Source organism: Ursus americanus, chromosome 35 (genome assembly GCF_024610735.1).
Source record: "Ursus americanus isolate L20-20 chromosome 35, mUrsAme1.1.p, whole genome shotgun sequence".
NCBI classification, from domain to species: domain Eukaryota; kingdom Metazoa; phylum Chordata; class Mammalia; order Carnivora; family Ursidae; genus Ursus; species Ursus americanus.
In genome coordinates this window covers 4,947,444-5,016,228 of record NC_142161.1, presented here as the reverse complement: position 1 = coordinate 5,016,228, position 68,785 = coordinate 4,947,444, and the positions used below count along the sequence as shown (strand labels likewise).

Sequence of the window (68,785 nt, the reverse complement as noted above, 5' to 3'; positions counted from 1 at the left end):
GGGGGGTGGGCCGAGTGTCGCTGACCGCAACCCGGACAGCCTTACCGGGGCCCACGTCGTCCCGGCCCCAGGCTTACCTGGCTGTGCTCTCACGGTTCCTAAGCGCAGGGCAGGAGCCCTTCTGCTGTGAAGTCTGCAACTGAGTGTGAGGAGGTGGGTAGGTGACAGGCTGGGTTTCAGGCCCTGTGACTCTTGCGAAAAACTCACGGATCCGTGGAATTTACAGTCCTAGAAATATGAAAGGTGGTGGTGAGAAAAGGCCTCCCCCACAGCTGGGAGTAAGCTGGGGGGAGGAAGAGGACTTGTCTGACTAATAGTCTGCAGAATGCTGCAGGTCAGCCCCGTCAGTCCAGCTGGCCCCAGACACTCACACGACAGAAACAGACCCAGGGGTCCAAGCACGCTCAGACCCCAGCCCGTGGGGCCTCCAGGCTTGGCCGGTTCAGGACGTCTCACGCCCAGCTGGAGCTAGAGCAGGGTACGAAGCCGCCAAGATCTTTCTACACGCACTGAAAAGAGACTGCAGGCCTCAGTCTCAAAGCCAGTGAAACATGCCCTCCCCGCTGGATCAGGGGATCGGGCCCCCGGCACCATACAGGACCAATGGCTGTTGAGTTCCAGGTGTCCACCCACCAGCCAGGCTCTCACCTGGGTCCAAATATTTGAATGACCTACTTCCTGCCAGGACTGTGTTAAGTACTGTGAACACCAAAATAACGAAGGCCCAGTCCCCACCCTTGATAAGCTTACAGTCTAATGGAGAAATCAAATAAATGCAGTGCAGCATGCTACATTTTAAAATAGAAGTCAGTTCGAGGCTCAGGGAGTCATCCAAGGAGAGGGTGGAAAAAGCCACAGAGAGATGCCTGTGGATATTTCAGAGGCGGTACCCAAGCAGTGGGATAAAGCGTCCTGGCACTCAGGAGGGCAAGTCAGAGATCAGACAAATGATTCGCAAACTATCAGTATGGTTGGCAGCAGCCTCATAAACGGATGAGATATCCTGAGAAAGTGAAAAGGAAGGAAAGTCCAAACCCGAAGAGTGGCAGCCAGCCTCTAAGATGGTCCCTTTGACTCTCGTAGGCGGGCATCCACCGCCTTGTGTAATACCCCCCCCCACCCCAGCACAGAGGGCTTGGCAGAAGGACTGGTACGTCACTTCTGAGATAAGGATACGCTAAAACTGCGTGTTCTGTCTTGAACCCTCTCTGTCTCTCTCCTTCTCCCTTGGGTGGCTGCCACCTGCTAGGCTGTGAGCACCCCTGCGGCGAGACTCATGTGGCAAGAAACTGCAGCCTGCCAACAACCACACGAGCAACCTCAGAAGCAAACTTGTTGGCCCCACTCAAGTCTGGAGAAGACTGCAGACTTCACTTCCACCTCAGGAGAGGTCCTGAGCCAGAACCAGCAGCTACATTGTTCTCATTCCTGACTCTCGGAAACTATGAGATGATGTATTTGCAAGCTGCTGAGTGTTCGGCTGATTCGTTACGCGGCAATAGATAACTAGTACAGGAATCTCAGAGAGAATCGGTTCATTGAAGAGACAGAACAGAAAATGGTATAAGAGTTTTTAAAATAAGGTAGCCACAGTTAAAACCGGATCGCATCGATTCGTGAACAAACAAATCAAAGGAACGGAAGGGAAGGTTCAGAAATAAATACAAACACATTTGAGAATTTTGCATGTGAGAAAAAAGATAGATTTATCAATAAACGATGTTGAGACAACTGGCTAGCTCTCCAGGGGGAAAGAAATTAAATTAGATCTGTGCCTTTCATACCAACACCAAAATAAATTTCAGATGGATCAAAAATTTAAATGTAGGATGCCTGGGTGGCTCAGTCGGTTAAGCGTCTGCCTTCAGCTCAGGCCGTAATCCCAGGGTGCTGGGATCGAGCCCCATGTCGGCTCCCAGCTCATCAAGGAGTCTGCTTCTCCCTCTCCGTCAGCCCCTCCCACCCTCCACTTGCGCTCTCTCGCTCTTTTTCTCTCAAATAAATAAAATCTTTTTAAAAAATTCAAATGTAAAAAAATGAAACCATTAAAAATGACAATAATTCCTGGGGTACCTGGGTGGTGCAATCGGTTAAGCGTCCAACTCTTGATTTGGGCTCAGGTCGTGATCTCAGGGTCTTAAGATTGAGCCTCAGGTCTGGCTCAGTGCTGGGCCTGGAGCCTGCTGAAGATTCTCTCTCTCCCTCGCCCTCTGCCCCTGCCCCCAGCCTGCACTCTCTCCCCGCCCCCTCAAAAAAAAAAAAAAACTACAGTAATTCTTTTTTACTTCTGCATGAAAAGACTACCTAAGCAAAGTCAAAAGAAAAGTACAATTTATGTAATGTTTTAGACAAGATAAGACTAATACGTAGTGATAGAAATTTATGGTTGTCTGAGTACAGGGCCACAAGGGAATGTTCTAGGGTGATGGAAATTTTCTGTATCTTGATTGGGATGGTGGACACACAGATATATACATTTGTCAAAACTCCAGGAACTGTGCACTTGCGTGTGCATTTCACTGTATCTACAGTATCCTTGAATAGGGTTGATTTTTAAAAGAAAAAGGAAAAGGAAAACTGAGGGCAAACACCAGTAAGTGTGATGTTTTATAAAAATAAGATTTTTCTGGGGCACCTGGGTGGCACAGCGGTTAAGCGTCTGCCTTCAGCTCAGGGCGTGATCCCGGCGTTATGGGATCGAGCCCCACATCAGGCTCCTCCGCTAGGAGCCTGCTTCTTCCTCTCCCACTCCCCCTGCTTGTGTTCCCTCTCTCGCTGGCTGTCTCTATCTCTGTCGAATAAATAAATAAATAATCTTAAAAAAAAACAAATAAGATTTTTCTATGGGAATTGATAGTCCTGGCTCCCGAACTGCTTCCAACCCCTTTCTTCTCCAGTAGTGACCCTTCCCCAGCTTTTCCTGGGCATAAATGATTCAATGCTGAGTTCCTACAGCGTAAGAGACTATCTTCCCAGAGTTGAGGTCTATAGGAAACTGCATTACTTTGTTTTGGTCTCTACACCAGTCTGAAGCATCCTCCAATCTTGGTTTCTAGGTTGGTGCTGGAATTAGACTGAATGTTTGTGTCCCCCCCCCCAAATTCATGTTGAAGCCTAACCCCCAATGTGATAGTATGAAGAGGTGGGGTTTTGGGGAGGTGACTGGGACATGAGGGTGGAACCCTTATAAACGGGATTAGTACTCTTATAAAAGAGACTCTAGAGAGGTCCCTTATTCCCTCCACCATGTGAGGACACGGTGAGAAGACGGCCATTTATGAACCCGGAAGCAGGTCTTCGACAGACACCAAGTCTGCCAGTGCCTTGATGCTGGACTTCCTAGTTTCCAGAACTGTGAGAAATAAATATTGTTGAAGCCACCCAGTCTGTGTCATTTTTGCTATAGCGGCCTAACCAGACTAAGACAGATAGGTTAATTGGCTGGTTTAGTAGTTGGCTGATGGGTTGTTTGGAAGGTTTCTTGGTTCACAGACTGGGGAGATGGAAAAAGCAAGAGAGATTTCTCTAGGGACAAAAAAACTGCAAGAGGGAAGAAAAGAAAAAACAAATGAGAAAAAGAAAGAGAACACCTAAGAAAAGAAGGAAAACACCGAAGAGGGAAAAAGGGAAAAAACACTTAAAGGTTTGTACTTTTGAAGAAGATATTGACCATGGTGAAATTTCTTAAGACAAAAGTGGGGAAAACAATGGGGAAAGTAGTTATATGTGCATTCCCCTCAGGGGGAGGAAAAGAGATGATAGAGAAGAAAGTTCTGGCAACGACCTGTCAACACCCCAAGGAAACCCCTTAGTAACCATAGCATTTGGTAGCCATGGGGTGATGTAGAAAGACGGGGACCAGGCTAGAGCTCAGAAGCATGGGAAGAATTACCAGATCCATGGTGCTGCAAGAGAGTTATGCTAACCTAACTCCAGAGGCTACAATTTGAGGAAGACCTATATGTGTTCAAAAACAAAGCAAAAATTCCCATTACAACATTCTATAACCTCCCTCCAATTCATTCCCTGGTCATCCCTTACACCACAACATCTCAAAAGCTTGACCAGCTGCAAAGGCATTTGAAAGTCGGCTCGCCCGTATGCCTGCCACCAATACCCTCCTCTTAGAGCTTCTCAGCTTATCCTCCGGTGAGCTCTGGCTCACAGAGGTGTCATGCAGCACCCTCGAAGGAGCGTCAGCCACCTGCCAGTGGATCTGGGTTCTACTCCGCAACTTGGCACCTCCTTGATGTCCCCTTTATGAGACTGACAGATTTAGCAAATAAGAAACGAACTAGAATTCCCAGTTAAATTTGACTTTCAGATAAACCAAAAGCAATTTTGTAGTGTAAGTATATCCCCCAAATTGCATGGGACATGCTTATACTAAACAACTTATTCGTGGGTTATTTGAAATTCCAATTTGCCTGGGCACCCTGTATTTTATCTGGCAACCATGCCCTTTTATGCTAGTGAGAACTATTCTTCAGAGAAGAATGACAGCCGTCAGCCTCTTCACTTTTTATTCTTTCTGTCGGCTTCTTAATTGATCTGGACAAAAAATATCAAAATTGTATACATTTAACACCTCACCCAGGAGAAAGATGAAGAGCACCTATTATTTATAAAATACATTTAAATGACACCAGTACACCTGGGTACAGTCTCCTGGCATCCGTATGCATCCATTTTTAAAAAATATATGGATAAAGGAGAAGTCCTCCATTATCAGGCCACCAAATTCCTCTACCCTTCCCAAAAGTAACCACAGTTAACAGTGTGTTCTTCTAAAACTTTTCTATGTGTTTGCATACATGTATAAGTGTGGAATATGTAGATTTGTTTCGTGTGTTAGCGTGCATCGTAGTGGAAACACTGTTCCATTGTTCTGCAACTGGTTACATGATAGTACCCCATTATTTTTAAAAGTTGTGCAGTACGGCCCAGAATAAACATTGTCCTAGTTTAGCAATTCTCAAAGTGTGGTGGGAGAAGCCCCTGAGGAATTCTTTCAGGGGGTCTGTGAGGTCAAAATTATTTTCATAATAATGGTAACATACCATTTGCCATTTGCCCCCTCAGTCTCACAGAGAATGCAGTGGAGTTTTCCAGAGGCCCCACCTGTGTGATGATGTCATTGCTCTGACGGCTAATGAAATGTGTGTCTGTGTCTTCTGTTTTCCAAAATTCTCTAAAAAGGTAGATTTAGGGCATAAGTATGTGCGCTTTCAAGAGATTGACTTAGTTTGTTCTCTGACTTCATAGTATCTTCAGTTATACCTTCTATAATTTCAATATTATCGTCCAACAAATGTTATTGAAATTCTGGAATTTTCTTGTGCTCGCGCGGAAACACAAAGAACAAGTACACTTTACCCGGTTTGGAAATAATATCTTACAATATTTTTCAGGAGCGCCTGGGTGGCTCAGTCGGTTCACCATCCAACTCTGGGTTTCAGCTCAGATCATGATCTCAGGGTCGTGACATTCAAACTCCTATGAGGCTCTGTGCTCAGCACGGAGTCTGCTTGGCATTCTCTCCCTCTGCCCCTGCCCTCGTGCGTGATCTCTCTCAAATAAATAAATAAATAAAATCTTTTTAAAATAAATAAGTAAATAAATAAATCAAAGAGTTTTCAAAAACCTTTCTAAATTTTGCAGTTTTATTTTGTTATTTTAAGATGTAGTAGTATCTTATTCTAACACGTAAAATAATTTATTTACATTATACTTTTCCTTCTATTCAAGGATTCATCATTGGCTTAAGAAAGCTAGATTAGGGGGCGCCTGGGTGGCTCAGTCGTTGGGCGTCTGCCTTCGGCTCAGGGCGTGATCCGCGTTATGGGATCGAGCCCCACATCGGGCTCCTCCGCTGGGAGCCTGCTTCTTCCTCTCCCGCTCCCCCTGCTGTGTTCCCTCTCTCGCTGGCTGTCTCTATCTCTGTCGAATAAATAAATAAAATCTTTAAAAAAAAAAAAAGAAAGCTAGATTAGAAGACTTGCTTCCTCACCCCACCTGTGCACAATCTATGCCTAAAAATATTGGAAAAGCTGAAAGTGGACTATCCGAGAGCTCTCTGAGTAGCAGCAGGGAAGGACGTACGCCAAAGAAATTGTGCGCCACTAAGCAACAAAAATAGGATGAAAATCCAGATTTCCCTCCACTATGCAGGTATTAGTGGTTTATCTTATTACGTGCGATGCAATGGAACATTTTGAACAGCTTTATAAGGCTCGGTAAGAGGCAGCATCGTTTTGAAACCAGTCACTCAGAGTGGAGAGAAAAAGGAACTGCCTATTTTAAATGTAGATACGATGAGCTCTTTAAAAGCCAAAAAATCTTCCTAGAGCTATTCAGAGGAGAAAGGAAAAAGTCCCTGATGGGTCTTACAGGGGAAGTAGTCACACGGTATTAGCTGGAGAAGGGCACACGATAGCTGAGAGCGAAGCCAGCCTCGGGCACTGATGGCACTGAGCCTCCGCTGGAGGAGGTCGGCGAAAGCAGTCCTGGCCACCCTCCCTTGACAACAGCACAGTCACACACTTGCCAAATCGAACCCCTGGTCACAGGCGCCTGGGGGGCTCCGTCGGTGCAGTGTCTGCTTCCGGCTCAGGTCATGATCCCAAGGTCCTGGGCTCAAGTCCCGCATCCGGCTCCCTGCTCAGCGCAAGCCTGCTTCTCTCTCTCCCTCTGCCCCCTGCTCATGTGTGCATGCTCTCTCCCTCTCCCTCTCCCTCTCCCTCCCTCTCTCTCTCTCATAAATAAATAAAATCAAGAAAGAGAAGAAGAAAGAAAGATTGATGTCCTCGCAAACCTGAGGACTGAGTGAATGTCTTGTCTGAAGAATGGTACTTTTGCCTCACAAATGGATGGACCAACATACAGGAAGGGGCTTGCGGGGGTTGGGGGAGTTGGGGGGGTTGGGGGGGTTGAGGGGGGTGGGCCTGCTGCTGTATTTATCCCATGTCAGCACAGACTAGTCGTGAGAAATCTTCTTTTATTTGAATACTTGGCAACCAACACAAGTGGTGGTGAACTGTTCCGTGCTGACTAACTTTCTCGAATCTCATGGTTGCTCCTGAAGGAATGGCTTTGGCGTTTCCACACCCCCCCCCCCGCCAACGGTGCGGTGGGGGGTACAGGTGCTGGCGCTCCTCGCAATGAGGCAGCCAGGTAGGCGCTGCATCCCCTACCTGCACCCCTAACTGCACATACGTGCAGTTCAAAGAAAGCCAGTTTCACTTCAGATTATTGTCTGAAATCTTGATCCTTGAGAACACACCTTTTTAACATTCTTGGTGAAAGGCTCGCAAGTGTCCGGAAAACGTTTGTGTTGCCTCGCGAAGAAAGATGGTTATCTCAAGAACAGCCCTCGTGCAACCGGAGGCTGAGATGTGAGCTGAGCCATCTGTCTTTCTCATGTAACTCTGTTTTTACTGGAAGGAATGACTGACAGCCAAGCTGTGATTATTCAGATTCAGGGATTTGGCAGATATTACCTCAAAAATGAACAAGGCAGGCTATCACTTCAAGGAAAATCATTGCCAACATGTGCTGCCGTTGATAAAATTTGAACTTGCCGGCAAAAGCTAGGATCATAGAAAATTTGTGTCTGCTGTCCTGAGTCTGACAACTGCCTGACTCTCTGGGAGTTTTTTCCAGGGAGATCAGTTTGATATTAATAAATGTGATTTTTTTGACATTGTAGCATGGAATATGCCAACATCTGGAGGACCTAAATAGCTCAGTGAACCCAAATTTTCCAGGTAACCAATGCATGATACAAAATCACACACGGTTAAAAGATCCACTCAAAGTGCAGGATACCAAGGGGATTTTAATATAACAGAGTACCAAAAATTCAATGTGACAGTCTCAGATTCCACATTGCAACCTACCTTTAAGAAGCTAAAATTTGTCAAGTTTGGGTGTCATACCAAAGAAACATAGTAATGATTATCTGAAAAAGCTAATATTCCTCCCTCTTCCAACTGCATATCTGTGCAAGGCTGGGTATGCTTTCTATCCTTCCATCAACACAGCCTATTGTAGCAGATTAAATGCAGAAGCAAGTAGGAGATTCCAGCTGTCTTCTATTAAGCCAGACATTAAAGAGATTTTTTTTAATGGACAACAATGCCACTCTTCTCACTAATTTTTCTTATTTTAGAAAATATGTTATTTTTCATTTAGAATGATGTTTACGCGGGAATAAAAAATGATGCAGGGGCGCCTGGGTGGTGCAGTCGTTAAGCGTCTGCCAAAGGATCAGGGTGTGATCCCAGCGTTCTTGGATCGAGCCCCGCATCAGGCTCCTCCACTGGGAACCTGCTTCTTCCTCTCCCACTCCCCCTGCTTGTGTTCCCTCTCTCGCTGGCTGTCTCTCTCTCTGTCGAATAAATAAAATAAAATCTTAAAAAAAAAAAAAAAACTGATGCAGCCACAATGCTAAAACATTCTGGAAGTTCCTCAAGAAATTAAAAACAGAACTACCACGTGATCCAGCAGTCCCACTTCTGGATAACTACCCAAAGGAAATAAAACCATTATCTTGAAGAGATATCTGTACTTCGATGTCCGTATATTATTTGCCATAGTCAAGGTATGAAAACAACCTAAGGGTCCTTCAGTGGATGAACACAATAGTTCAGTATTAAAAATGAAGGAAATATTGTCAATTGCGACAACACGGATGAACCTTAAGGGCATTGTGCTAAGTGAAATAAGCCAGACAGAAAGACAAATACTAAAGGGTATCACTTATATGTGGAATCTAAAAAAAAAAAAAAAAAAAATGGCAGGGGAGCCTGGGTGGCTCGGTCGGTTAGGCGTCTGACTCTTGATTTCGGCACAGTCATGATCTCAGGGAGCATCCCAGGCCCTGATCAGAGGGTAACTGCCTTTTCCCCTTCTTTCCCCTTCTTTATATGGCCTGCCTCAGTGCTTCCGGCCACCCCATGCCGGAGCTCAGAGAAGGCCCAGTCCCAGACTCACCAGCCAGACCATAGGGGATGACAGGAAGATGCAGTCTCTTACCCCATGAAAGATCAGAGAAGGGAATCCAGTGCCATCAGCCCAGACTCCCTGACGCCCACTGAGGGGGTTGGGGGGAGGGGTTCCATTTCACTCAGGTTTTAACCTATTTCCTGCCTATACCTGCCTGAAATGTCCTGAAGCCATTCCCCACCGGCCTTCCCGCCCACAGCCTCTCAGATCTGAGAAGCCCACTGTGCAAGCTGAGGGGCAGAGCAGTGAGCTTGCAACTGCCCCAGGAGACAGCCGGGCAGACAGCTGGGCCCCTTGACAGACTCCCCGCAGCTAACTATCACCCAGTTTCTGTCCAAGAGAAATTATTCAGAGAATAGGCTCCCCACATACCCACCCCCTCTGCCATCCCCCACGGGCAAGAGGCTCCAACCTCCTCCTCTAGGAGACTCCACCCTGAAAGTCTGTCAATCCCTATATACCCCCAAACTCTCCCCAGGTGATTACAGGTCAGCCTCCTGGAAATTACAGGTCATTAATGGAACGACATGGCTTCCTACACACCAACAACCTTCAGGAGATCTTATCCCCATCCCCCTCTTTCCTGAGGATATATTCTCCCTGTTAATTCCCGGTATTGACTCGACAAACTGTTGCTGAATCATAAATTATTCTCTAGGAGTCAGTGAGGTGTTCATTTCACATTGTAACATACAGAATATCCCGGAGCTCTGTTCCCCCTCCACGCTCTCCACCCCGTCCGGGGTTCCCAGCTCCCCGCGTGTCTAGTAAGTCGGTCTCCCCCTAAACCTCATATATACACAAAAGTTAACTCACCATGGAGCACAGATTTAAAGGTAAAACATAAAACTATAAAACTTTTAGAAGAAAATGTAGAAGACTCTCCCTTAGATTGTTAATACAGTAAATTACATGGATTGATAATATTGACTGAGCCTTGCACCCCTGGTTGGTCATGATATGTAATGATTTTTATTTATTGCTGAATTCTATTTGGTAACATTTGGCTAAGGACTTTGTGTCTATATTCAGGGATATGGGTTATAGCTTTCTTTTTCCTTTTTTTTTTTTTAACTGTCTTTTTCTAGTTTTAGTATCAAGGTCATACTAGCTTCATAAAATGAGTTGGGGAAGTTTTCCCTTCTTTTTCATTCCTATAAGAGATTATGTCAAACTGGTCGAATCTATATATCATGCGTCAGAGGAACAGGTCCGTCTGTCTGTCTTCTACCTTCCTTCCTTCCTTCCACACGGTTAATGATCATCTTCAAGAGGAAAGCCCTTATCGAATACAAGGCTCAATTCTTTCCTATTTGTTTTTATATTTCCATAATACTGGTATTGCTTTTACTATGTGCCAGAAACCATTCTAACCACCTCGTAAACATTAATTCTTTTCAATCTTCATACAACCACCATTTGAGTTAAACGCTATGATTATCCCTATTTTACAGATGATAAAACTGAGGCACAGAGAAAGTAGCTTACACGAGGTCACACAGCTAGTAAATGGCAGGGTCAGGATTTCAACGCAGGCATCTGTTCTCTTAACCACAATACCCTTCTGCCTAAGGGGACGTTAGTATTCTTTTTATACTCTAGATAACGAAACTCAAGAACAGACTGTTTAAGTGATTTGCCCCATTGAACAGAGCTGAAGTAGAACTCTTGATTTTCGTCCACCCTGAAACCTGTCTTTTCGCATCTCCCCTTCTCAGGAAGGTGTTTCAACCAAAATTTTGAGAGTTGCCCTTGAGTTTTCTCTTCCCCTTACCTTCTGCATTCAATCCATCAGCAAATCCTATTGATTTTGCCTCCAAAACATGTGTCCAGTCCTCTCCTCTCCATCTCGACCATCCTCTCTCATCCATACTATCATGCAGGAGCCTCCTAATTGACCTCCTTCATGCACTCCTAAGTCCTCATAAGCCATTCTCCCCTACCCTGCAGCTAGAATTATCTTTTTAAAAAGAAATCTTGGTGGGGGGGGCAGGGGGGAGGCGGGGGCCTGGGTGACTCAGTCTGTTAAACGGCTGCCTTTGGCTCAGGTCATGATCCCTGGCTCCCAGGATCGCCTCTGGCTCCCTACTCAGCGGGAAGTCTGCTTCTCCCTCTCCCTCTGCCGCTACCCCCTGCTCGTGTTCTCTCTCGCTCTCAAATAAATAAAATATTTAAAAAGAAAGAAAGAAAGAAATCTCCTTGGGGGCGCCTGGGGAGCTCAGTCTGTTAAGCCTCTGACTTCGTCTCAGGTCATGATCTCAGGGTCCCGAGATGGAGCCCGTCATTGGGCTCCACACTAGGCGGGGAGTCCACTTGTTCCTTTGCCTCTCCCCCTGCTCACGCTTTCTCTTTCTCAAGTAAATAAATAAAATCTTTAAAAATAAGAAGAAAAAGAAGAAAACTCCTCTGCTTAAAGCCCTCCAATGTTTTCCTATTGCATTTAGAATCAAAACTTAAATTATGTCCCCAATTGGCAAAGTCCTGCAGGATCTGGCTCCCAAGTATCTCTCAGACCACCTTCTATACTCTCCCCTTGGCCTGCAGGCTCTGGCCCACAGGCTTCTTTCTGCTCCAAGCCTGCCAGCTCAGGCCTACCTTCATAGCTTTCACATTAGCTATTTCCTGAAAACTCTTCCCACCCACATTTCACAGCCCCTAAATGTCACTTTCTCATAGAGACTTTCCCGAGCATCTGGTACAAGGTAAACCTTCTAGAAGCACTTCTCCTACCCTTTTTCTTTCTTTTTTTCTTTCTTTCTTTCTTTCTTTCTTTCTTTCTTTCTTTCTTTCTTTCTTTCTTTCTTATTGAGGTATAATTAACATACGGTGTTATATTAGTTTCAGGTGTACAATGTAATGACTCGACAATTCCATACGTCACCCAGTGCTCCTTGTGATAAGTGAGTATAATCTTAACCCCCTTTACGTATTTCACCTCCCACCCACCTCTCCTTTGGCAACCACGTTTGTTCCCTGTATTTAAAAGTCTGTTTTTTTTTCTTGATGTCTTTTTCTCTTTTGGTTGTTCATTTGTTTTGTTTCTTCAATTCCACATAAAGCGAAATCATATGGTATTTGTCTTTCTCTGACTGACTTATTTCACTTAAGCATTATACTCTCTGGTTTCATCCACGTTGTTGCAAATGGCAAGATTTCATACTTTTTGATGGCTGGGAAATATTCTATGACATAGATACACCACCTCTTCTGTATCCATTCATCTATCACCGGACACTTAGGTTGCTTCCATATCTTGGCTGTTGTAAGTAATGCAGCTATAAACATAGGGATACACGTAACTTTTCAAATTAATGTCTTCATTTTCACTGGGTAAATACTCAGTAGTCGAATCACTGGACCGTAAGGTAGGTCTATTTTTAATTTTTTAAGGAAACTCCACACCGTTTTTCACAGTGGTTACACTAATTTTCATTTCCACCAACAGTACATAGGGTTCCTTTTTCCTCACATCCTTGCCAATCTTTTATTTCCTTCATAGCACTTATCACTGCTTGAAAGGATACAAGCTCTGCAAGGTAATAATAATAATAATTACTATTATTATTATTATTATTATTATTATTATTATTATGTGCCAGGCACTGTTCGAAGCACTTTACACATGTAAATTAGTGTAATCTTCACCACAGCCCTAAAAGCTGGCCCTATGAGCATCTCCATGTTTCAGAGGATGAAAGTCAGGAACAGAGAGGTAGAGTAACTTAGCCAGGGTCACACAGTGAAGCTGGCTACAAGCCTAGGTAGTCTGGCTCTGAAGTGTGTGCTTTTAATCCTTCTGTTATGGGGCCCTTATTTGTATTATTCTCTGCCATGTTGGTAGCATCTATCATAACTCCTGGTAGAGCATAATAAAACTCTGTAGAATAAACAAATGAATCCTATGTAACTAGTTTAAAAATAAGCCTGTCTTTGAGCTAGATTGGTCTGACTCCAAACCCACACTCTCCAGAATATAGAAATTGAAGGACTACAGGGTTCAAACCAGAACACTGAAATTTGCTGGCTACCCTAAACACCCTTACAGTGTTCTGGTAAATGCATATGTAAATAACTAGGATGCGAGGTAGGGAAATGTAAGTGCCACAAGTGAGGGGCCTACAAAGTGCCATGGGGTTCTGCTCAGGGCTTAATAACTTTTAACTGGAATGTCGAGGAACTATTAGAAAGAAAACCACAGACCCCAAATGACGTCACTTGGGCCAAGACCCCAAAGCAGGGCTTAATACCCAACCTAAGTGCAGTTTCAACCTCCCCCAGAAATGTAGTCTTACCAGGTCAATCAGGAATTTTCCGATCAGCATCAATGGTCAATGAACCTGCCACAGGGGTCCTCTCCATCAGCCCCCAGATTGAGGTAACCTGCTTGATAAGACCCATTCCTTTCCCCCTAAGGGAAAGCTACCTGGCCCAAAACCATCCTTTACTTTTGCTAATAACATTCTTGCCCCACCCTCTTTCCTATAAGGAAAAGGACTCGTCCTCAGAGCCCCCTCTACTTGCTAGATGGGATGCTGCCCGACTCATGAGCTATTTAATAAAACGAATTAGGTCTTCACATTTATTCAGCTGGATTTGAATTTTAACAAATTGGTGGCAGCAGTGGGATCTGAAGCAAACTTGTGACGGCATTTGAGAACAATGAGAAACACAGATCTGGCACCCCAGGAGCCATTTTTAGTTCATTATCTTTCTCATCCTGAGGGCAGCCCGTAAATCCCCCGGGCTTCAGCTCCTCTGTTTGTGTTTGGGCTACTGATCTCATGGGCTTTCTAGCCCATGGTGAATGGGGCAGTGTAGACTGACAGGAGGCTCTAACAGCACCAATCCTTAGCCTTCGGTTCAGTCCATAACTCCACAGTGGAACCCTGTCCTGGTCCAGCCCAGAGTTCAGTCTGTGGTCTCTATGATGGAGTCTATCCTCTGGGAGTACCCACGGTCTTCTCTTGGCCAGTCTGCAATGACAGCTTTTGGTTACTGCAGGTGAGTTGAGATTTGTTTGCACATGTTTTCTGTCTCATTTTGTGTAAATAAAGGCTATGGCTAGTGGGGATCTCGGAGGCCAAAAGCCACAAAAACTGGTGGGCAGGGGTTGAGCATTTAAGAGCTGTGAGAGCACTTGTCACCAAATGCAGACTCCCATGCTAGGGTCAGCTGGTCACGGAACAGGTTAGATGGACACGAAGTCACCTGCCCATCTCAAGAAAGCTTCCACACAGCGAGGCACACTGTAGAACACCCCATCAATCCCAACGCCCTCCCTGGCAAGTTCCTCTCTGGCACACCTGTTTATTTTATGTCTAAGCACGATCATCCTCGGAGTTGTGGGTGTCGAGCAAGATGGAAAATGTTACTAAAAACAATGCGGAATTGTCACGGCCATTATGGGGAACGTTTCAATGAGACAAGAGCATTTAAGACGTGCACTTGAAAGCAAGGGTTCCAAATTAAACAGAACGGCATGCCTGCTTAAATCGGCAAGCAGAAACCTCCAAAAGTTTCAAAATTCCAAAATAGTTTCATTGAAAGATTCATTGCAAAAGGCTAAAGAAAAATTAAAGGGGTACGAGGTACCGAAGGCGAAAGCCTGTAAGACTGACAGACCTCCTACTGCTGTCCTGGTCCCTCCTTTGAGTACTCATGCTACTCATCCTTGTCTGAAGTGGCTTTCTACTCTGAAAACACTACAGAACCATAAACAAAAATCTGCCAAGGTAATGGCCTTACAGACACCCCTATACGTGCCTTCCAGGGAAGGCCCCCAACGCTTCCAGACTTGTCCAACCTGAGGGATTTCCTGCTACATTATTCCTTTAAACAGCCAAGGGGAAATGCTGGTAGATACCAGAGCCTGCAGAGGGGATCCCTCAGAAACTGGCAGAGGCCAGCAAAAGGTAAAATTTCTTACCAGAATCAGTTCTTCGGAATTTCTGTCCGTAGTGCTCAGTCCGGAGTGGAATATAAAATGTCATGTCCTTTCCTTTGCAAATCTAGACCCACTATTTATTGATCCTTCCTCTCCCAACAAAATTACTGCCTTCTTGTTTGCATAACTGGGTTTGGCTTTCTGCCTGCTTGGGACATTTAGTTTGTTGGTTCTTCCTTTTGACTAACATCCTTTGTCTTTCAGGATCCACGCAGGGTCATTCAAAATTGCCAGAAATATTTAAAATTAAAATTCTGTACCCAGAGGGAAAGAAGCAAATTGAAGATAATGTAGTTGGATAGGTGGATGGCCCGCCCTATGATAGCATTTGAATCACAACCCAAATCTTTGAGGAATTGAGAGTAACTATCCTAAACTTACAAATCTTTTGCAAAACAAAAATTGGTTCTAGAGGCAATTCAAAATTCAAAATTCACCTAGTTCCAAATCCCAACACTTCCCTCGTTTATTGCAAAGGGCTTGGAAATTATTGGCCTTAGGAAACCAAAGTCATTCTTGAAAGAACTTAAATTCTTCCTGTGTCCATTAAAGTTATACATTTTATCATGTCTTTGAATTGTAAACACAACCCACAATCACCGGGAGAATGAAGGAATAAATGGGAAAAGAGTCCTTTCAGAATATGAACTTCTAACTGGTCTGTGGAGCCCAAATGCTAGCACAGCCTGCTTAAGATTAATTGTCCAGGGACTAATGCAAACCTTCAAAAATCTTATCCACAAATATTAGTTAATGACAAGATCTTTATATCTGTCTCTGTGTTTGTGCGTCTGTCTATAAACATACGATGTACATGTGAGATCTTTTTCTACCTCCAGATGGCATTACTAAAATTAATTTGTAAAAGAGCTCTAGCTGGTTTAAAGGTAAGCACTTGTAAGATTTGGGGCTTCTAAAATTCTCAGAAAGATAATACTTCTTTTTTTTCTTCTTTCTTTTTTTTTTTTTTAAGATTTTATTTATTTATTTGACAGAGAGAGAGACAGCCAGCGATAGAGGGAACACAAGCAGGGGGAGTGGGAGAGGAAGAAGCAGGCTCCTAGCGGAGGAGCCTGACGTGGGGCTCGACCCCATAACGCCGGGATCACGCCCTGAGCCGAAGGCAGACGCCCAACCGCTGTGCCACCCAGGTGCCCCAGAAAGATAGTAGTTCTAATCCAAATGTTTTGCAAGGTCACATGATCCAGAATAATCTTTGGTAAATTAAAGTTTAAGTTCATTGGTTGAATTAACACAGGCCCGTCTTTAGAGTTAACATTAAACGTAAAACTTTATTTATTTGTTTATTTATGTATTTATTTGTTTATTTATTTGCGAGACAGAGAGCACAAGCAGGGGGAGGAGAAGGGGGAGGGAGAAGCCGACTTTCCGTTAAGGAGGGAGCCTGACTGGGGCTCGATCTGTCCCAGGACCCTGGGATCAGGACCTGAGCCAAAGGCAGGCGCTTAACCAACTGAGCCACCCCGGCGGCCCAATTATAGACCTTTTATTCTAGCTGAGTGTACTAGCCAAAAAAGTTCATGTTACCTCTTACAAGATGTGCCAACAAAAAATAAATAACTTAGGATAATGACTGATTTTGTGATTTGGTCAAATAACAAAGTTTTTGTAGGTAGTCTAAACAGTTCTTAAAAACAATTGAATTAAGTAGATGGAAACAACATGAAAGTTTATAAGTGAATTTTGCAACAATATTTATGTCTACTTAAGGAGTTTCCCCAGATCTTTTTAGTAGCCTAAAACCTTTGCTAACCTAAAGTGAGGTGGTGAGTTAATATAACTTTATTGCATACCTAGGCATTTCCCAATTAAATAAAATAAATAATCATTAATTGCTGAACATAGGTTTATCTACTTTTGGGTTCTTATTACAGAGAAACTAAAAGATATTTGGTTGGATTAGTGTTATATTAGAAAATCTAGAAAGACATGTGCTTCTAAAAACTATAAAATGTATTTATATATTTGCACATTTAAAGAATGTGGTATAACAGGCAGTTCACAACCACTTACTTCTTAGTTTTCACTAGAAATTAAGGTTTCTGGGGTGCCTGGGTGGCTCAGTCACTTAAGCCTCTGCCTTTGGCTCGGGTCATGATCTCAGAGTCCTGGGAACAGACCCATGTTGTCGTCAGGCTCCCTGCTCAGCACCAACTCTGCTTGTCCCTCTCCTTCCCTCTCTACTCCCCTTCTCCTCACCCCCCCCCACTCACGTGCTCACTCTCCCTTTCTCTCAAATAAATGAAAAAAAATCTTAAAAAAAAAAAGAAAATTAAGGTTTCTAAGAGTTAAGAATTCTAATTAATAGATGTGATTAAAGCTACTAAAAGTAAGGTAATCATCTCTACTTGCCAGGAAAGTAAGATGTCTTTTCATTAACACAAGGTATGACAAACGGAGATGCACTTTTGCTGAAGGAAAAGAGAGTCATTTTATCCTAAAGGAGGGAAAGCAGAGCTATGTTAAAAAGAAAACCACAGGCCCCCAAAGAGCATCGATCGGGTTAAGGCCTCAATTCAGTAAACCAAGACTTAAAAGCCTAACCTAACTGCAACTTTAACCCTCTAGGAATGTAACCTTTAACCACGCAATGTGGAATTTCGTGGTCAATACTAGGAAATTTACTGATGGGGGCACCTGGGTGGCGCAGGCGTTAAGCGTCTGCCTTCGGCTCAGGGCATGATCCCCGCGTTATGGGATCGAGCCCCACATCAGGCTCCTCCGCTGGGAGCCTGCTTCTTCCTCTCCCACTCCCCCTGCTTGTGTTCCCTCTCTCGCTGGCTGTCTCTCTCTCAAATAAATAAATAAAATCTTTAAAAAAAAAAAAAGGAAATTTACTGATGGACCCCCTTCCACTCCCCTTAGGAAGGCGACATCGCCTAAGCAGTGCATTCCCTGCTAATAAATTCCTTTCTTTTTTTATGCCTTCTCTCTGCCTTTGAAAACCCTTCTTTTGTTTAGTTCAGTGGAGCTCTTTTCCACTTTCTAGATGAGATGCTTCCCGATTCGTGAATCCTTCAATAAGCCAATTAGATCTTCAAATTTACTCGGTTGAATTTTGTTTCCGGAGAAAGCGGCATTTGTATTGGGTTTTGAAGAATCTGAACAGGCAGAGATAAGAAGGAGGGAGTAATTGAGATGATTCATTGTCCCCTAATATCTGTTCCCGCAGTAGTCATGCCCCAACATTTTAGCTGTGCAACTGGACACCCAGAATAAAGGTTACATTTCCCAGCCTCCCTTTCAGCCAGGCATGACACATGACCAAGTTCTGGATAAAAGAATATAGTGGATGTGAGGTATTCGGCTTCCAGGAAGTATTCTTCAATGCAGGGAGCATGCCCTTCCTTTCTTTCTCTCCCTCTCGCTGGCAAAATGCAAACTTAATAAGCTGGAGCTGCTATCCTTGACCTAAGAGGAAGCTACCCAATGAGAATGTTGCGCTATAATGTTACAGCAGCCTGGGTCTATGACGGACGATCAGAAAGACCATACGAGGGCGCCTGGGTGGCACAGCGGTTAAGCATCTGCCTTCGGCTCAGGGCGTGATCCCGGCGATCTGGGATCGAGCCCCACATCAGGCTCTTCTGCTATGAGCCTGCTTCTTCCTCTCCCACTCCCCCTGCTTGTGTTCCCTCTCTCGCTGGCTGTCTCTATCTCTGTCGAATAAATAAATAAAATCTTTAAAAAAAAAAAAAAGAAAAGAAAAGAAAGACCATACGAGGAGCACCTGGGTGGCTCACTCGGTTAAACATCGGACTCTTGATTTTGGCCCAGGCAGTGATCTCAGTGTCGTGAGATGTAGCCCCATGTGGGGCTCTGCGCTCACCATGGAGCCTGCTTACAATTCTCTCTCTCCTTCTCCCTCCACCCGCCCACCCCACCCCCCACAGGCACAGGTGCAAGCATGCACTCTCTCTCCCTCTCAAAAATCAAATAAAATAGTGGTGCCTGGGTGGCTCAGTTGGTTAAGCGTCTGACTCACAATTTCAGCTCAGGTCATGATCTCAGGGTCGTGAGATCGAGCCCCCCAATGGGTTCCATGCTCAGCAGGGAGTCTGCTGGAGATTCTCTCTCTCTCCCTCTCCCTCTACTTCTCCCCCTGCTCTCTCTCTCAAAATAAATAAATAAAATCTTAAAAAAAACACGCACACTTCTCTTCCATTAAAAAATAGTAAAGTAAAATAAAAACCATATGAGACCCACTGTGATCTTGTTTAGACCACTGTTATATTTATGTCTTAGGTTGGGCTGCCTGCAACAGATCCGGAGACCAGGCTTCACTTGCAAGTGAACTATTAAATGCTCCCAGGAGGAACAAGTAAGGGAACTTGGGAAGCAAGACAGGGATAGAGAAGAGGACAAGGTGTGCTTTCAGCAAGGTGCCAGTCTCAGGCTGATCCTGAAAGAGAACGCTTGAGCACAAATCATACTTCAGAGTTTGTCCTTATTAATTGAAACAAGGGCCTGGGTTTTTGTCCTTCGTCACTTGTTCAGCTAAAGCCTGCCCCAGGCCCTCTGCATGCGCAGAAGCTGGGGGAAATAATAAACAGGTCCAAGGGGATCTGGTACCATCTCAGCAGGCCTCTTACACTGCGTTTTTGATGACTCATAGCTGAACCTAATACTCACAAGTACCAAAGCCATTCCTGCAGAGGGGAAAGTGTGAAGCGCACAGAACCCGGGTTAAGGGGGGGGGTATATAAATGTATAGGAAAGGAAGAAATAGAAAACAAAGTTCGGAAACCAAATTGTAGTCATTTGGACTATATGGAAAGTTTCAAATGCCTGGCCAACGCATACAGAAAGAAACCAAGAGGGCCTTTGAACAGGATGAGCCAAAAGATGAGTCTGGTGATGACATGTGGGATGAAGCAGAATGAGACTCATGTGGGGTAATGCCCATCGTTAGGTCAGATTTGTAGCCTAGGGAAGAGGTAATCATGGCCCAACCCCAGGTGGCGGTTCTGGGAAGAGAAAGGCGCAGAACAATTGCAAAGCCTCAGATAGACTCCGTCTTTCTAATTGCTTTGATGTGGGAAGCAGGAGACAGAGGATCCAAGCATGAGGCCAGGCCTGGGTTCCAGCCTACGTAAACACCACCCTGAGAGAAGGATGGTGTCAGCAACAGAAATGGACAACAGAGGAAAAGGAACGAATTTGAAAGGAAATATGAATTCTACCTATTGGACATAGTGGTTTTGAGAGGAAGGGAAGGCTTGTCATTGGAGTGGCCCAGCAGACAGAAATTCAAGGCTGAAGAGTCCTGCAGGGGGCTGTGGATTTGGGCCGCAGACCATACATAAGTGAACAAGCATGACTGCATTCTTTTTTTTTTTTTTCAAAGATTTTATTTACTTATTTGACAGAGAGAGAGAGAAAGCCAGCGAGAGAGCGAACACAAGGAGGGGGAGTGGGAGAGGAAGAAGCAGGCTCCCAGCGGAGGAGCCTGATGTGGGGCTCGATCCTAGAACGCCGGGATCAGGCCCTGAGCCAAAGGCAGACGCTTAAAGACTGAGCCACCCAGGCACCCCGCATGACTGTGTTCTAATAAAAACTCTAATTATAGGCACGGATGTTTCCATTTTTTATAATGTTCACGTGTCATGAGATATTTTTTCTTTTTTCTTTTCTCAACTATTTAAAAACGTAAAAAAACAGCAGTGGGGGAGTGCATCTGGCTGGCTCAGTTGGTAGAGCACGCTACTCTTGATCTCCCTGTCTTGAGTTCAAGCCCCGTGTTGGGTGTAGAGCTTGCTTTAAAAAAAAAAATTTTTTTAATAAATAAAAATGTAAAAAAAAAAAATCGCACAGGTCACAGAGAAAATAGGTGGCAGCTGGATTTGGCCTAGAAGCTATAGGTCACCCTGCTCTGGCCTCCCGATTCCAGTTTTAACAGCCGCTGAAGGACACCTCCTTGGAGACACCAACAGGGACACGAAGTGCTTGCCCTCAGGCGCCCACACAGCAGTCACAGTGCCTCCTCATTCTGCGGTCTGAGAAGGAGCCAGGAAGCTGCTCTTCTGAGCCCAGAGGGTCTGGCAACACCACCTCTTCTCTCTGTTCCTCCAGCTCAGGGGTAATAGTGCTTCCGGCAGTTACCACCTCTAGTCACCACAATGCCTCTGTTTGCTCTTCCAACCCAACGACACCGGATTACCGAGTCTCTGTACCTACCCCCTGTTTGGAGTGCCTTCCACGGAATTGTTTTCTTGGCTGGGCCCAGAATGACAGAAATCCTTCTGTTTTAGGGGTGGAAAGGGGAAAAGGAAGCCAAAAATGAGCCAGAGAGGCAGGAGGGTAAGTAAGTGTGTTTTGAAACTGAAGGGAAAAAAGGTTGAGGAAGGTGGGCATGGTGAGTTACTGTGAGAGGAGGAAGCTCGAGAAGAGGCTGGACAGGACCAGGAAGAATGGCCAAGCCTTCCAGAAGCAGCTTCTGGGGATGGCAGGAGTAGGAGCGAGCTGGAGGCAGACACAGCCCCGTCTCGGGAGAATGTGAATGGCAGGGAGCTTGAGGGAAGGGGCTGATGTGGTGCCTGGAGCCCCTACCCATGCAGGAGATAAAAATGGAGACAGTAATACCCGTCAGGACTGTTGGTCACCTCCGCCGTGGCAGACACACGGGACCCATGAAGTAGCCACCTTCCCTCCTCCAATAACCCACCTCACGCTGTGCCCCAGCCCTGCTTCTGACACCACCACATCTGGGCAGCTGGCCAAAGGTCCCTTGCCTCTGCAGACAGCCTCCTGATGGACTCTGACCTTGAAACCAACACATCAAGTTAACAAATGCTTGGCCCTTCTACTCTAAGGAAACTCTGGTTGACCTGATTGATTTATGAGTCTGCTTTGTAGAAGCTGACTGACCACCAATAAGAGCAGCTAAGACTGGAACCAGGAAGAATTCTTGCTGTTGTGCAGAAGGGACCAAGAGTGAAATCAACCTCTGTAATGACACCCCGCGACCTCCCCTGTTTGCCATGCTGGTGCCGCCATCTTGTATACATACAATGAAAGTACAACTATGTCACGGGGGGGGGGGTGGTACACCTTCACAGAATCAGCAATGTCTTTTCCCTTGCACCTCACCTTTTCCCAACCTCCAGTCACCTATATCCAACCTCAAGAGCTCCATTCTCCCACCCTACCCCTGCCCTGGAAAAAAATCCCATAAATGCTCAGCTCCTCTTATCCTCACGAAGACGGATTTGAGAAATTTTCTCTGGTCTCCTTGCTCTATGCCCTGTGGTAAAACTCTTTCTGCCACAAAACCGGTGTCAGTGTTTGGCTTACTGGGCATCGGGCAATGGCGCCTTGTCTGGTAACACCCCTGTGGGTAGGCAAGCACAGGCAGATCACCATTGGCCACATCTCAGCCCCTGCAGGTGACAGACCACAGCATGACAGCCAGGGACACCCTGCAAGAGCTGCCATGGCCGGTGTACAGGCCTTGGGGAGTTTTCAAAGTCTTCATGATTTACTAACTCAGCGAATGTTTATTCAGCACCTCTTACGTGCCAGGGACTGTTCTAGGTGCTGGGGATACAGCAGTGAATTTTAAAAAAATCTATGCCTTGGGGTGCCTGGCTGGCTCAGTCAGTAGAGCATGTGACTTGGTCTCACGGTTGTAAGTTTGAGCCCCATGTTGGGTGTAGAGATGACTTAAAAGTAAAATCTTTAAATAAATTAAATTAAAAAGTCTATTCCTAGGGCATTTGGGTGGCTTAGTGGGTTGAGTGTCTGCCTTTGACTCAGGTCATGATCCCAAAGTCCCAGGATTGAGCCCCAAATCAGGCTCCCTGCTCAGTGGGGAGTCTGCTTCTCCCTCTGCCCCTTCCCCCTCTCTCACAGTCTCTCTCTCTCAAATAAATAAATAAATATTTATTTTTTAAAAAGTTTATTCCTTCAAGGAGCTTACATTCCTGTGGAGGGAGACGGGCAATCCACAAAGAAACACAAAGGGACAGGGCCTGACAAGTGCTCTGAAAAAAATATATAGCAAGCTGAGGTCAGGGAATGTGGGATGGGGTGCTTGTTTCCTACTGGGCCATAGGTCAGACAAAAGATGAGAAGGCAAAGAGTGAGCAGAGACCTGAAGGAACTGGGGGAGGACAGAATGTTCTGGATAGCAGAGAACACTAAGGCAGAGTCAGGAGACAAGGTGTTTGCTGTAGCTTAGGAAACAGCAAGGAGACCAGTGAAGCTGGAGTGGACAGACCAACGGAAAGGATAGGAATTGGGTCAGGAAGCGTCAGGCTTCTAGGCCTTGATGAGGACTCAGCTGTTGCTCTGAGTGGAGGGTTTGAGCAGGGCAGGGATGCAGCTGATACTCACTGTAAAAGGTTGCCTGTGACTACAGTGTGGAGAAGACACTGTAGGGGGTCAAGACCCCAAGGGGGTCCCTCCATTCTTAGAACAATGTTGCTTTATATAGGAATACAAAAGCAGAAAAAAAGGGGGCGCCTGGGTGGCTCAGTTGGTTAAGCCCCACATTGGGCTCCTTGCTGGGTGTGGAGCCTGCTTAAGATTCTCTCTCTCCCTCTCTCCCTGCCCTCTAGCCCTCCTTGTGCTCTTGCTCTCTCTCTCTCTCTCAAAAAAAAAAGTCAACCCCCACAAATATAGGCTGGTGTTCAACTGGCTGGGTACCAAGAATACTAGAAGAAAAGCCGTGGGTCAGAGTTGGCCATACCCTAAACATGAATTAGTAGTGTCATGCCACATGGCAAACCAGGCAATCCTGGGATAGGTAACATCTGACCCACAAAAAGTAGGACACTGACTGTGCCATGTTTGGTACATACTGGGCCCTGTACCACACGGTTGTCTTATGTTTGAATGCTTCCCACCTGCCCTGCAGCCCAGGCTGCACACGGGCCTGGTCCTTCCATAAGTGCTTTCTCCTAGTGTTTTCTCTTCTCTGTGTCTTTAATGCTGTCATTCATTCAGCAACGACCGTGTGTAAAACTTAATGAAGAACACCACGGGAGAGTCTCTGGTAAGTACTGGAAGCTTGAATCTTTTGTTAATTGCACCTAGAGAGCTATGTCTGCTGTTGGCACAAATCTCTCCTGTTAGCCCCTTCTGGTTTAACCTCTCACGGAGGGCTTTTCTCCACCCCTCACAGCTACACTCTTGGGACATATTGCCCTGCCAGACAAAGGTCTTCTCTACAGCCCCAAATCACTGGATTCAGTTCAGGTCAGGCCTGGTGGCCTAGTCTCTGTCTGCACACAAGTGAAGATAAGCAGGGCCGGGGTTGGCAGAATTGTGCAGGGAGTCAAGGGGTCTTTAACTTCTCCCCTCTTACCTCCTGAAAGGTTGGGTCCTACATAGTCAGAGCAAGGCCAAAGTGTAAGGGACCCACAGCCAGTCTTTGTCCCCTTTCCCTGTAGGTAATGGGGAACACAGTCCCTGTAGCGCCCTGGGTCCAGAAAGAATGAAAGCTTTAAGCAGGAGACACTGAGTGGCTGAGTTGCACTGGAGACTTGAGCCGGTTTCTACCCTGCGGAGAGGAAAAACAGGCTGTTTCTCCAAAGCCTGGAGGTGCCAGCCTTGAGGATTCCCAAAGGTCTGTGGCTCTGCGTCCCGCCTCCTGCTCCAGAGCCCCAGTCAGAGTCCCACCAACTGGACACAAGCAGCCAAAGGCTCTGAGGGACCACAGGAGCTGGGGCCAAAGCCCCCAGCCCAGAAACTAGGTCAGAGAGCCCTTTGTTAGCTGCATGGCCTCTAACTAGCGGGAGCTAGAGGCAGGGAAGAAGGGGAGGCTGGGAGCAAGGACTGCTGGACCACACACAGGGCGCCCACGCTGCCAGGCCCTTCCCCAGGCCGTGCAGCTGCATTCTCTTCACGCCAGGGAGGCATGACTCTGCCCAACAGAACAGACAAGAAACCTCAGTCCCAGAGAGGTCACACGACTTTCCCAAAGACGACACAAACTACGGAGTCCAGGTTTGGCTCAGACACCCCTGTGCTGAGCCTTGTCAAGGGCCCCGGCCAATTCTGCGGGGCCTATGGACAAGCTCCGGCCTAACGTCCAAGCCGTGTCTCCCGTGAAGAGTTACTCAACAGCTGAATGTCAAGTGACTTCACACCCCCACCCCGACCATCATCACCACCCCACACCCCGGGCCACAGGAGCCCCAGGCCTCCTGTCCTTCCCACCCTACGCTGGCCAGATCCCAAACCCAGGGAGAGTGGGCTTTACGAGCATGTATGCATTCCAAAGGGAGGAGGGTCCAGCCCAGTTGGAGCTACCATAGCCGCTAGAGGTTGGTCCCAAGCTCCGGTGCTTTGGGCTTCTTTGCCCCCCTCCCACCCATACTCTCTCTTCTTTCTGCAGCAGATTCCCACGCCGTTGGAGCCTAGCATAAGGAACAGTCCCCAGCCTGTCACAGTTTTGCTACGCCCCCACAGCCCATTCCCCTCTCCCTGGCTGCCTCCCCCTCACCAGGGCGCCGATTTGGCTGGAGTAGCTAGAGCTTTGAGTTTCAGAACCAGTCCAGAAAACCCAGTCCGTCCACTTGGGACCTGGGAAGAGGCCAGCAGCCCCAAAGGTCGTGTGGCTGCCTCTGGCTCCTTATTGTTCCTCAGGCTTTGCCTAGCACCGAATTGGGGTCCCTGCCCTCCAGGGCCAAGAGGTGGGGGATGAGGGGAGCAACCACCATGAGTACCATGTAAGAAACGCCAGAGCTGCCCTAGGCATAGAGTGCCACGCTCTGCTTGGAGAGCGATCCACGCCACAGAGCGGGGACTTGCTAGCTGCTCGGTCCTCCCTGAAGGGTGAAATCCACTTCACCTTCTCCGTGTCTCCCACGATCCTCAGCCTGCACCATCGTCGCCTAGTCCAGGCTTCTGGGAAGCTCTGAATCAAACAGCAGACAGGACAGGTAAATGTGCTTATGGAAACGGAGATGCCTTGGCGGGGGGGGGGGGGGGGGGATGCCCTCGTGGTGTCAGAGCCCTCGGTTTTCCACCTACCACTTGGGCGAGGGCCCCTTCCGGTCTCTATGGCTACCAAGAGCAGCCTGGCCCAGCAGGACCCGGAGTGTAAACAGCAGGAACCGGTCTGTGGCTGCCTGGTTTGGGAGGAGGACTCGCCTGAGGGGCAAGGGAGGAAAGCCTGGGGCCCCTGCAGGCTCCGGGGGAGCAGATGGAGGAACCTCTTTACCTGAAAATGAATTTCACGGGTATGGAAATCTCCCCACCCTTACTCTTGGCACACAGCATTTTGAACGGTCTTTCCCAGTTTTCTTCAAAGATGTCACTTGTAAGATATTTCTTCAATCTTTCTATTTTTAGCGGAGAGAGTCCACTAGATGTGACTGTGCCTTTAACATGGGCCAGTTTCCCATTTAAAAAGCTCTGTGAGAAGACGCAGTTGCCCCTTGGAGCGGTGAAACTCTCCTCTGGAAAATGAGACGGGCGAGCCACTGAGTCCGGAGTGAACACCAGAAGCCAGGAAGCCTGAAGCCGAATGTCCTGTATGCACATAAGTGTGAACATTGTGCTTCAAACCGGCTGCCTCCTTCCCTCCGCCGGGCTGCCACACACGATTCGCTCTATCTTCATGTACAGAGACCATTTTTATGAGATAAAATGGAGTCCTCAGGTGGGATTTAGGAATGCTCGTGATTTCTCCCTCATGTCTGCTGTGTTGGATGACTCTGGCCTTGACTCTCAGGCTTTCCAAGCCCCCAGCTTCTCTCCCCACCGTGGGGCCAGCCTGCACGGCTCTGAGAATCCCAGGGGCGCTAACCCCTCCGCCCAGCCGCGCATGCGCAGCGGCTGTCGCTTAGCGCAAGCTGTGGGGAAGACAAGACTCGGGGCAGCGCCGTGGCGGAAAGTGACCTGGTGGTTTCCTCTACCTCTTGTGCATCTTGTCCCTGCCACCACCCATGGCTCAGAGGTCCGGGTTCCAAGACCCCTGGCCTGGGACCAGCCTTTCCTTCCCCTGATGCTCTGCTCCCTGTGCTAGTCATTTAAAGCACAGAAACACGTGGACCTCAGTGTTCAGTCAAATCTAGTGCAGCCCAGCCGAAGGCTCAGGTGGCTGGAGTGTGGCCCACCTCCTCTCCCTGATCCCATCCCACTCTAGGGAAACTTCAGGCTCATTCTCTCAGCTCCATTGGATGACACATAAGGTCCAACCTCTTAGCATAACCCCTGAGACCCCCTCTGTCTCCAACACGAAGCTGCTCCCTCACAGCCCCCACAGAAAGCAAATGGGCTTAGGAGGTACCAGAAAATGCTGGACATGGAGGGGCGCGAATCTCCCTTTCAGAATCTCACAAAACATATTGGAATGGATATCCATGCCCCCACTTGCCCATTTTCTTTGGGTCCTTCAGTCCATGGACCCCAGGTTGAAAAATTCCTGCTCCATATTGAACTGGGTCCCACAGAGAGTATAGAGAATGAAGCAGAACTGAGCTCTCAAACACCTTTCCCTTTTCAGCAAGCCAAACCTGGGAACAGAGGTGGGAGTGATCAGTCAGGGGACGGCCATCCAGAAGATTCTGGAATCACGATCTGAGCAGCAGAGGGGAGCTGTGTGTGCAGCCAGCAGTGGCTAGACAGAGGAAATGCAGGGTCTGGCTGCTGTCCATTCTTACCCTCGCTCCCACCATTAGGATCTCTGGCCCCATCCTGACCCCTGGTGGCTGCCCATGGGATGAGAAGGGCACTCTTCCCAAGCTCCACCCTGGCTGCTTCCAGCGCAGCAGGGGAAAGGAAGGTCCCAGGTAGGGTCCCCAGGAAGTACCGACATGTTTCCTAAGGGTGCCTCAAGAGAGTCCACTCCACAGCAGTCTCCAAGTGCCTTCTCAGTGTAAGTCCAGCAACCGATCAAATATATATAAAGAAAGCACTGTCACCTGTCAAGCTGGCAAAAGGGGTGTTACAAAAGGCGTGTATTATAACTAAAGGTCAATGCAAGTCAGGGTGCAAAAGACCAGCACTCTCGTGCACAGGGGGTGAGCGTACAAATTTGTACAACCCTTCTGCAAGTGATTCAAGCAGAAGAAATCCAAAATCTTACAAATGTTTCTACCCTCTGGCTCAGTAATTGTTAGGAATCCGACTTCAAAAAATCAACACTCAAATAACATGATACCCAGAATCTGAATTAAATGGGAAAGGAAAAAACAAGATGAGCCAAGCATGATCATTGCTGAGGCTTGGTGATGGGTACATTGGACTTCTTTATTCTGCTTTTTGGTTTTGTTTGGTTTTGTTTGGTTTTGGTTTTGTCTACTTTGGTATATGTTTGAAATATGCCATGATAAAACATTTTTGAAAGAAAGCATCAGAGATGCAAAGATTTGTATAAAAGATGTTAATTTTTAGTTGCAAAAAACTGTGCAAACAGCATAAGAGTGCTATGCCAGGATGGGTAAACAGATCACGCTGCATCCAAACAGTGGAATATTATGCAGCCATTAAAAATTCCAGGCTGTTCCAATGCCATGCAAAAATGCTTACACTGTAAAGCAAAGAAGTAGGATACGAAATTGCATATGCAGTATTTAACTAATTGTGTTAAACAGTGCATAGAAGGAAAACTATATGAAAATACACCAACACATTTCTTATACGGTGAGACTAGGGGTGATTTCTATTCTTGATATTGTCCTTTATTTTCTTAGTTCAACAATAAGCATGTTTTACTTTTATAAATAGGCCCCCAAATTGCATTTGTTGAAGTGTACCAACTTGGGAGTCTGAAAACTATTCAACTCCAAGGACTCCTGTATATTAGCTGTGCAATGTTGAACAAATTAACCTCTGGGTCCCAGATTCCTCACCTATAAAACTGGCATCGTGCCAGGCTATTTTTCACGCCACCATTTACCGGGTATTTACCCTGTGTTAGGCACTATGCCCAGTGGGTCTTCCCCTATAGATAATCCCGCACACTACTCATACACGATTCCGTCCTCGCCATAAGCTCTGGAGTAAATTAGCGTCTTCCCATCTTAGAGCGATGCGTCCTGCAGCTCAGGAAAGTGAGGGAATGTGCTCAGGTTTACACAGCTAATCGGCAGTACAGTCGGAATGCAGACAGAGGTCTGTCCAGCTGTGAAAGCCCAGATCTCGGCCTCCAGCCTGGGCTGCTTATGGTTACAAGTTTGTGGGAAGACTGAAAGCAGTGATGCAGGCCAAGTGCCACACACAGTGTCTGGCTCCAAGCACAGAGCTGCTCTACTCCTTGTTGGTTCCCTTTTCTAGAACCCCAGCATAAAAACCAGAGCACCCTCCAAAAGTGTCTCTGCCTTAAAAGAAAGGATTATAGGACCTGGAGGGACAGAAACAGATTGGGGCTGGAAGGCTGCCTCACCCAGGGAGGTGGCTAAGACTGTGTGCCCAATTCCGGGGTACTCCTGTCAGTGACGTCAGCCCTACACGTTGGTTTGCAGCCTAGAATTCAGTACAGAGTTGCTCTACCAACAAGACATCGCTCCCTACCTTCCATTACCCCTCCCGCCCTGTCTTCCTAAAGAACAGGGCACAGGTCTCACCAGGCCTATAGGTTGCTTTTCTTTTCCTGTTGCCCCTCTTTCTTGGAGAAAAGGCCTGAATATCTAAGGTTGAGCGATGCGATGGAGCTTGGCCTGCTCCGGAATCCCTTCTGGATTTATCATAAATGCCTGTTTCCCTAGGGAGCCAGCCCAAGTTAGTTTCCATCCCTACTCCCTATTTCTACCCTTCGGACCTGTTACAGCACTAATTACACTAATGTTGCTTGTTGGTCATCTGTCTTTTTCACTAGTAAGTTCCATGAGGGTAAGACTGTATCTCTAGCGCCTTGCAGTGTGCCTGGTACACAGTCAGCTATGTAAATGTTTGCTAAATGGAGAACTAGAGGGAGGGAGGGAGGGAGGGAAGAAGGGGGGGAGGGCTTCTCTACCACCAGTCTTCGCCCAAGTAGACCCACAGCTGCCCTGTTCTGTGCAAAGCACTTTGAAGATGTGGTTCCTGCCCTGGAGACTTAAAATACACACGCTTCTCTGATTTTGTATCCACCTTTACGAAAATAAATTGCAAGGGACATTCCTGTTTATTCCAAACCTCACGCTCTTTATCTTTCTCAAGTACTTAAAATGGAGCTCCCGAATGTGAGGGAGGTTCCTAAGCGCATGGGATCCTGGGAGGAATTAAAAGGCTCAGAGGTCTCAAGTCTAGTGTTCTGGGGCATCTGGGTGGCTCGGGCAATTCGGTGACTGCCTTTGGCTCAGGTCAAGATCCCAGGGTCCTGAGACCGAGCCCCACGTCATTGTTGGACTCCCTGCTCAGTGGGGAGTCTGCTTCTCCTTCTGCCCCTCACCCTGCTCTCACGCTCACTCTCTCTCAAATAAAATCTTAAAGGGAAAAAAAAAGTCAAGTGTTCTAATCTAGCTCTGGCACCTCTGCTGTGGGACTCTGGTGAGTGACTTTCCCCTCTGGGCCCCAGTTCTCCTTGTAAAATGGGAGTGGATCAGACTTTGTACAAAAATGAAAGCAGTTGAGTACATCTATTTACCCCATTGTGTGTAATCGGATAGTGTCTTCCCTCCTAAATGCTTAGGAGTGGGATAGAAGCAGCATCTCAGCAAGTAAGCTGGAGGCCGGGGAAGACAGTATGTGCCTACTTCTGTCTGTAAACAATAAGACCCAGGATGTGCTGCCCCTCTCGTGAGTGGTTGGAGGGCAGTAGGCTGAAGGGGGCTTTGCCACAACAAGGGTCCACCCCAACATGGCTATGTGTCTTACCTTCTAGGTTTGCAAAAGGCTCCAAAACCCCAGAGTCTTCATGGCACTACCAAGCATGACCCCCTGTTCCCCATTCAAAAACAATACACCTGTACCTCAAGCCACCCCTTCTCCTTCAGAGGGACAACCCAGGGTGAAATACTTGGTCGGGGGTCTGGATAAGCACTAGTGGGGTCAGGCTTTCTGCAGGGCCCCATTTCAAGCTTCCTCAGAAAGTGCAAGTAAGGGAGGCTTCTGGTCTCCCTGCAGTGGTTACTTAGGGAGGACAGTGGACTTGGTGGACACAGGCATCCATTCCCAAAGGCTTCCTGGCTTCAGTCCAAGCAGCTGGCAGGTTCATCTTTCTCCCTGGAGCCCCATAAACACCACTTCCGGCCCTCCTGCCTCCGCTTGGACTCTTCCTGCCTGGATTTCTATGCCCATGCCAGCTCTTCCCTCTGCAGCGCTTTCTCTCTCCCTTACAACCCTTATTCACTCTCACTCTCCCTATCTATTTCTTTCCCCCTCTCCCTCCTCCCCGGTTTCTCTCCTCCTTGCCAACCCTCAGCAGCCCCAGAATGGGTCTCCCCCCTCCCTCTTTCTCCGGCAGCATCTCCCCCTCCTCAGCTCTCACCCCTGCACCTCTTTCTTTGTATTCCTCTCGCCCTCTCCCGGCCTCGCCTGCATCTCTCCTCCCCCGCTTGGCTTCGGCCTCCCCCAGCCTCCCCATCTTCAGCTCAGTCTCCTCCCTCTCGCTCTGCTCCCCTCCCCTCTCTTCCCCCCACCCTCGGTCTCACCCCACTCCCCGCCGGCATCCCAGGGTTTCTTTCCACCCTAGGGGTCTCTGTGCCTCTCATTCTCCCCTCTACCTGCCTCCTCCCTCACCTCAGGTTTAGCGGGCACCCATCTTTTCCAGCCTGGGCACCCCCCCCCAACTGCTAACATCGCCACTGTGTCTTCTTCCTCTCCTCTCCTCCCCACCCTCTCCTCTTCTCTCTTCTCCCTGCCCCTTTAAATCTGCCTGGCCCAGCCTCCCCCGTGATGCTGGGATGGAGCAAACATTGATTTGTGCTGGGATGGAATCGGAATTTTGATTTTTTTTTTCCTCTCCCAACCATAAGAAGGAAAAAAATAATAAAAACACCCCCTTTTGATAGCCCCCTCTCCCTTCCCATCCAGTTCCCAGCTCCTCTTTCCTATCTCCATCCAAGGCAGATTTTTTCCCCTCCACTATTCTCATTCCCCCCCCCTCCCTGCCACAACCTCGCCCCCCACCCCCACCGCCTGCTCCTCCAGCTGGGGAGAGAGGGGACTCTCTCTTGCGGCTTCCCCACCTTCGCTCTCTGGGTAGGAGCAGTCTCTCCGGAAGGGGAGGGGGCTTTGGCTTGTCGGGACGAGGTGGGAGTGGAGGTATCCTGCCATGGATGCTGTGCCTGGGAGGAAGCCTGAGCCCCAGCCCACATGGTGAGTAACCTGCCCCCTCCCTTCCGCCTGTCTGCCCATCCCCACCCTCGCCTTTTCCCTGCAGAGCCTCCTCCATCCCCATCCTTTCCCCCACCAAACCCACTGCCCACCTTGCTCCGATCCCCCTCTTCCATTTTCAACCCCCACCCCTTGCCTGGGAAGCCAAAGAACCGGGGCAGAAGGGTCCTGACCGCAGCCAGAGGAGTGGGTGGCCTACGACTCTGCCCAGCCCCCTCCCAGGACCACCCTCCTCCCGCCCCCCCCCTCGCCTGCAACTGCCATCCACATTCGACACTTTGGGGTTCTAGGCTGGAGAAGCCGGACTACCGCTTGGGGTTGGGGCCCCAAGTCCTGGGAGGGGCCCTCTACAAGGAGGGAGGGGTGGGGGAGCCCCCATGCCTCCAAAGCTTAGGAGCTGCTGGAAGACGCTGCCGAAGGGTGGGGGGTTGGGGGGCGGTGCTGATGCCCCAGAGCCACTGGGCCAGGGAGCGGCGGGCAAAGAGGAGGGGCCTCCCTCGCCACTTCCCCCCTCTTTCTCCGCAGCCACTCAGGATGAGGGTCCGGCCCTGCCAGCCCGCGCTGGGGCCCCCCCGCCCGGCCCCGGTCTAACTGCCCCCGCCCCCAGGCCTCGCCCGGCTCGCAGGCCCCCAGCCGGCTCTCCAGCCCCAGGATGCGCTGAGCCGCCGGGGGGCTGAGGCCGCGCCAACTACATGCATGTCCCCCGGGGGCAAGTTCGACTTTGACGACGGGGGCTGCTACGTGGGGGGCTGGGAGGCGGGGCGGGCACATGGCTACGGCGTGTGCACGGGGCCCGGCGCCCAGGGCGAGTACAGCGGCTGCTGGGCGCACGGCTTCGAGTCACTGGGCGTCTTCACGGGGCCCGGCGGACACAGCTACCAGGGCCACTGGCAGCAGGGCAAGCGCGAAGGGCTGGGCGTGGAGCGCAAGAGCCGCTGGACGTACCGCGGCGAGTGGCTGGGCGGGCTGAAGGGGCGCAGCGGCGTGTGGGAGAGCGTTTCGGGCCTGCGCTACGCCGGGCTCTGGAAGGACGGCTTCCAGGACGGCTACGGCACCGAGACCTACTCCGACGGAGGTGCGGGGCCCGGCCCACTACTGTCTGTCTGCTCGTCCGCGTGCGCCTCCCCGTCCGCCTGTCCCGCGTCCGCCTTCCCCGCCATCTGCCCCCTGCCCCGCTGTTCTCCTGTACGCCTTCCCCATCCATATGCGCCCCCTGCGCCCATCTCGCCGCCCTCTCCTCCCATCGCACACGCCTTCCTCGCCTGTCTGGCCCCTGCCCGCTTATCCCTCTCCTCAGTCTGAGATCTGCCCGCCCTTACCCCTTCGCTGCCTGTCTCTCACACCCCCCCCCATCTAACCTGACCCTCATAACCCCCATCTGCTTGTCCCTTCCACCCCTCCTCTCTGCCTGTCCCACACCTCCCCTCTCCCTCTACCCGCCTGGCCCTAACACCTCTGCTCTGCCTGTCCCCTCACATCTCAGTCGGCTTGCCCCTCAGCGTCCGGTCTGCTTGTCACATGACTATCTTAAACACCCCATCAGCCTGTCCCTCACACCCTCTGGACTGTCTGTCCTTCACACACCCCAGCCTGCCCGTCCCTCCCCCTTTCCCTGGTCTACCTGCACGCCCCAAATCCACCGATCTCCCGCTATCTGTCAGTCTTCACTCTGCTCTCCCACACCTTCTGACCCAACCTGGCCCGTCCCCGCTCCTAGTGCTCTTCCTCGACCTCCACGCTAACTGCCCCCACCTCTCCCTCCCGACACTTAGGCCTCCAGGAGCGCTTGGGGCCTAGGCTGCAGGGAGCAGCGGGTCCTGACCCTTTCTCCCCGTCCTACCCCGCCCGCAGGCACCTACCAGGGCCAGTGGCAGGCCGGGAAGCGCCACGGCTACGGGGTGCGCCAGAGTGTGCCCTACCATCAGGCGGCGCTGCTGCGCTCGCCCCGCCGCACCTCCCTGGACTCGGGCCACAGCGACCCCCCGACACCGCCCCCGCCCCTGCCCCTGCCGGGCGACGAGGGAGGCAGCCCGGCCTCGGGCTCCCGGGGCGGCTTCGTGCTGGCCGGGCCGGGGGACGCTGACGGCGCGTCCTCCCGAAAGCGCACCCCCGCGGCCGGTGGGTTCTTCCGCCGCTCGCTGCTGCTCAGCGGGCTCCGGGCGGGCGGGCGCCGCAGCTCCTTGGGCAGCAAGCGGGGCTCCCTGCGCAGCGAGGTGAGCAGCGAGGTGGGCAGCACAGGACCCCCGGGCTCCGAGGCCAGCGGGCCCCCGGCCCCAGCCCCGCCCGCCCTCATCGAGGGCTCTGCCACTGAGGTGTATGCGGGCGAATGGCGCGCCGACCGGCGCAGCGGCTTCGGCGTGAGCCAGCGCTCCAACGGGCTGCGCTATGAGGGCGAGTGGCTGGGCAACCGGCGGCACGGCTACGGACGCACCACGCGCCCGGACGGCTCCCGCGAGGAGGGCAAGTACAAGCGCAACCGGCTGGTGCACGGGGGACGCGTGCGCAGCCTCCTGCCTCTGGCCCTTCGCCGGGGCAAAGTCAAGGAGAAGGTGGACAGGGCTGTCGAAGGCGCCCGTCGAGCCGTGAGCGCTGCCCGCCAGCGCCAGGAGATCGCCGCTGCCAGGTGGGCATCCGCTGCAGAGGCCAAAGCTGGGCTAAGTGGAGAAGGTACCCTGGGGACAGTTGGGAGGCCGGGAGGAGGGGGTAGTGCCTAAAGGAGGACCACGACCCAGGGCCTAGGGCCTGGTGGGGAAGAGCAGGCCTAAGGCCAAGCAGTTGTAGCCCTGGGTATTTGGAGTGTTTATATCTGAGGCTACAGGTGGATGTGGGTGTAACTGTGGGTGGCTGGGTATTTGAGGGAAGCCGTGTTAGACTATAAGTGTGTCTTAGCGTCTTTTGTGGGGATGTGTGTCATTGTTGTGTGTGGGAGTAGCAAGGAGCGCCGGCTTGTGCAGGCTCAGAAACCTGTCCCCAGTGCTCCTCTTGCAGCTGGGAGCAGCATCCCCCGGGCAGAGCGACAGGGGACCTGCATTCCTAACCACATCCCCGCCTGTCCACAGACTGATGTTATTTAGCCTTGGGCCTTGGGGAGATCTAGTTTGTACAGCTGACCTATCCACATGAGAAGACAGTTCCTCTCAGCTATGCCTCCTCTGCCTCCCCTTACCCAGCTGATAAAGGTTTGAGGGGAGGAGGCTCGCCTGCAAATGAAATTTTCTCTCCGTAAATCAGATTACATGTCCATGCATTATCTTATTATCTAAGCAGCACTGTGCAGTAGGAATATAATATAAGCCAAATACGTAATTTTAAATCTAGTAGCCATGTGAAAAAATAAAAACAGATAAATGATTTTAATTATGACATGTTTTTCAAGTAAGCTCTAGGCCCAACATGGGGCTTGAACTCAAGCCACCCCGGGATCAAGAGTCCCGTGCTCGGGGCGCCTGGGTGGCGCAGTCGTTGAGCATCTGCCTTCAGCTCAGGGCGTGATCCCAGGTTATGGGATCGAGCCCCACATCAGGCTCCTCCGCTGGGAGCCTGCTTCTTCCTCTCCCACTCCCCCTGCTTGTGTTCCCTCTCTCGCTGGCTGTCTCTCTCTCTGTCAGATAAATAAATAAAATCTTAAAAAAAAAAAAAAAAAAGAGTCCCATGCTCCACTGAGTGAGCTAGCTAGGTGCCCCATAAATAGTACATTTTAATTTAAACCCATATATCCAAAATTTGATCATTTCCACCTATAATCAGCATAAAATTACTAATGAGGGTCTTTACATTCCCCTTTTTTTTACTGTCTTTGAAATCTAGTATATATTTCATATTTATAGCACATTTTATTTTTTTTTAAGATTTTATTTATTTATTTGACACAGAGACAGCCAGTGAGAGAGACAACCAGTGAGAGAGAGACAAGCAGGGGGAGTGGGAGGGGAAGAAGCAAGGCTCCCAGCAGAAGAGCCTGATGTGGGGCTCGATCCCAGAACGCCGGGATCACACCCTGGGCCAAAGGCAGACTCTTAACTGAGCCACCCAGGCGCCCCTATAGCACATCATTTTAGATCAGACGAGCCACATTTTAAGTGCTGGGTTAGATAGCACAGATCCAAAGAAAGCCAAAACCCCATCTGTAACGAGGTTCGCAGACCTCCGATTTATACAACTCATACACGTGAATTTTTGTATATTGGCTTTTCTTTAAAAGGGAGGGTACAGTTGAAAGATTTTGTTTAAATTTGAGACTGTTTCAGAGGATCAGAGGCCAAGATATGTCCAAATATCCTTCCGTGAGTTTGTATAGGGGTGACCAAGGTGTCTGTGTAGACACCTACACAGGTGTCAGTGTCTAGGTGATTAGAGTCAGGGGCCTTAAGCCAGGAAAGGGGGAGGGCAGGGCACCAGGGAGCACTTTAGTCGAGATGAGGAACAGGCATGGGCAGAAAAAAACGATCTCAGTCGCTGAGAGATCAGTCAGTGGGAGGAGGCTGGTTGGTCTCCCCAGCAACAGGCCTGGCAAACCTGATTGGCTCCCAGCTGCCATGGAAACAGCAGAGCCTCAGCAGCAGGTGCCTCTGCCAGGTAGCCTGAGCCTGGCCTGATGACTGGATCTATTGCCTAGGACTTGCTCATCTACACCCTCCAAAGGAAAACACAGCCTCTTGTCAGTATTGCCGTTTTTTGGCTGCCGACAGAACTCCATGCAGCCCAAGACTGCGATCGTCATCCCCTGCCCGAAACCCTGAGACCAGTTTAGTTGCAGGGCAAGGCTAGTCATAGAGAGTCTGACAGCCCAAAGAGAGAAGAACAGGGTTATCTCAGGTCCCTCCAAACAGGCTCTAAAAGTCCTTGACCCAGCAGGTTTGAGGAGAGGAGGCTGACCATATCTCCCGAGGTCCATAAAGAGGGGGTAGGCTTAAGACTACAGTGAACAGCACTACCCTTCTCCCTACCCTGGTACCTAAATAAAACCTGGGGCCAACAGAAGGGTCTTGATCCATTAAGCCCAAGTATATCTGATTACCTTTACCTCTGCCCTTCGTGCCCCACGTTCAGGCAGTGTTACAGGACTCACTGACTGATCACAGGGCATCTGCGACTAACAGCAGAGGGTGAAAGGGAAGGGAAACTGAGGAAGCATCTGACATTAGAGGGAGAACTGGGAAACCACCGTGAGGAAAGGACTGCTTCAGGGCTGCCCGTACCCAGGGAGTAGGGCACAATGGGAGGGCCACGTGGAAGGGAAGGAAACTAGGAGTTTACTTGGAAGGTATCATCACGGCAGTGAGAAATGCATGGTGGCTGGGAGAGGGAGTAGAAAGAGCAGAAAGGGGGGGACCCACGCTTACCCCAATTCCAGAGCTCAGAAAGGATGCAATGGTTCAGGGAAGTAGGGGCAGTGACCTAGGGATGAGAAGAGTGTGGTAACAGAAGAGGCTGAAGAAAAGCAGCCTGTGAAACTGTCATGTCAGGAAATCTGCAGGGAAGGGGTAGGGTTACGTTAGGAGGGTTGGCTGCGGTAGCGGGAAAGGAGGCAAAGGCTCCAGGCACAGGGAGCAGGTGGCCCAGAACAAGGGGCAGGGAGGGGGAAGCCGCTGGGAAGGCCCAAGCAGGTGCGACTATAGAGAGGTGTGCTAAGTGCATGAGGTCTCATCTGTCTCTGGGAAGGGCGCAGGATAGGACTGGGATAACAGAGTGGAAGGCCGTGGCTGGAAGAAGGGAAGTGTTACTACAGGACATGACGGTGGCAGGTGTGAGAGGAGCAGGAGAGTGTGATGAGAGCAGGCACAGCCCAGGTGTAGGAGTGGAAAGCAGAGGCCAGCTGCCCTGCCAGGCCAGGGAGGGGAGCAGCTGGCAGTGTGTGAGCAAGACCGAGGACTCCAGAGGTGAACTCCAATCCAGAGGACATGATGTGGTGGGGACATGGGCCAGGGGGCTGGAGCATCTGAGCAGGTCTGCTAAGTCCCTGTCCCTGGAACCCGACAGGGCGGCAGATGCCCTTCTAAAGGCAGTGGCAGCCAGCAGTGTCGCTGAGAAGGCTGTGGAGGCAGCTCGAATGGCCAAACTGATAGCCCAGGACCTGCAACCCATGTTAGAGGCCCCAGGTGAGGCGTGGGCGGCCTGGAGAGCTGGAGGGGCTCAGGTGTGGGGGGAAGGGAAGGAAGTCCCTGCAGAGGACTGGGATGGAAAAAGCCAAGGTATGAGGGTCCAAGGGGACGAGGGTGGGGGCCAGACCCAGTTGTTTGGGGAGTGGAACTGGGAATTTATAGAAATAGGGTATATAAGAACTAGGGGTCTGGGGTCTGGGGTCTGGCGATGAGAGGCTGTAAGCCTGGGAGGTGCCCAGATGGGGATAAAGCTCTAGCTTTTGCTGCCCAAGGCCAGTTAGGCCCCTCTGATTCTTAGCTATCCCTGCCGCAGGCCGCAGACCCAGGCAGGACTCAGAAGGTTCCGACACAGAACCCTTGGATGAGGACAGCCCTGGGGTATATGAGAATGGACTGACCCCCTCAGAGGGCTCCCCTGAACTGCCCAGCAGTCCTGCCTCTTCCCGCCAACCCTGGCGACCCCCTGCCCGCCGGAGCCCACTGCCTCCTGGAGGGGACCGGGGTCCCTTCTCCAGCCCCAAAGCTTGGCCTGAGGAGTGGGGGGGGCCCGGTGAACAGGCAGAGGAACTAGCTGGCTATGAGGCCGAGGACGAGGCTGGGATGCAGGGGCCAGGGCCCAGAGACGGTTCCCCACTCCTCGGAGGCTGCAGTGACAGCTCCGGAAGTCTTCGAGAGGAGGAAGGGGAAGACGAAGAGCCCTTGCCCCAGCTGAGAACCCCAGGGGGCTCGAAGCCTGAGCCCATGGCCACACCGGTCCTGAGGGACCCAGCCTCGAGGGGTCCTGAGGCCGGGTGCCTGACGGAAGAGCTTGAGGAGCCTGCTGCAACCGAGAGGCCCGCCCAGCCGGTGAGCTGCCCTCCATCCCTGCTTTGTGGCCCCTTTTCTCCTCAAAGCCTTGCCTCTCATCCTTTCCAGACCTCTCTCTGATCCCTTCAGGGGCTCTGATTTGGACTCAGCTTCCTTTCTGCCTGCCCACTCTTGGACCATATCCCACCTAAAAATAATAATAATAATAATAATAATAATAATAATAATAAAAAATAGGGAACTTGAGAGCAGCAAGCAACCTTAGAGACCTTCATCTCCGGCTCCCTCATTTGACAGATGGGGGAACTGAGGCCCAGAGCACTTAAAGTAATTTGCCCAAGGTTACCAGTAAGGAATGGTAGAGCCAAAACATCTTTCCCTGTTCTCTTTCCATATCATTTCCAGCTCCTGGTTTCCTACTCCACCCCCACCCCCACCTCCACACTTTCTCTCTTTGGTGCCCAGAAATAAAAAAGGAAAAGCTTGTTCCCTCCCTACCCTGACTCTCCCTCCCTCTCCTGGGAAGAAGGGAAATGGGAAAGGAGGCAGAAAACTGGGAGGGGTGGAGCTTTCCCAGAACCCTCTCTTCTGATTGGACTCCAGGCCTTCTCCTGTTTCCTAGCAACCACATCCTCACCCCTTCATCCCTCTCTGCTTTACTGCGGTACCGGCTGCTGCTGCCAACGTCTGCTACTAAGGCCAGGCACCTTCTGCCTGGGCCACGTGACATGCTAGTGGGAGGGAAGTGGGAGGGGGAGGAAAGGGCTGTTCCTGACTTGAGGGAGCCAGAGGGAAGGAGGGGCCCTGCCTGGGAGAACAGAGGTGTTTTTGCACTCCAAAAAAGGTGGGAGATGCCCCTGCTCTGACCTCTGAGGAGAGGTGCCTGGGACCCTTCAGCTTTGCCAGGGGCAGGAAGGTGGGACCTGTCGCTGGACATGGCCCCCCGGGACTGAGATTGCCTTTCTCCCCCATCTCTCTAGGGAGCTGCCAACCCCCTGGTGGTGGGAGCCGTGGCCCTCCTGGACCTCAGCCTGGCGTTCCTGTTCTCCCAGCTCCTCACCTGAGGCTCCTGCCCAGCCTAGTTCTGGCTTCGGTTGCTGCCTCTTCACTTCTTTGACCTGCCTTTTTCTCTCTTCTCCCTCCTGGTTGTTTTTTCTCCTATCTTTCTTTCTCTCCTTCCTTCCCTTTCTTTTCTGTCCCCCTTTGGTTTTGTCTTTTGCTTTTTCTTTCCAGCTCTCCTTTCAGATTCTCTCATTTATTCTGAATCTGTCTCTGTCCTCCTCACTCCCTCCCCCACCCCACCCCACCTCTCTCTCTAGATTGTTTACATATGAAGGGCTTTTCTCGCTCAGAGTTGCTCTCTTCTCTGAGACACACAAATCTAAGTCAGACCATTGCCCCATGTCTTCCCCACCTTTTCTTTAGACCTGAACTTCGATGAGGGTGGGGGTTTGGTGTCCTGAGGAGTCTCCTGGAAGTTGAATGGAAAGGAAGAAGAAAATGGAGAAGGGATGACTGTATACTAGGCAAGGCGCTGGCTGAGCTGCTGTGGCTCCCCGACCCAAGGGGCCTGGTGTCCCGTGAGGCCTAGTGACAGAGCTGGAGGCGGTATGGCCTCCATGTCTCACTGAGCTAGGTTCTTGCATAACTGTAACCTTCCCTGAAGGAGATAAGGGAGATAAAAAGTAGAATGACTCCCTAGGATCTCCCTCTTCCTTTCCTCAACAGCCAGCCCCTCGTCCAACCCCCTAGGGTGGCATGCCTTGTCAAGAGCAATGTGTAAAGGAAAGAAATCGTCCAGTGCAGTCACGTCTACCCACTGACCTCTCCCACCCTCCTCTCTCCCCCTCAAAGTTTATTTGGTTGGTCTGGACTCACTTGTGGCCTTTGATTAGATTTCTGAGGGGCCTGAAGAAGACATTTCTACTGCAGAGGGTTAGAGGCACTTGAGCTTGGACCCCACTCCCCAACTCTGGCAGTTGTGGCATGTGGGTGAGGGGGAAGAGGCATTTCCGGGGAACACAACCAGCCTAGATAACAGGAACTCACAGAGCAGCAGAAGCTGTGACGAGTTTAGTAGTCTCTAAGTGGGTTATATCCCTTCCCCCGTCACATCGGAATCTTGTGAAACGGGAAAACAACGGAAAGAGGGATCGACGGAAGCCAATCTCTCACACACTTTCCAGGCAGGGCAGAGGTGGGAGTCAAAGCAGGGTGAGAGGTAGGTGGAGAGCCCTGTTTGAGGTTGTGGCTGATCCCTGTTAATAGCTTTCCCCTGGGGGCAGGAAGCCCTAGGAAGAGGGGGACCCCTCTGTAGGGTCCCCAGGGGATCTTCCCTCCCTCCCCTGCATGAGGCAGACGCAAGCTGCCTGCCAACCCCTCCCTCAAGGAATGGCCTTGCCTGGGAATGCCCACCACACATATCCTCTTCTTTTTTTCTAGTCAAACTCTGTTTACTCCTTGGCCTGCCTCCCTCCCTCCCCTCTAAACCTTTACTTCTGATTTCTATTTCATGGAATTTGGGATTGAAGTTAAACTACAACAGTGCCGCCAACACCAAGTCTTGCAGGAAAAAAAATACAAAGAAATTTAACAAAAAAATATATTAATAAAAAAGTTCAAAAAAGGGGGGGGATTGTCATCTCCTTTGGGGTGCGATGGCTTCAAATCCAAGCTCTCTTGAGGCTCCCTGGGTGGTGAGAAGGTACAAAGAAGCCTCTTGGGGAACCCCAGGCCTGCTACGCAGTCTTGCCGCCGGAAGAGCTCCTTGCCCTCAACTCCAAAGCCTGAGGTCAGAGGATTCCAGACGGCTCAGCCCGGCGGCCCAGGAGGGGCGGGGTCCCGTGACGGGGCGGGAAGAGGGAAGGACCAGATCAAGGACCAACCCCCGTCGGGCCCCGTACCAGGAAGCGCTGGGGGGAGAGGAGCGGAGTGGAGACAAGCCAGGTGAAGCTGTCGTTAGGGCTGCCGTCCTGGTGGGAAGCTGAGGCCGCCTGAGGTGTGACCTTGGGGAGGAATCCCGCGGAAGAGGTAGCGCAGGGCCCTGGAAGGAAAGAAATGGCCGAGTTAGGGATGGGAGACCAGGTGTGGCCGGCGAGGAAGGGGGGGAGCGGGAAATAGGCGGGGTTCTGGCGCATGCTCCGTGGGAACGGGCGGGGGGGGGGCGGAGACGCATGCGTAGTGGGGATCTGCTCCCACGGTGAGGAGGGGGCGGAATTTGGTAAACCCACGTGGGGAAAGGTCCATGTGGGCTGAGTTTTAGGGTAGCTGCCGGGCCCGGGCCTTCAGGATTTTGGCACAGAGCGAGTCTGGACTGGAAGGCCAGGCACCCCCGGCCCGACAGGTGCAGAACCCTCTCCATTTCCGGGCTCTGCCCCTTCAGGATGGTGGTGCCTTCGCTGAAGCTTCAAGACCTAATCGAGGAAATTCGTGGGGCCAAGACCCAGGCCCAGGAGCGGGAGGTGATCCAGAAGGAGTGCGCCCACATCCGCGCCTCCTTCCGCGATGGGGACCCTCTGCACAGGCACCGCCAGCTGGCCAAACTGCTCTACGTCCACATGTTGGGCTACCCCGCCCACTTTGGACAGGTACTGGGTAGGGACGCCTCACTTCAGAGTTTGATGAGGAAGGCTAATAGGGCAGGGTTTTGGACACCCTCACCTACCTGTGCCCTGATTTTGTAATTCTACAAAGTTTCTGAGACTTCCCACCCAGCATGCACCGCTGACCTCCTTCCCCATTACAACCCCTGTAGGTCATAAGCTGGATTGAACCCTTCATTCTCTGGCCAGCCCCATTCAAGCCACCTCCTTTTCTCTCCCTCGACTTCTGCTTCCTTGAAACTACCCACAAACTTGAAACTTCAAGTTCCTTGAAACTTTGAATTTCCTAAGCCTTTTCCTTGGTTGAAGGGAGGATGATGGGAAATGGTGCTACCATAAATTAACCTAAGAAAGGAGATAGAAAAGGGTGCCTCAAGTTTCACCCCTGCCCCTTCCTGGTCTGCTCCCCCTCCCTGTAGATGGAGTGCCTGAAACTGATCGCCTCCCCCAGATTCACAGACAAGAGGGTGGGCTACCTGGGGGCCATGCTTCTACTGGATGAGAGGCAGGATGCCCACCTGCTCATTACCAACAGCATCAAGAAGTGAGAGGGTTCTGGGAAGCACCTGGAATCAGGGCGATGGGAGAGTGGGGAACTGGGAAATCCCAGGGGGCTGCCTGATGTAGATCCTGGGAAGGATGGATTTCTTCAGAGCTTGACTGACCACCCTCCGGACTCTGCAGTGACCTGAGCCAAGGGATTCAGGCAGTACAAGGCCTCGCCCTATGCACCCTGAGCACTGTGGGCTCTGCTGAGATGTGCCGGGACCTGGCCACTGAGGTGGAGAAACTGCTCCTGCAGCCCGGCTCCTATGTGCGCAAGAAGGTGAGATGGCAGGACTTTAGGCACTTCCCCCCAGGAACTGTCCTGTTTGCCACATGTTAAAGGTGGGAGGTCCATCCTGGCAGACCCCCGCCCCTTTCTGAGCCCCCTGATCTCTGCAGGCTGTTCTGACTGCAGTGCACATGATCCGGAAGGTCCCCGAGCTCTCCAACATCTTCCTCCCACCCTGTGCCCAACTGCTTCATGAACGCCACCACGGTAAGGCCACGGGGCTCCCCATCCCCTGCCTTACCTCTGGCTGTGGACAGAAGTGAAAAATGAGACAGGAACACCAGCCCAGAGGAGAAGGGTAGCATGTGCACATGAACACACACACGCCGTAGACTCTCCTGTGCCCCTGGCCCACCGTCCACTCCCCCTCCCACACACCAGGCATCCTGCTGGGCACCATCACGCTGATCACGGAGCTCTGTGAACGAAGCCCTGCGGCCCTCAAGCACTTTCGAAAGGTGGGCTGGTGAAAGAGGCAGGCCCTGGGCCAGGAGAAGAGGGGCCGTAGGGTTGGCATGGGGCTGAAGGTTGAGAGGATTAGGAAGAACGCCCAGTAAGGCTGTGCCCTCCCTCCAGGTGGTGCCCCAGCTGGTGCAGATCCTCCGGACTCTGGTGACAACGGGATACTCCACAGAGCACAGTATATCTGGAGTCAGCGACCCCTTCCTGCAGGTGGGCTGACCTTGTCCTGCTGTATCCCTGAAGCAGAGAGCTGAGCAGTAAGCCCGTGGCTAGCGGCCACATCCCAGAGAACGCTTTGGGTCAGTGAGTGTCTTACGCGGGAGGGTGGCAGGCACAGGATCGCACGGTCATCCCGAGACCAGTGCGGGAAGAGGGGATGCCTAAAGGTCAGAAATCCAGTTTGGTAAAAAAAAAAAAAAAAAAAGCCTATCTCTAAACCCCCAGCCTCACGTGCCTCTGATCTCCCAGGACCCAAGGGACCTGTGCAGGGGAGGGGGAGGGGCAGGGAGGCTCTAGGAAACCAGCCAGGCCCCTCACAATACTTTCTCCAGTGCTGGATTTTTCTCTTCAGCCCGACTCCTTACCCTTTGGACCCCTCCACCTTTCAATTTTTAACCCATCTCAGGTCCAGATACTTCGTCTGCTTCGGATTCTGGGCCGGAACCATGAAGAAAGCAGTGAGACCATGAATGATTTGCTGGCCCAGGTGGGGGACTGGAGAGCGGGCACCGGTTAGGCGTGTGTGGCTCTGAGATCCTGCCAGCCCCAGGCACCCCTCACGTGACCACCCACCCCATGGTGCCCTTATAATCCCATCTCCGTTTCCCTCTAGACTGTGACCTCCATGAGGACAGGGACACAGGCTGTCTCAGTGTGGTAGCCCCTGGACATCGTGGGGGCTTGGGGAACTCTGTTAGATGATGATGGGACAACATGGTGGGTACCTTCCAGAGACCTGAGGAGAGGGAAGAGCCCCTTCTAGTAGCATCTTCTCTCCCATCCACTCAGGTGGCCACTAACACAGACACCAGCCGAAACGCGGGCAACGCGGTCCTGTTTGAGACGGTGCTGACCATCATGGACACCCGCTCTGCAGCCGGCCTGCGGGTATCCTCCCCCTGCCTCTCCCCCTGCGGCCCCACCCACCAGCCCCAGCCGGGCAGACAGGTCCTAGTCGCTGGTTCCTCCTCCCCACGCATTGTCCTGTGCCCAGCAGCCGGCACTCCTTAATGAGCACATTGCTCCTTCCCTGACTGTCCTCAAACTTTGCCTCCCCTAGGTTCTGGCTGTCAACATCCTTGGCCGCTTTCTGCTCAACAATGACAAGAACATTAGGTAATGGTCCCGGGTGTCTGGCTGGGCTGTGCCACTGAGCCCCCAGCCCTCGGCCCTCCTTCCAGTGTCTCCTGATTTACTTACCTCTTATTCCAGGACTCAGGGCAGGATGGGGCAGGGAGGGGGCTGAGGACCATGGTGTGACAGGTCCTCTCCCACTCTGGCCAGGTATGTAGCCCTGACGTCATTGCTGCGTATGGTGCAGTCCAACCACAGTGCTGTGCAGCGGCACCGGCCCACTGTGGTGGAGTGTCTGCGGGAACCTGACGCCTCCCTTAGCCGGTGAGTAGGACAGAGGAACAAGAAGGCAGGGCAGAGGGCCCAGCACCTGGTAGCCAAGACCTGGACCAGGTCAGGGCCGCCGAAGTAGAGGGATTAAGGAGACAGGTGCCTGGAGAAGGGAGCGCTGGAGGCATAGCTCAGGGTGACCCGGCTACCCCATAGTGACGACTTCTTTCTCCCGCCAGGCGGGCCCTGGAACTGAGTCTGGCTCTGGTGAATAGCTCCAATGTGCGAGCCATGACACAAGAGCTGCAGAGCTTTCTGGAATCCTGCCCCCCTGATCTTCGGGCCGACTGTGCCTCCGGCATCCTGCTGGCAGCAGAGAGGTGAGGTGCCCAGGAGGCCGAGACGGTAGAATCTGGGGAGGGTCAGTACCAGGGCTGAAGAGGCCTATGTCCCCTAGGTTTGCCCCAACCAAGCGGTGGCACATAGACACCATCCTGCGTGTGCTGACAACGGTGAGGCAGGGACTGATCTAGGAGAGCTGGGAGGGAGTGGGCAGGGTTCGCCACCCTGAGCCCTTTGCCACATTCACCCCCTCCAGGCAGGCACCCATGTACGGGATGACGCGGTGGCCAACCTGACCCAGCTGATTGGGGGTGCCCAGGAGCTACATGCCTACTCTGTGCGCCGACTCTACAGCGCCCTGGCAGAGGACATCTCCCAAGTACTGTTCCCACCACCGGACCCAGGGCTGCTGGAGCCTCCCAGCCCTTCCTGGGCCACCTGCTCCCTATACCTGCTGCCCAGCTGTTTTTCCCTGGAGGTCACAGCTGCCTACTTAGTGGAGACAGTCAAGGACAGAGCCCTGTTTCTAGTTAGAACACCTGGACTTCTGTCCTGGCTCTGGTACCTACTGGCTCTGTAGCCACAGATGACTGATTTAAGTCTCCTTACGCTCCGTGTACTCAGCTCTCTACCCTGCCTACCTCCCAGAGCTGAGGAGCAAATGAGATAGAGCTTTTTGTGCGCGGATCAGGTTTTTACTATCTTAAATGCTGAGTGGATTAACAGAAGCCAGCCACTATCTATCTACCATCTTTTTTCCATATTAAGTAGGGTGGGCAGAAACCCCGTACCCCTTCCTCAAGGCAGGGACCCTCTTGTTTGGTTCTCGCTGAGCTCCTTTTGGTGAGGCCATGTAGTTCTGATGCTTGGCCACCAGAGGGCAGAAGACATCCAAGAGCCAGGACAGAGCTGGGAGGGGTGGGGGAATGGACAAATTCTTACATAACTGTTTCTGTGCAAGACCTTTCCCTTTCCCCACCTCTCCAAAGCCCACAATCTCTGCACTGCATAAAGGGATGTCACAGGGCGTGGAAGTGGGGAGGGGACCCAGAACCTGGCCTAGCATCTTTCTTGTCCCACGCAGCAGCCACTGGTGCAAGTGGCAGCCTGGTGCATTGGAGAATACGGGGACCTCCTGCTGGAGGGGAGCTGTGAGGAAACCGAGCCCCTTCAGGTGAGGCCAACATCACGAGTTCACGGAGGAGGGCCTGGGCAGGAGAGGCAAGATGCCCCACGGTTACTGCCTGTGTCCCCACGAAGGTGAAGGAAGAGGAGGTGTTGGCACTGCTGGAAAAGGTGCTGCAGTCCCATATGTCCCTGCCGGCCACCCGAGGATATGCCCTGACAGCCCTCATGAAGCTCAGCACCCGGCTCCGTGGGGACAACAAGTAAGAAAGGGTCCCGGCCCCTCTTCTTGGTGCCTGCAGTGACAGATGTCCCTTCACCATGCCCAGCAGTTCAGAGTGTCTCTCTGCGCACACACCCCGAGTCCCCCAGTCCTTAGGTTCTTCCTTCTGAGCCAGGCAGCGTGGGTATCCCCCTGCTCTGTGGGGCCTCTCCCTTCGGTGCGGCAGCCTGGAGTTGAAGGGCAGGGCGGGCTGCTTCCCACTCACACCCCGCCCCGCGGCCCAGCCGCATCCGCCAGGTGGTGTCCATCTACGGGAGCTGCGTGGACGTGGAGCTGCAGCAGCGGGCCGTGGAGTACAACACGCTCTTCCGGAAGTACGACCACATGAGGTGCGGCCATCACTGTGCCGCGGTGTGGCGCCCATCCCCTGCCCTCTCCCCACGTGGCCTCTCCCCAGGACCCCCTTGTGGGTACAAGAGTCTCATCCTCCCGTGTCCTTCCTCCTCCACAGTCCGAGCGTCCCACCCATAGTTCTTTGTAGTCAAGGTGGCTCCCAACCCTCCGTGCTCATCCGAAAACCAGCACCAGAGTGCCGGCTTAGGAAGTCAGAAAGGCACTCCGACCCACCCTGTGCCCGGGGTTCCGCACGGTCTTACCCGTCCTCCCACAGGCTGCTTATGAAAAGCCCAGGGTCTACCCAGAGGGACACACCTATATTCCATCCTCTCAGGGCTGCCATCCTGGAAAAGATGCCTCTTGTGGAACGAGGTGGCACTCAGGATGAGGAAGCAAAGGAAAGCAAAGAAGCCCAGCTTTCAGAGGCAGCCCTTGTCTCCACAGAGCCGCCGGTGAGGAGGCCGGAAGCCCCCAGGGGAAGAGGACTTGGTCGGGCTTCCACACCTAGCCCTGCTCCTTCTGCCCTCTCCCCCAGGCCTCCAAGCTCTTGGATCTCTTAGATCTCCTGGATAGCACTTCTGGGGCTGCCCAGCCCCCACCGCCTCTGGAACCCTCCCCAGGAGGCACGTTAGGACACCTCCTCGACCTGCCCTGTGCATCTCCAGCCCCAGGTAAGCCTCAACAAAGGCGAGAGCAGACGTGTTAAGAAAAGGGTGGAAATGTGCTGCTGCTCCTTCTTTGCCAAGGACTGAGGTCCACATGCCCTCGTCCGTGCTGTGAACCGCCCCCCCCCCCCCCGCCGCCGTCACATCCCCATCTTGATAGGTAAAAGGGTTCATTAGCTTGTTCCAGTTCCCTCCTGGATACCCCTCCGTGCCTTCCCTTTGTTCCAGACATCATACCCTGGCCTGTGGGGCCCAGCTTCCTCGCAGCCCATCTCCTATGCTTTCCCGCTCCATGCTCCGCTGGCCCCTCTCAGCTCCTCAGAGCCTCTCACCTGAAGCCCTTGGTAATTTGTGCTCCTTTTTACATGGAATGTTCTCTTTTTTTAGATTTTATTTATTTATTTGAGGGCGAGACACAGAGAACACAAGTGGGGTGAGTGACAGAGGGAGAAGCAGATTCCCCACTGAGCAGGGAGCCCGATGCGGGGTTCAGTCCCAGGACCCTGGGATCATGACCTGAGCCAAAGGCAGACGCTTAACCGACTAAGCTACCCAGGCGCCCCTAGCCCCTACATGGAATGTTCTTGCCCAGCACATCAGATGACTGGCTCATTCTCATTCTTCACATACCTTCCCCTGCCACTCCTATTTAAGTTATTCTTCCCAGTTACTGTGACATAGCTTATTTTCTTCATAGCACCAAGTAGTCTGTGATTATCTTGGTGGTTTTCTTGTATATCGTTTTTCTGTGCCCACTAGACTATAAGCTTGGAACAGGGACTTCATCTTCTTGTCCACTTTGTCACTGGGCATCTCGAGCACCGCCCTGCACCCAGTGGGCACTCACTTCATTTCTGTTGAATGAGTGAATGAGCTTGTTATCTTCCTCATACACTGAGCTGCTTCTCTCTCCATACTCCAGCTTCCGTCCCAAATCTCAGAGTGTTTGAGCGTGAAGGACTGCAGCTGAATCTGTCTTTCGTTCGACCCCCTGAAACCCCTGCTTTGCTCTTAATCACGGTCACTGCTGTCAACACCTCAGGGGCTGATGTCACCCATTTCGTCTGCCAGGCTGCTGTGCCCAAGGTTCGTAGAAGACCAGGATATGAGGTGGCCTGGGCAGTCCAGGAGAAAAGGCTAAGTAGAGGAGGTGGATGGGAGGAAGAATGAGACGGGATGGGAATGACGTGCAGAGACAAGCACTTGGGGAGTTACGGGAAGAGGATCTGAAACTGTTGGGTGTGGAGGGGTGGCCTGAGCCCAGCTAGCTGCCTTACTGTGCCCTGCCCAACCTCCTGTGTTCAGAGTTTCCAGCTGCAGCTACAGGCCCCCAGTGGGGACACAGTTCCAGCTCAGGGTGGCCTTCCAGTGACCCAGCTCCTCAGAATCTTCAATCCTAACAAGGTGAGCTCAGGAGCACCCCACCCCCTGTTGATAAGGCCCAGGGACAGGAGAAATCACAGGTGCTAACCCTGGTCTCCACTCTCGTATTCCTAGGCCCCCTTGAGGCTAAAGCTGCGCCTCACCTACCACCACTTGGGCCAGTCGGTGCAGGAGATCTTTGAGGTGAACAACTTGCCCGCGGAGACTTGGCAATAACTCAGCCTCCACTCAGTCTGAAATCCTCCTGTGTCCCAAACCCCCCAGGGTCTCAGCCACGTGGAGCCTGTACCTGACCGCTACCAGCAGGTGGCGCTCTGGTCCTGCGTTTGCCTCTGCAAGAAGTGGGGGGGGGGGGGCCTGCCCCCACTACCACAAATAATGAAAGCCCAATAAAGCCTGAGGGGGAAAGCCATATTTGGGTATATTTGAGATAGAAAACGTTTACAAATCATAGCATGTAAAGAATCTCATTCAGGAAGTCTGTATCTTCCCTTGAGCCTTAGGAACCTGTCTCAACAAAGAAGAGCTCTTTCTACCCTCTCCCGGTTGGAGAGCAAATTTGCCCCTAAACCTCCACAGGAGGCACTCTACCATCTGGGCCAGAGTAGGGCACAGTAGCAAAGTGAAACCAGAACTTCCAGATTTCTAACAGGGATTCCCACCCACTTCCCCAACCTGCTGCTGTTCCCCACACCCCAAGGCAGGGAAATCCCTGCTGCCTCCCCTCATCTCTAACTCAGCTGTGAGGCGGTTTAGGAGCCGCTGGCAGAATCAATGGCATCGACCAAGGGGGGGGTGGCAAGGGATTTTCCTGTGCTTAACTACTGATCACGGCTAAGTGGAAATCCTATAAACACGAGCGGAAATCAATGGAGGCTGCTTAGCGGCCAGGGGAGAGGGGCGGCCCACAGATTGCATCTGACGGGTGAGGGAGAGGAGGCAGCCAGGGAGGGTTCAAGGAAGGGTAGCTGAGGGTAAGGTGAAAGAACAGGCAGAGCTGGAGAGAGAGGAGACACTGGGAAGAAGGCCAAGGAAAGAGGCACAGTGTGCCCAGGAAGGAACCGTTAGACCCAGAGTTCCTTCCCTGTTGAGGAAGTGACACCCTAGCCCAAGCTGCTGCCCGGAGCTTTAGTCCCCTGCGGCTTCTCTCTGGGGCTGTATACTTCTAGCAGGTGCTGATAGTCCTGAGGCCGGAAGCGCTGGAGGTACACCATCACCTTGGCAGGTGCTGTCTCCTGCACCGGCACACCTGCAAGCAAAAGGAGACATGAGAGGACCAGACAGAGCTGTAAATGCTTTGGCTGTGCTCCCTGCCCTCACAGCCAGACCCCAAAGTTGTTGCCAAGGCAGTCCAGCCAGTTTCTGTAACCCACCAGCACACACCCTGATTGGCCTGTGCCAGTGGGGCCTACAAGGGCCACTTTGGGTAGGAGTGAGGCTGGGAAGCCAAGCATGAGCTTCTCCTCCAGCAACGAGAAGTGGTGAAGAGGCGCTCAGCTCCCATGAAGGCAGAGGGTGCCTCGATATCCACTCTTTTCCTTTACTGCTTCTATCCCCCAATCAAGATTAAAGCCCATGTAGGCAGGACAGAGCTCACTGGGTTGGTAATGAAGCAGATGCACAGACGCACACAGAGCAACAGGGACGTAGAAAGGAGAGAAGCAGCAACAGCCATGGGGTGGGACTCCCATAGAACTCCAGCTTCTATATGGTACGGAGCCGTGATAAGTCGGTGTCTTATCGTTAGAGCCTGGCAGCACGCTGGGCATATAGGAGGAAGCTCAACTCAGTGTATGTCTGCTGAGAAAGCGAGAGCAGCATTCCATCACTTTAAGGCCTCATGGGATGCTCAGTCCCCATGGATGAACTGTCTACAGAAAAAAAAATCGGCCACGACTTGTCCTGTTGTCTGCCACGTAAGTACAGTGTTTTTGCCTTTTACTCAAAGCCAACAGGACAAATTAAATGAGGATCTAGGTAGTTGTAAAAATAAGAGGACAGGATTTGGGGAAAGGAAGGATGGATGGAAGGATTCAAGCAGAGAATGGACGCGAACTTGGAGCAGCTGGAGGTGTGAGAACTAAATGAGGCAAGGACTGGTGGAGATTAGAGACCAGGAAGGATCCGATCCAGGTTAGGCACCTTCTGTAAAAGCCAACTCGGTCCTCCAAAAAATTGCCAAGACCATCTCCATTGCAGAAATAACCCCGAGACCCTCCCCTCTAGCTGGTTCAGTGGGTACATCCAGGAGAGCAGTAGGGAAGGGAAAGACAGCACAGAAGGGCCTGTCTCCCTCACCTAGCATGCTGCTGAGGCTATGGATCTTCTCTACGGCAGCTGAGACCTCAGCCTTCTCGTGCACCAGGGCCTCTACCTCACCCACAGCATAGCCAAAGTCAGCTGTATCCAGGTCCACCCTGAGCAGAGGCTCCTCTTCGTCAGCTCCGGATAGCACCAGCTTCCAGGCACTACGCCTCGTCACAAAACTAGCTACTTCCTGCAGCCCCAGTGGGCCCAGCACAGCAGCCACACCTCCAGGCCCCAGGACATCAGCCCCCAGCACCTCACAGAGCTGGGCCACAATTGCAGGCTCAGCTGTGAGTTCCACATAGTGGGTGTGAGTTACTGGGACAACTGGCCTTCCAGCATATTTGAGCTCCCATCCACTACCCTCTCGCTGTCGCAGCCAGTGGTCAGCCCGCATGAGGCTCAGCTCGGGAGTGTCATAGTAGGTGTCCCTGAAGGTGACCTGGTGCTCCAGGGTGCCCCCCAGCTCCTGCAGCCGCTCCTCTGTGTCAGGGGCAGGAAGGAACTTTCGCTCCACCTCAATGAAGGTCTGGGCCATGCTACCTGCAATCAGTAAATCAATAAACATTTGCTGAGCTCCCAGGGGTGCTCAGCCTTGCAGGGTGACAATTCAGCAGACCGCGCCCCACCCTGGAAGAATTTATGAGGCACACGCTATCACAGAGCTCTGTGTTGGGGCTACAGCTCTTTCTCCCTGCCTCAGTGACGGATTCCGCCCCCCCCCCCGTCTCTAAAGTTCTGCAACAGTGACAGATCTCCAGGTAATCCCTGACACCTTTCATGACGTCCTCAATCCAAAGGGCTCCCTGGAAAACTAGTGAGTGTCCTCCTTTCAATACTCCCCCTCTATACCTTGCGACCCCGGGTGGCCAGGGGCTCACTTCCCGCAACGACCCCGCCCTTCGCCACAGCACCGGCCAGGCCAGCGGATCCTCGGGTCTCACCTTAAAGCCCGAGGGTCTCCCACTCGCGGGACCTGGAGATGGGCCAGGGGAGCCCACGCCACGCCCGCGAGGAATGCCGGGAGCAGTCCCTGGCCTCGGACCTCAGCTAGGATCTCTGCGCACTTGGCCGGTCCCAGCACGAGCGGCCATATTAGGCCCGATGTGGCGGTGCCGAGCACAGGCCGGGATTCGAGAGGCTGGCTACGTGATAGGGGGTCCGCGGCCTCCGCGGTGGGCCGGGAGCGCAGAAGGCCCCCTACGCTCTGCCTCTCATGCCGGACCCCTCCCGGCTCCCGAGGGTCGGCCGGGGTCTCAGGCCTCAGGCTGAGCCCAGCACCCTGGTGTCCGGGTGCATGATGGGAGATGTAGTTCCAAAGGGAGATTTTGCCTTCTCGCCCCACCCGTCGCTATGGTGACGGGAAAGCTGCGGTTCCCGCCCGCGGGACTCAACCTAAAGTTGAGCAGGGGCGGTGAGGACAGTCGGAGGGAAGAAGCCGAGCCCCAGTCCCGTCTCCAGCCCCCTCACTTCCGAGGCAAATAGGCCTGAAATCCAAGCCAGTCACTCAGACGCTATCCAAGAGATGTTTTATTGACTATTATGGTGGCCCACAAAATACAGGCCAGTGGCAATGGGCTGAAAAGGGGGATAACTAAGACCAGTTTAACTACTCAGGAGGTTTAGAGGGGATAATACATCCTACCATGATTATTTAGGGTAAGACTGAAAACTTCTTTCTTTCTTTTTTTTTTTTTTTTAAGATTTTATTTATTTATTTGACAGAGAGAGACAGCCAGTGAGAGAGGGAACACAAGCAGGGGGAGTGGGAGAGGAAGAAGCAGGCTCCCAGCGGAGGAGCCTGATGTAGGGCTCGATCCCAGAACGCTGGGATCACACTCTGGGCTGAAGACAGACACTTAACGACTGAGCCACCCAGGCGCCCCAAGATTGAAAACTTCTTGTCAGAGAAGAAACGATATTTTGTATAAGAACTAAAGACATGAGGGGATTTCAACAGAGACCCAGACGGAGACAGGAACAGCAAGAGCAAAGACCAGGAATCTGGAGAGCACCTGGCCAGTGTGTAAGGAGATGAGGCTAGAAACGCAGTTGAAGGACAGTTTGGAAATGGCCTTGAGTGCCAGCCTGAGGAATATGTCACTGAGTTGCCAGTGGCCCCTGAGCAGGCTTTATCTGGAGTGGGAGAAACAGGAAGATGTGGGAGACAAAATAGAGAAGAGCTCCTTCTTACTCTCTCTGAGGACTATGATTACCTGGACGCTGTGTGTCTGACCCTCTGGGTGTGGTAGCTCGTTGAGGAACAGTGACTCCAACTCCTGCGATGGGTGAGAAGTGCCAGGTTCTCAACATCTGTCATCTTCCCAGCATGTTTCTGGAAACAAATAACCCGCGGGAAGTACTGTGAGGAGGACACTGATTTACAGACATGGCATCTTGAACTTGGGATGTCTTGGATGGATGTCTCCTCCACCCCATATCAGGCACCAGTAGTCAGGGAGGGGAGGGCCCCCAGCCCCTAGTTCTGATCACTGGCCTACTTTTCATCCATCCTTTGATTTTCAGTTTTCTTCCCTGGGGAAAAAGACTTCTTCCCCTGAATTATAAGGTCCTCTTCCCTGAGTTGTAAGGTCCAATTCAGTGGGGCAGAGGCAACAACTTAACTGAAAGGAAAGACCAGACTCAGGAACCAGACAGACCTGGGGTTGACTCCCAGCTTTGATTTCCAGGTGTTTGGTCTTGGGCAGGCTAGTCTGCCTCCCTAAACCTCTCATCTCTCCTTGGTAAAATGTGGACTGCCACAGTTATGGGTAGGGATTCAGTGATAAACGGTCACATCATAGAGACCCAAAATGTTAGTTTTTCCCTCCTCTTTTCCTGTGAACTCCAAGGTTTTTTCTTTTCTCCTCTTTCCTTTCTTATTTGTCTTTTCCTTTTTTATTTATTTTTGCCTTTAAGAGAAGTAGGCTATAGCAGCTATTGTGAACTCTGGAGTCAGACCATCCAGGTTTGAATCCTGGCACTGTCACTTATTGGCCATGGGACTTTGGGCCACTTAACTTCTTTGTGGCCTGGTTTCCTCAACTGTAAAATGGGACTAGTTGTGAGGATTGAGTAAGTTAGTGTACATAAAAGTGCCTGGAACTGTTCTGTGCACTCAATAAATCTCTACTCTTATTACTAGAATATAAGAGCTCTTATAACCTGAAGATGAGAACCAGGAGCCAGAACCTCCTTTCCCGACCCAACTCTGGGTGGAGGGGACAGAAGCTCTCCGAGACTTCAGAGTAACTGTGTGGAAGTGAAGATTCTAGTACGCAATTAGAAAGGAGGGGGACTGGCAAGGCAGGAAGAAGGGAGTGGAAAAGAAAGAGGCCTGCGGGGGCTCTGGGAAGCTGGTAGAAACCCAGGCTACTTAGAGCCCATTTAAAACAAACAAACACATGTATGGTTTCTGTAGGCAGGAGGGAGAGGAGGAGAACCCGAGAAGGAGTTTAAAGGCGCTTGCCACCTTTCCAAGCACTGGCTTGGAAACCCGGTGCCACGGTGGAGCAAGGCGACCCCGCCCGCAGGCCGGCCAGCCCTGGGGCCTCCGTCGGCGCGCGCACGCAGCGCTTGCTGGCAGGCGGGTGGGAGCGGGGACCGACGGACTACAACTCCCGGCACACACCGCGGCGGGCGGGACGCTGCACCTGCTCAGTGGGGCCGCCCCGGGCGCCTGGGTATTGATTATTCCATTGTGTGGGACGCCTAGGCTCCAGCCAGTGAATGAGGCGGAGGAGTGAGGGCGAGGAGGAGGAGGAGGAGGAGGAGGAGGGCGAGGAGGAGGAGGGCGAGGAGGAGGAGGAGGCAGGGAGAGAGCGAGTGCCCAGGGTGAATCAATGGAAACCCCCTCACGAAGCCGGGAAAACACTTCAGCCGCAGCCAAATAGCATTGATTATTTTCCTTCACTTCCCTCACCGCTGTGAATTTATTTATTTATTTTTTCCATCTCCGTCCCTGACGCCCCGGAGTGAGCGCTGGAGGGAGGGAGGAGGAGGGGAAAAAAAAAGGAATCAACACATCGGAGAAGTCCCTTCCAAGAGCCGCCCCCTCCCCTCCCCGCCTCGCGCTGCTCGGCGGCCGCGGTTCGACTCCCGTCCCTGCTTCCAGCTGAGGTGTAAGTGCATCGATTTCCGATGCTGCTGGGTTGGTTTTTTTTCTCCTCTCCCTCTCTCTCTTCTTCCTTTCCTTGCTCTTTGGAAGCTGGAGACGGAGGGGAGAGGAGGCGCTTGGAGACTGCCGCTGGAGGGCACGGAGAGGGACGGGAAGGGGCTGGGGGAGGGGACATGGACGGACGGACAGACAGACCGAGGGCCTGAGGAGAAGGAGGGGCACGGGGGGGGGAGGGGGTGTGCGAGGGAGGATGGGGTGGGGGAGAGAGATGCAGGGGTGGAGGGAGACACGGCGAAGGGAAAAGGCATCGAGGCTGGACCAGGAGCCAGCCGGACAGACGGAGGGTAACGAGAGCCTAGACGGACCGCGCCGAGCTGTGCGGGGAGCGGGGGTCCCGGAGGGAAGGGGAGGCCGGGTGAGTGCGGGCTCGGAGCTGTCAGCCCGGAGGGGCCTGGGTCTCGGCTGCCCCCCGCCGGCTGCGGGATCGGAAACCGCGGCAGGCTGGCGGGCTGACGGAGGGGCTAGCTTGCTGGGGGCGAGGGTGCGTGGGAGGGGACGTGGATACTCTTAATCTTCGATCTTCGTTTTTGCCTGAAGTTGAGCTGCCTTTTTTTTTTTTTTTTGGAAAGGTGCGAGTAGGTGAGGGGAGGCCACTGCTCCACTCAAGGTGAAGTGTGTCTCTCCTGGCCCCCCAACTCTCCATCTGCTCTTCTCTTGTCTGTCCCCCTCTCAGAGTAGCCCTGTCATTTCTGAGCACTCGACCACGCGTGGTCTCGATGTGCTTGTAGCCCCGCTGCTCTCTGTCCATGCGTCCCTGCCTCTTGATTTTACCATTCTTCCCCCTCGTTCATTCTCTCCAACCGTCCATCTCTGGGTCTGTGTGTCACTGTCTCCGCATGTGACTCTTCCTATCCGAGTGATCCTCTCCCTGTGTGTCCCTGTTACTGTGTGTCACGCCTTGGCTGCCTGACTGGTCTGTCCGTCTAGGACTCCATGCCCTGTCCTTCAGAGTCCTTATGATATCCCTGGCCTTTTCAGGCTACTTTTTTCATGCTTATCAGTCATGTTTGCGGCAGTCACTGGTCAGGGGCCTGGAAAAGAGTCTGAGGGTTGGGGCAGATGTGTCTCCCCGATGGACTCAGGTACCCCTTCAGCACAGCCAGGACAGCATCCTCTTCTACCTTCACCCAGGAAGATTTGGAACTTCTAGCATTGTTGACTGTCTCCTTTGCCATGTGCCTGTCTCCACCACCAGGACCTCTGGTCTCATGTGTGTCATCTGCCTCTCCAGGAGCTTCTCACCACAAACCTCTTCCTTGCTGACTTGATTTCCTCCCTTCCCTCATTTTGCCATTGTATATTTTTTCATTTCCCCATTTTGTTCCCCCCCCCCTTTTTTTTTTGCAATCCCATCTCCCGTGATGTCCCTTGCCTGTTCTTTACCTTTGTTCCCATAACCTGCCCTCTGCCTACCTTTTCTCCTTGGTCACCCTAATTTCCTTTTACCCCTTATCCACTCACCCAGCATTTTAACCTCGGCAGCAGAAGGTACCAGAGAGCAAGGGGCTGGGAGAGGTGGGGAGTATGGTTTGTGAAGGCACATAAACAGGCCAAGAAATCAATTTAATGGGCTTCCAGGGGCATATAACCCCTTCATCAGTCAGGGCCATTATGTCCATTAACTGTCAACTTTGATTTTGTAAGGGGACATTCTCTAGGACTCTGAGCTCCACCCCGCTTGGTTGCCTCTCATCCTTCAGTTCATTCTAGGTATCTAGTGGCTTTTTCTTCACTTTCTAGCTCATCTTCTTCCTGGGCCCCTGTTATTATCATATTTGGATTCAGCAGGATCCTTTACGAGGCTGTTTTCATTCATATGACAGAAGCTGTCTTATGCAAGAGGCCAGGTTCATCAGCCTAAAGAATGGGAAAGGTGGATAAAGAGTCAGGAGAGTTTACCTTGTTTTAAGCCCATCGTTGTTTTCCAGCCCTCAGAGCTTGGAAGGGTAAAAGAAGGAGGTAGAGAGGGGCAGAAGATGGAAGATTTCAGAGAACCGTGTTCCAGAAAGGAAGGAGAGGCCGTGTGCAATAAATGTATGGAGTAGAGAAATGCATGACGTGAGGAATGTGCAAAAGGAAGGGAAGAAAATCCATGCGGAATGGGGGCAGGGATGGAACCGAGGGGTGATTAGTGAAAAATTGGGAGAATGAAATAAAACACGAGTTTAGAGGGACACAGAAGATGGACAGAAATGATAGAGTATTCCTAAAGAGGAGGTCAACAGAAAAGGCAACACGCAGTGAATACAATGTAAAGTGGGGGAAGGGAGGAATCGAAGAATAACATGAGGTGGAAAAAGAATATGGTACAAAGAAGGTAAATGGAAGGCAAATGGAGGCGTGCTGAAGCAGATCAGAGCCGCACAGAGCTTGGGAGGGGGAGGAAAGGAGAGGATGAGGTATCAAAGGAGACAAATGCCTCTGGTGTGAGAGGGACACAGCGGGACCGGTGCAAAGAGAGCGCCGCAGGAGGGGTGATTCGGAAAAAGGCATAGCAGAAATACCACTGGGTGAAGCCCCCCAAGAGGGAGATGCCAAAGGAGAGGCAGAGAGCAGAGATACTGGTGAAGAGAGAGGGAAAGAGACCTCACAAGCATTCGTTCCATTAGCGAATGGACCCTCACTACCCCACCAGAGGCCTTTGCTCTTCATTCCCAAGCCAGGGGGACACAAGCAAAGAGATGAAAAAGTAGAATTTCCATTTACTTCAGCTGACAGGAACTTGAGTCTTTCTAACCCCCTGAGAACCAAAGACCTCAAGCCTCTGATGTCATAAATTGCTGGTGTTGCCTTGGCAACCTGACAGGGTTCCTCCCTCCATGATGTCAGAGCAGCTGGTGTTACCTTGAGACCCACAGAGGAACAACTTGCTGCTTTGCTGGGAGCTGTACACGTACAGGGCCGGGGCCTGAGTCTGATCTGTAGGGTCCCTGGGTCGGTAGCTTGACGTCGCCTCCCTGGAGCTGTTCTGAGCTCAGAGTGAGAACTTGTATGGGAGTGGCTGGCATTCACTAGAGCCTTGCAGCAGCAAGAGGAAGGGACCTTGGGACACAGGGGGCATTGAGGACCAGGTGGTAGGACTGAAAGGCAGGCAAAGAAGGAAAAAAACTGGAAATGGCAGTTAGGGAACGTGAAAGGAGAAGGGCTTTGTGAGCCGGAAGGAGAGTTGTTGAAAATGTAAGATGAACCTGGCTGTGGGTTTAGGAGTGGAGACTGAAGCTGGCAATGCAGAAGAGAGGCGATCGGGGCTGTGTGAGTGTAACCCGAGGCAGGGATAGAGAAAAGGGCAGCGTTCTGAAATGCCAGAGGGCAGTGGAATTTGGCTGGGGAGGGGAGTGGGGGGGGGACTGAGTCGGGAGAGGAAGCTGTTGGCTGAGAGACCCAGGGTTAGTCATGATGGTCCTAGGAGCAGGGTCCTTGTCCACCTACTTTCCGATTGTTTCGCATCACCTAGCCCGGCGTCTGCCACATAGAAGATGCTTAATAAATATCTGTTGATTGAATGTTGAATTAATCTGGAGAAGCTAGGGAAAGGAGTTGCCCACCTTCCTCTCACCACAAGCCTCAGGCCTAAGTCTACATCAGTGGGCAAGTTGGGAAAGCAGAAACTGAAGGAAAGGGCTGGAGAGGAGTTCACTGAGCAACAGTGAGACCTGAGGTGGAGAAAGGGGAGACTGATTAGGTTAGGGGCACACTTGGTATCAGCCAAGGGCAGCCACCTTGGACGGCTGACTCTAGGGGCTGATCTGGGGAGCCTTTGGAGAGATAATGGGAAGAAAACATGAATGAACAGTCTCAGGAGCCCAAGAGGAAGATGCGGAGGAGGGTAGAGAAAGGAGGTGGTTTCCAGAAAAGGTTGGGAGTTGTTTCCAAAGACAGAGTTGGCAGATCTGAATTGGAAGTACCATCCCCACCCTACCCCATTCCCAATCATGAAACCACAACTGAATCAGTCACACCCCTGCCCTGCCCCCCAAGCCACAGAGTGTTCATAAATCAATACCAGGCCCATCCTATACACCCTGTCCCAATCCAGGCAATTACAAGGAAGTCAGCACTGGCCAAGTGGGCCAGCAGGCAGGAGGCGCGGACCTGGGTGTAAGGGATCCTGTGAGGGATGACGCCTGCCTGCCCGTTGTTGAGAGTCCAGAGGTATCTAGAAAAGGATGGGGTGGGGCAAGAGATGCAGAGCTCACCACAACTCTGCGGGAGATCTGCAGAGAGAGAGGTCTCGATACACAGAAGTCTTAGAGAAGGATGCACCGGTCAGGGATTATAACCTGTCCTGTTTCTGTGGTGGAGTCAGAAAGACCCTGAGTGGATTGAGGACTCTAGGAGAGAACACCTGGAAGGCAGCAAGCGAGCGGAGAGCCCTGGGGGGCGGGAAGGCTGGCTATAATAAGAACGGCCAGGGCAACTGGCGAGGGGGCTGGGGGGGCGGGGGTACCCTGAAGGGAGGGCAGTGGTGGCAGGATGCACTGTCAGACACCACCATGGACTTGGGCGGCTCATATTTTGCAGTAGGCGACAGGCTGTCGACACAGCGGTCCTTTACCTCACCGTTAGAAACTCATTTCATTGATTTTTCCATCTTTCTTCTCTGCCTTCTCAGTCATCCCACCACTCACTTTCCCAGAGCCCCTCGCCTCTCTGGGGAAAGCCCCAGGGGACTGCCTGCCCACCCCTCCTCCACCCCAGGCTCTTGAGACAGGGGTGAAAGATTTAGAGGGCCTTCTGGCACCCTGAGGTAATCCCACTGGCTCTCAGTAGCCCCCTCCTGTAGGAACCTAGTCAGAGACCAGGGCCTCTGGATGGTCGTTCAGGGGGCCCGGTGTAAGGGGTGACTGGGCTAAGACCCACCTGTTCTGTCATCCCGCTATGCCGCTGAAGGGCAGGCTGCATATACCTGGAGGGAGACATCTTCTAATTCCTGCCAAGATAGCTGGGTAGCCCTCAGAATTTTTCTTTCAAAGTCAAGTGAGAGAACAGGAGCTGCCTCTGTGTTTGGGCAGGAATAAGGGCTTACATTAAAGCGAAGGTTCCAGCCTTGGAGTCACAGCAGGGCCAGCCACCGGAACGGTGCTGGCACCGGGCCGTGCAATTAGGAGGACATAGTAGCAAGAGCTCTCTTCGGAGAGAAGGTACACGTATGCAGCGTCTCGCCCAGGGTAGCTCGCTGACGTGCAGTCAGTGGGGCAGGATGGGTGCGGGCCAGAAATTTTTACTTCACGTGTGGACGTTTCCCCAGTGCCTCCTCCAGTCACAGTCAGCTACTCTCAGCCTCTCCCTTTGGGGCTGGGATCAGACGAAAGGTTAAGAGTCAACAGCTAGTCATTTGGCTTCTCAGTGAGGGAAGGCAGAGGGTGGGACCGGTGTGTTAGACTGGGTTTCCCTGAGGAACTGATGGGATCCACGCCATTTCCATCCTCAAATCTTTCAATCCTTGTTTTGTCGGTGACTAGCCCCCCCTCCCCTGCCCAGTCTCAAGCCCAAGGCCCTCTGGCTGGCACTCTCCTCCTTTTTCTCTGGTCTTGGGGGTGGTTTCTCAGGTCTGGGATGTCTGAGTCTAGATTCTGCTGCTTCCTCTGACTCATGGGCCTGGTGCCCCCGTGGCAGCTCTCTTCCTTTCTGCCCAGCCCTTTCCAAGCTCCACCACTGGCCGGCTTGGGCCTGAATGCCTTCTTCCATCTCCAGCTTCTTCCTGGTGCTTCAGGGAAAGCGGTGCACCTGAGGTTAGGAAGAGAAGGCCAGGGGAGGCCAAGAAGGGGTGCAGGATGGCTGGGGCAGGGAGTCGAGAAGCAGGGACAGGCAGAGGATGACAGAGAGGGATCGGAGGTAAAAACCATGTGACTTGGAGCTGGAGTGAAGGCCACAATTTAAATGAAAAAGGAAGGACGGCGGTAGGCTGTGCGGCCGGGAAAGAAATGGAGGAGCAAAACCGGGAGCCTGACCCCCTGCCGGGAAACGAAGGCAGTGGGGAGCGGGAGGGAGGGAGGGAGAGTGGCCCGGGAGAGGCTTCCAGCGGAAAAGGCAGCCCCGGCTGAGCCTCCGTGGCAGTCCTGAGTTCAAGCCGTGCTGGCTTTGACCCTTGTGGGAGGAACTGAAGTGGCAAATTAACGACGATAATGAAGTCACTGCTCCTTGTTTGTCTTTGCTGGTTTCCCCTTGAGATTTGTCCTTTGGCCAGACGGGGCAACGTGGGGGAGGGGAGGGCCAGCGGCGGGGAAGGCGGGGGAGGGGCGCGGAGGAGAGGCCGGCAAGTGGAGATGCGGAGGCCGAGCGGACCCGAGCGAGGAGGAGGGAACCCAGGCACCGAGGAGGCCGAGGGAAAGGGACGCTCCAGGAGCAGGGGAGAGGGGAGCGTTAAGATGGGAGGGAAAAGAACAATGGGGAACCGGGCAGGGAAGCCTGGAAGGAGGAGCAGACGACCAGGCGGGAGAAGGCGAGGAGGCACGGGGAAATGGCGAGCCGGAGGGAAGGAACGTGGCCGGGCTGCGGGAGCTGCAGCTGGCGGGGCCGGGGGCGGGGCCTCATCTCCATCTCTAATGGCTGTGAAATGAGGTTAGCTCCATTAGAGGCGGCGGGAGTGTAACGGGATCACACTCATTAGGGCTGGGCCATCCCAGTAATTACCACCACCCCAAACACGCCCGCGCCAGCCGGGCCGCCCAGCACAAACAGGCACGCGGCAACACACCCGCACCGGACACCCCGCCGCCCGGCCCACGCGGGCAGAACCGGGGCGACCGGGAGACCCCGCCGGAGGCTTGAGAGCCGGCACCTTCACTGACCCCGAAGAGGTGCTGGGACAGACAGCGCTACACCCAGGCCCTCAGCCACACACTGAGTCAGAAAGCAGTCAACACACACGTACACCCCAACTCAGGAAATAAGGCACGTGAACGAATAATTATCGTTTCCATTTATTGGTCACAAAATGCTGGCCTGGATAACGATCAGCTCAATGGACACAACTCCCCGAGGAGCTATTCCCCATTCTGTATATGAAGAAACGGTTTTCAAGCAACTCACCCGAAGTCATCCACATAATACAGACTAGAACTAGAATTTGATTCCGAGTCTATACCATACTGCTCGTCTTCAAGCCCATATGATATTAGGGATGCACAGGTGTAGACTTCCAGCTTTCAGAGACATTATCCCAAATGAATACGCATATCCGCACCTCAACATTTTGATATCTATCTCCACCCCCCGCCCCAAACACAAACATACAAAAGGAATGGCCAGGGCCTCTCATTGACTGCACTGTGAATAGCGCCCCCTGCCGTTGCACAAAGCAGTGGTCCTTTCTGGCCCATCTTCTCAGAAACTGAGAGCGGCCATCTGACCAACACCTTCAAGCTGAAAGAGGACCCGATACGCTCAGGCTCATAGGCTCAAGGCCAGACACACAGAAGAGCAGAGTAACACACAAAAAACTCAAAGAGCTCGTTCAAAATGCACGGCAGCCAGAGTCGAGAAGCTCACAGATTGTGCTGGGGCCAGGCTACCTGAGTCCAGTCTGGACTCTGCTTCTTTCCAAACGTGAGACCTTAGAAATTCCTTAACCCATCTCTGTTTCCATGTTTGTAAAATGGGAATGAATAGCTGTATCTGTTTCATCAGATTCTAGTGGAGAATTAGGTGATGGGTGCTTGTCAGGGCTCAGCACGGTGCTGGCACGCAGTAAACATTTAAAGATACTATTATTATTATTAGTTGTTGTTGTTGTAACACTCTGTAGTCATTACCATCACAAGGGTTCACGCAGGCTCAAAGAATCAGAAGGTTTTATTTCTATACACAGTCACTTACAATGGTATTCTTCCAAATAATTCTAAAGAATTGTGTGCAATTCCTTTCGAATGCAAGGAGATCAGCAGTCTTCTACAGAGGTCTCGCCTGCCAGGATCAGATAGGACCCTGAATCTGAACTCTAGGGCACTACTCCCTGCCCCTCATATAGAAGAAGGGTTCAGAGCTGGCTTTGTGGGGTTGTCTGAGCCTGAGTCTCCCAGGTGCACCTACGATATCACACAGCTCCACACTGCTGTCCTAACAGTTGAGGTGTCATTAAGGGAGATGCGTGGGCAAGAGGGTCCACTACTCTCCAGGACATCTACCTCTCCAGCAGCCCACTCGCCAAGCCATGCAAATGTGGAGGATGTTCAACTAGCGAGCTGTGGTTTTAGTACACAGCCTCCCTTTGACCCCTGTCTGCTCCCTGCCTACCCCATCTTGCTCCTCTCTGCCTCTCCTTTCTCCTCACACCTCACTCAGTTCCCTCATGCCCACCTTAAGCATCTTGCAAGGTATAAGACAGAGCCCCCTTGCTCCATCCCTCCCGGTGGGCACGAGCCACCTGTCCAATCTGATGTCAAAGCTGGGAGGCCTCAATGAGATTCAGTAATTACATGTACGGATCAAGATCTGGCCCCTTCCCCCAGCTTCCCTACCTCTCCCTCTTCCTCCCTCCTTCTCTCTGCCTTAGGTGTCTCTTTACTCCCTATGACACTCCTTCTCCTGCCTGAGAGTCTCATTCCCTGCCATTCTCATTTTCTGTCTTTTGGTCAAAACGCCTATTGCACAAAGTAAACGCTGCCAAATATTTGGGGTGGAGGGGTGGAGAGATCTAGGGGAGGCAGGTAGGATTAAAGTAGAGGAGTAGATACTCCTGAAACTAATATTATGCTATATGTTACTTAGTAGAATTTAAATAAAAACTTGAGATATGAAAAATAAATAAAATGGAGGAATAAGAGTACCTCTTTTTGTTTTCTTTTTAAATAAGAAGGTAAGATTTAGAAACAAAATGATAGTTTTAAATGCAGGGAGAGGCCATATGGTTTTGATCCGGGCATTAGCTGCTCCTGCACCCAGGCCAGGTGTGGGCCTAGGCAAGGCTTCCATTCTCTGCTCTGGGATGATGGGGTGTCTCGAGGCCTGGCTATCAAGAGGGCCAAGTGAGAAATGAACCCTGCTGCTGGGCACACTTAGATTTGAATTCTGTCCACTGAAGACTCTGCCCTCAGTTTTTGAAAAGGGCAGAAATTAGAGGATGAGTCCTGGTCTAGAAGGGGCGAGGCAGGAGGAAAGTTGTCAACTACCCGCAAACACCAGGCTCCGCTCTGGGGGTGGAGCTAGCCAAGAGAGAAGGAAAAGAACTAACCTGACTGGCCATGCAGTGTGTGCGCTGTCGCAGTCTTCACAGTGGGCCAAGGAGGAAGCGATCATTCTTCCCATTTTCCCAGATAAGGAAACAGACCAGTAACTTACCAAGGTTGCACAGCTGGTGAGTGGGGGAACCAGGGCTGAACCTGGGTCTGCATGAATCCAAAGCCCATGTTCTTCCCCTGCCTTAAAAACAAAGCCCATCAAGTCAGTTTATTTGCTGTTTATACCAAACAGTTCCCCTGAGACAGGGCACTCACTCCATCTTTTATTTTTCTCTTCGAGACCCTCTTCTCCACGGCTGAGGCCCCTTGAAAGCAGCAGGTTGAGACAAAATGGGGACAGAGGCCAAGGCAAAGTGAGTCTGAAGAGAGCAGTGCTGTAGGCAAGAATTTCAGAGAGAGGAAAAGAGAAAAGGAAAGGTCCTAAAAATTGACTCTGAATAAGGGGAAGGGGATAGATCCAACATTTGGAAAAGTGAAAGGCCAAAGTGTTTGGAGGGTTCTGATGTGGAAATCTGTATGCAAATTTTAAGCAAATGTGCTGGTGCCCTATGGCAGACTTTCCTGGGAAAGCCTTTGCCTTGTCCTTGGGTTTGGAGAAAAGAAGGGAGTGGGGTTTTGCCTTCTGGTTTAAGGAAGGGAGGCCGGGGAGAGAAAGGCGATCTGTTCTCCCCACCTGTCTTCTCCTTGGTGATGTTCCTTCCATAACCGCTAGGGAGCAGTAGTGTTTCTTTTCCGTTCGTAGTCCGCTGGGGCCGGGAGGGGGCGCTCGCCAAGGGTAGTCCGGGTCTCGCCGGGCTCTGGAGGGAGCGCCCCCGACCGGCTTTGCCTCCGCTTCCACAGGCCAACCTGAACGCACGCCCTGATTCCTCCTCGGTGAGGGGCAGGATCTCTCCTTCCTCGGGCCTCCTTTCTTTGGCCCTTCCTTTGCCCTTGCTCCCTCGGCTCCTACAATTCTCTGTTCTTAAGGCTCACTGTGTCCCGCCTGTCTTGCGTCGTCTCAGAGCCCACCTTTTCAGACGGCCTAAGTTCACATGCAAGCCTTTTGGTCCATCTCCGAACATTCTCTCTCTCTCTCTCTCTCTCTCTCTCTCAGGCTTTCTGGATCCCACTGCCTGTCTTGGAGCCTCCTGGCTCCCTCCTGTTCTGCGTACTGTGTATCTGCCTGGTGAACAGGGACCGCACAAGAGAGAGGCATTCTTGTCCCCCTATTTAAACTGGGTGTCTTTCTGTCCACCTCCCATGGACGAATCCGTGCAGTTCAGTGATGACGCTTGTGGGCAGCCGCTCCCCAGCTGAGCTTTGCCAGTAGCACTTCCAGCCTTCCCTTCTCATCCTGAGCAGTAACTAGGGACGCGGCTCGGGAAAGAGGAAGAGGGCAATAGGAAAAAAAAATCTCTTCTATTTCTCCGTAGCTTTCTCTCCGTCTTCCCCTTTCTCCCCTCCTCCCCCTGTGAGGGAAGGAAGCATTAGGGAGGGAAATGGAATGAAGGGGCAGCAGGGGAGCTCTGGAGACTGAGGGCCATTTTGGAGCTGGAAGATTCATCTCCAGGGACGACTACACCCTCAGAACTCTCCACCCTCCCTTGGCTCCAGGCCTGCCGCCTCCCATCCCCCTTGGTGGCAGCAGCCTTGTAATTTAAAGCTCTCTCTGTCGCCTCTAATGTGATCCTCTCGTTTTATTGACTCTCTCTGCCGTCTGTGGCGCCCCTTCACATCAATCTCCGCTCTAATCACACCGCCGCCACTGCCTGCTGTCTCCCCTAACCCCTCTCCTCCTGGGCCCCAACCCTTGCTGCCACCTTTCCTTTCACTGTCCCCCCACTTCCACCCTCCGCCGGGTCGGCCCTCTTCGCCCCTTCCCTTCCCGAGAGGCAGGAATGCCAGGGCCCTTGAGGGTTGCCTTCTCCCCTTCTCCACATCTAGGATGTGCCCCAAGGGAGAGGAGACGCCCTTAAGGACAGCCCGGGCGTCCAGGAGGAACGGCAATGGGCTGAGGGTGGACAGGACTCTTGGCCTGGGGGTGGTAGGTGGAGGGTGACTTTTTGGTCTGTCATCTGGTTCTGCGTCATCTCCAGCAAGAGCTGCAAACTGAGTTCCAGGTAGGAAGGGCAAGCAGAGGGACACAGACCCAGAGAGGGGAGGAAGAAAAGAGTGAGGAGGAGGGAAACGGAAGGAGGGGAAAAAGGTGAAAAACTAATTGCTACAGTTAAAGGTTTGTAATAAATAGAGGGTGAGGGGAGAAACCTGCAGGGGGGGGAGTGAGTGGGGGGGTGCACTGAGGCAGAGATAAATTTGCAATTGAAATTCTTTCCTGTAGAGGAGGAGGGGGAGGTGGGGAAGAGATTTGCAATTTTAAACAGCTGCCGACCTCCCCTCGGCTGTCTGGGTCTCGCCCACAAGCTAGCCCAAAGCTAAACTCCTTTGGTTTCTAGCTGGCAATCAGCTGGGTCTTTTTCCAGGCCTGGGAAATAAAAGCTTTGGAGAGAGGATTTGGGGCTTAGGGCTTCCTAGCATCTCCTCTGAAGTTGGATCTGGAGTAGTGAGGCAGGAGGCAGGAGGAAGCGGCTGATCGGTGTGATGGAGGCGCGGTGGCCCCGCGGGGACGGAGCACCACCCAGGTCAGCCCTCCGTGGCAGGGCCCAGGAGAAGCCCCCCTGGCCCGGCCTCAGTTCTTCCAACCAGGTGGGGCCGCGGAAGGGTGGCGGGCCCCCACGGTGGGGGGTGACAGTGGACTGTCAGACCCTCGTGAGCCAGGGCACCTACCCCCAAGGATCCCATAGGAGGGACACCTTTCTCAGACGGTGTCCGGCCTCTGCTTTCTGGTGATCCAGGATAACCCCTCCATCTAATTCCTTTACTTCCCTCTGGGTTCACCAACCACCTCCCCCCCACCCCCAGCCCTCCACCCCTCGCCCAGGTGCTGATTTGCATTTTCATTAGCATGCTGATCCAGCCCCACTCGGAGCTCCTTAATGGCTCCGACTTCACGCCTGGCTAGGCCCCCAGGAGGAGGGGGTAGTGGGAAAGGCGGACTGCAGGCTAGGTGGGGCCAGACTTGGAGACCCAGTCCTAATGGAAGAATCTGAAGGTGAGGGTTAGAGGTGGCCCAAGGAAGGAGAGGTCACCTCCCTTCCCGGCACGGGGCTGAGCACTGAAGGTTTCGTCTTTAGAGATTGGCTGAGAGTAAGAACTGGAGAGGATGCAGGCCACTTGGGACACGGGGAGAAGTATGGGATGGTGGAGTCTGGGGAATTGGTGAGTCCGGTGGGGAGGTGCGGTAATCGAGGTAGAAAGGTTGGGAGCAGTGCGGGAGTCCTGGTGCTTCTAGTCAGCTGGAGGGAGCCCGGGAATCCTGACTGCTAGGCCCTTGGAGGCGCATTTGGTCTGTATTGGGTCCGAGGGACAATCCAGGTACATGGAGGAGCCCAGATCTGGGGGC

The 68,785-nt window shown here is 52.0% G+C and overlaps 4 protein-coding genes and 1 pseudogene across 6 annotated transcripts in view; 3 read left to right on the top strand and 2 right to left on the bottom strand.

Annotated features, from left to right (window-relative positions):
• The window catches only part of DHRS2 (dehydrogenase/reductase 2), a 7,460-nt gene extending 7,286 nt beyond the window's left edge, over nucleotides 1-174 (bottom strand). Inside the window, exon 1 of the mRNA XM_045802570.1 lies at nucleotides 78-174. The gene's annotated coding sequence lies outside the window, so the exon portion shown is untranslated. The remainder of the gene's footprint in view (nucleotides 1-77) is intronic.
• A 32,697-nt stretch (nucleotides 175-32,871) lies between these two features.
• Nucleotides 32,872-40,195, top strand: JPH4 (junctophilin 4). The gene is given in 6 exon segments (XM_045802571.2): nucleotides 32,872-32,882; nucleotides 32,884-33,254; nucleotides 34,031-34,802; nucleotides 38,159-38,277; nucleotides 38,594-39,126; nucleotides 40,068-40,195. Coding segments are annotated over 6 exon segments (1,890 nt in total). The 3' UTR covers nucleotides 40,152-40,195.
• A 1,241-nt stretch (nucleotides 40,196-41,436) lies between these two features.
• Nucleotides 41,437-42,084, top strand: LOC148107094 (uncharacterized; annotated as a pseudogene).
• AP1G2 (adaptor related protein complex 1 subunit gamma 2) lies at nucleotides 41,983-50,095 on the top strand. Of its 3 annotated transcripts, none has more exons than XM_087859053.1 (22): nucleotides 41,983-42,117; nucleotides 42,470-42,674; nucleotides 43,109-43,233; nucleotides 43,374-43,515; nucleotides 43,635-43,731; nucleotides 43,906-43,982; nucleotides 44,101-44,196; nucleotides 44,612-44,692; nucleotides 44,995-45,093; nucleotides 45,266-45,321; nucleotides 45,490-45,603; nucleotides 45,789-45,929; nucleotides 46,007-46,061; nucleotides 46,148-46,270; nucleotides 46,979-47,065; nucleotides 47,152-47,279; nucleotides 47,524-47,628; nucleotides 47,970-48,087; nucleotides 48,171-48,306; nucleotides 49,223-49,386; nucleotides 49,606-49,704; nucleotides 49,798-50,095. In XM_087859053.1, exons 2-22 carry the CDS (start codon nucleotides 42,471-42,473, stop codon nucleotides 49,897-49,899), a joined length of 2,349 nt encoding a protein of 782 aa, XP_087715179.1. In that variant the 5' UTR covers nucleotides 41,983-42,117; nucleotide 42,470; the 3' UTR covers nucleotides 49,900-50,095. The 3 variants fall into 3 exon arrangements, with proteins under 3 accessions (XP_087715179.1, XP_045658661.2, XP_045658663.2); XM_045802705.2 differs by having other exon boundaries at nucleotides 46,976-47,065; XM_045802707.2 differs by lacking the exons at nucleotides 49,606-49,704; nucleotides 49,798-50,095 and adding an exon at nucleotides 48,529-48,644 and having other exon boundaries at nucleotides 46,976-47,065; nucleotides 49,223-49,342.
• Nucleotides 48,669-53,299, bottom strand: THTPA (thiamine triphosphatase). The gene is made up of 3 exons (XM_045802708.2): nucleotides 52,935-53,299; nucleotides 51,982-52,533; nucleotides 48,669-50,932 (listed from the first exon to the last, which is right to left on the bottom strand). The coding sequence occupies exons 2-3, from the start codon at nucleotides 52,526-52,528 to the stop codon at nucleotides 50,787-50,789; spliced, it is 693 nt and encodes a 230-aa protein (XP_045658664.1). The 5' UTR covers nucleotides 52,529-52,533; nucleotides 52,935-53,299; the 3' UTR covers nucleotides 48,669-50,786.
• Between the last annotated feature and the right edge of the window lie 15,486 nt (nucleotides 53,300-68,785).

Coding starts and splice junctions, on each gene's coding strand:
- AP1G2 (XM_045802705.2), top strand. CDS start 42,471: ATGGTGGTGCCTTCGCTGAAGCTTCAAGACCTAATCGAGGAAATTCGT. Junction 45,604..45,788: donor CCTGACGCCTCCCTTAGCCG/GTGAGTAGGACA, acceptor TTCTCCCGCCAG/GCGGGCCCTGGAACTGAGTC. Junction 49,387..49,605: donor GCCAGGCTGCTGTGCCCAAG/GTTCGTAGAAGA, acceptor TCCTGTGTTCAG/AGTTTCCAGCTGCAGCTACA.
- THTPA (XM_045802708.2), bottom strand. CDS start 52,528: ATGGCCCAGACCTTCATTGAGGTGGAGCGAAAGTTCCTTCCTGCCCCT. Junction 50,933..51,981: donor TAGCCTCAGCAGCATGCTAG/GTGAGGGAGACA, acceptor TTTTGCTTGCAG/GTGTGCCGGTGCAGGAGACA.